The sequence below is a fragment of the Bombyx mandarina genome, chromosome 15 (genome assembly GCF_030267445.1).
Source record: "Bombyx mandarina strain Sakado chromosome 15, ASM3026744v2".
Lineage (NCBI taxonomy): Eukaryota > Metazoa > Arthropoda > Insecta > Lepidoptera > Bombycidae > Bombyx > Bombyx mandarina.
This window is the reverse complement of record NC_143221.1, coordinates 17484913-17557001: the sequence shown is the minus strand read 5'-3', so window position 1 is coordinate 17557001 and position 72089 is coordinate 17484913.

The following is a 72089-nucleotide window of genomic DNA, read 5'->3' as shown; positions in this document are numbered from 1 at the left end:
TACAGAATTTGATTAGGTTAATTTAAAGCTAGAATTTTCAGCTAGCATATGTTATTATATATTAAAATAATTGAAAGCATACATCAGTAATAGATATTATACGAACGAACAACGATTTAATTATTTTAACCGTTTTCATTTTGTCGGTTTGCTCATACTAATTTTACCTGGGTTATTGATATTGCTAAAAAAAATATTGTATTATAATTTTATGAAAGTACATCATCAAAGAGTATGTAATTTCAGGATGAAATAAACATGTGTGCATGAGCGTGAAATTCTTAGATCTTCAAAATAAAATGATTGGTTGTAAGTAAGCGTTTTTTTTTGTATTGGGAGTATTTTTGTTGGCGCTGAAGCCATGCTGATAAACTAGGGTGGGTTCCGGAATACAAGGAATACACCTGGAAGGGGATTGAGTTTACGGGGACACTTAAATGTGCCAGTTTCGATTTAAAACAAACATCGCTTACTACGAATTATTGAGTAGGATATTTCATTTTATGACTTATCCTATTTTCGGTTATAACGATGAAATTTTACCTTGATATTGAATCGCGAAATTCCAGGCACCCAAGCCCTAACAAGTAATATAACCACACACTTCTTACACGATTTTCAATTTACTTTATTTATTCAACTTTATTTATCATTTATTTATTTTTAAATAACATCTATACGAGTAGACGCATACAAAAAAAAATGATTGATGATGATTTGACACATTTTAACGTGCACTCGCCGTGAAGTAGTTTCGGTTTGAAGGGTGCGGCAGCCATTCTTCTGTAAAACTCAAACTTAGAATGTCTCAAAGTGCGTAGCAGCATTTACCTTGTTGACGTATGTGGTGGGGTCCAGTAACCACTGAGCACCAGAGGGGCCCTGAATGAGTCCAAGCATCAAAAATACTAAAAAATAATGAAATTAATCATATGATATATTATGGAGCATTAAAAGATAAAGATTCCAACTATGTATAATGATTACAGAGAAATGCCTGTTTGTTTTTCGCAATCTTTTCATCCAGACAAACCTTATTCTGCTGTTGGCACTTATATTAGGAAGATTTTGTCACATGACTACCACTACGAATAACAGACTACTGTTATTCGTACTACTAAGTAGCAGTAGTAGTAGTAGTAGAAACACGAGTAGTTTCCACAAAATTAGTAGTTTACATAGCAACAGTCATAGTGGAAAGTGGATTTAAAAAAATCCCGTTGCCAAAAAACAATATATTCAAATCAAAAATTTCATTATACGCCCGAAATTAAAAGCGTCAGCTAAACCTAGCCTATTCACGAGTATACATATCCGGGTTTTTACAGCGACACCCGGTTCGGAATTCAATTAACCGGCCTCGATAATCCCGGCGCGTTCGAATTGAACAGTTTATCGTGTAAACAATTTTAACCGGATCAAATCGTTCGTGATTAGACCTGAAAGGTGGGTTAGTGAGTTGAAAAGCGGTTAGAAATACATTGTTGGTTAATAGTTTGTTGGTTTTAGGTTGACACATTCACGTGTGAAGTCTGGAAGTAGATCTAGGAAAATAATTAATATTGCCTCTCTAAGCGATCACTTTACAAGCTAGCAAGTGGCACCTTTTTTACCCGTGTAGTCAGCCGAGTGATCAATCCCTCTGATGTTTTGGTTATCGTCGCTCAAGCACATCAGTAATGCCAGGGGCTCAGCCAGGCCGCTACTACCGCTAATTACTAAATGATGAACGCAATGGTTCTAGGTAGTATGGATTAACTCTCCCCGCGGAACATACGGTGCAAAACACAGAGTAGATCTAAGTTCCTCCTCAGAGACCCAATTGATCAGTGTGAATGGGATTATGGAATATCGGAACGGCCCCATTCTGTGTAGAGTCATGGAGCTAACTGATATTTTGGAGCTTCAGTACTCCACATGTGAGGACAAGGTTATACTTTATAAAGCAAAAGCCTAGGCGTAGAATAACGGTTCACTCTGTTGAGGATTCCCAATATTTTTGATGCCAATTTTGCTTTGCCCACAAAATGACTTCGATAGTGGACATCGCTCGGAAAGTTGAATCCAGAAATCCCAATAGCCGTGTGAGGTTAAATTACGCACGCTTAGCTGTGAGTACTATTAAATATCATTGTTAAAATTATTCGAACATTACCTATTGTTTGTTGATACACGTCAATCCTCCCGATCCACGATCGGTACTTTAAGGCTTTCCGTGCACCGGTTACCGTTCTGATCGAATCCATGAAAATTAACCCTACAGACACAGCACACTGAGTTTTTCGGCGGATCTTCTCAATGGGTCGCGTTTCCGATCCGGTGGTAGATTGAGCGAAGCACTGTTCTTGCTAGGACAGATATTAGCAAAGTACCAGGCTGTTCCTCGTGAATACACTCGCGGTGAACTTAGCAAAGTCCCTTGAGGTTACTAGCAATACGAAGGAGAAAAAAAATTGTTGACGTCACTATATCTTCCTGCAATCTCAACACTAACTCATCAGAACTTAGCAGAAAAAACATCTGAATTATGCAGTTCATCTAGAAATCCTAGACAGGTTAACTAAAAATAAATAATAATTTAAAAAAACTAAAACAATACGCTTTTATATAAAATCCAACTAAAAAATAGAAAATATATTTTAATAAATTTGAATTAAAAATAGTGTAAGAAAAAATGATTCTATTGTAAAAAAAGCGTGGAGTGCATGGTATCAGTAGTTATATATATTTTATGAACAGATATGAGTAGAAGGGTTATTTTGATAATATCCTGAAAAGCATCCCACGCCTTTTTACAATAAAATCATATTTTCTTACACTATTTTTAATTCTAATTTATTAAAATTTATTTTCAATATTTTTTTTAAAATACCGAGTTTTCATCGTCCTTAATAAGTATGCTAAATTTCGAGTTAATATAAGAAATACGTGGCAGGTTCATATCTCTTTAGGGAATTTGTTAAATATGATCGAAATTAGAATCTTTTATATTTGACTGAAAACATCTATTAATATTTACCACGAACGCGCCGATAACAATTTGATTAGAAGGGTCATTCAATAGTGCCCCCATTTGCATGACAAAAGGTATTATTTTACCTTTATCCACCGAGGACAAAGGAAAAATGATGTTTGACGTATTTTTCCCCATTATTGAACATGTCGAGGTCCTAAAATGAGAATTTTTTTTAAAACAAATTTACACGTGCATTGTTTGATCCACTTTGAATGAGTTACCACGTGAAGTTTATAAGTACTTGCCAGAGATTTATTTGAAAACGGTCGACATTTGATAATTAAAACGGTTTATTTTATGTGACCATGTGTGGGTTGATCCTGGGCTTAGAAACAATTTTTCGAAGTTATTATGTTTGTTACATGTGATGAATAATTTTGTGTGGGTAGCGAATAAATACCACATAGCCTATGAAGTCCAGCAAACTTTTTGTAATAAACGTGGGCAGTGATGAGTTTTTTAATGACGTGAATATAATTTAATCACAGGAACGTAAAATCACTTTTATATTACGAGCTCTTCAAAAGATTTGAAATTTTTAGTTAGTCGCCGATATTTGATGGGTGCATTTACATTCTGAATGATAGTCAGTAGCACTATTGTTTTTTTTTATTGCTTAGATGGATGGACGAGCTCACGGCCCGCCTGGTGTTAAGTGGTTACTGGAGCCCATAGACATCTACAACGTAAATGCGCCACCCACCTTGTTACAACGGCTGCGCCACCTTTCAAACCGAAACGCATTACTGCTTCACGGCAGAAATAGGCAGGGTGGTGGTACCTACCCATGCGGACTCACAAGAGGTCCTACCACCAGTAAATACCACCAGTCTTAGTAAATCAGCTGACCATACTAGCAGTTACAGATAACAGCATTACATTATTGACATGAAGGTGAAGATGTGTTTGTTAATTCGTTTTAGCTCTTACAAGAACACCGCCACAGTCGCAAGATCTGATCCAAATATACTGTGCTTTAGTTCACGATGATCAGAACCAGGCGGGTCACAAGTCTATGAAATTTACAACCTTTTAATTGCATATCGCGCGGGTCACAAACCCTGTTAATAGTCTATGAAATTAACAGCCTTTTAATTGCATAGAACTTTGGTCGGTCAATGTGGTCTGAATTCAAAAGAAGCCATCAACATGTCTTTGTTCCAGCCCGAAAACATTGTCAAAGCAGCTTAATGAAAAATAATGCTCTCGAGGCTAATGCCTGCAGCCACTTCCTTATCTATAAAAATGACGTCAAAATTTGAAGGTTCTCAACATAAAGTTAGGTATCAAAATATTATTGTCATTAAATTACGACAAAACGATTTTGCATTAAGCTCCTTTTGTCATTTTGATCGTCGCCTTTGTATATAGATATACTATAACACAGAATTTCATTTGATTTTTCAATAGATATATTTGTCTTTAGACAAATCTGATAAGATCCTTAAGTACCTATATAGAAAACTAAGAAAAAAAGTAGGCAGAGGCTTGGCTCTGCCCCTGGCATTGCTGAAGTCCATGGGGGACGGTAACCACTCACCATAAGGTGGGCCGTATGCTCGTCTGCCTATGCGGCAATAAAAAAATAATACCAATATCAAATAAAAGCTTAATGATCCGCAGCCACGGTAGCTGTAAATTATTTGAAACTTTGCAAAATAAATGAAATAAACATAACACTGAAAGGTCTTTTATCTAGTTGTGGTCTTGTATCTTGTAAAGTGTTGTATCTAAATTTGGTTTCCTGCCTTTCATGAGTAGCACCATTTGGCCCAATTTTATGGAACGAATTGCTCTTGGATAAAAATTATATTGGTGAACAAAATAATAAAAGTTATATTCCAAATAAACTAATTTATTATTTATAAAGTGAATCACATAAGAAATACAACAAGGCTTTTTATCATTATTTTTTTATTTTACTGCTGGTAGGACCTCTTGTGAGTCCGCACGGGTAGGTACCGCCACTGTGCCTATTTCTGCCGTAAAGCAGTAATGCGTTTCGGTTTGAAGGGCGGGGCAGCCGTTATACTGTAAGAGCTGAGACTTAGAACTCATGTCTCAAGGTGGGTGGTAGCATTTACGTTGAAGATGTCTATGAGCTTCGCTAACCACTTAACACTAGGTGGGCCGTGAGCTCGTCCATCCATCGAAACAATTTTTTTTTTTTTTTAAACTCGAACAATCAATTTGATTTTGAATTAATTATTGTTGTAGTCCATATTGATTGCATTTTTTATATATTCCAAATATGTATATTGTATTGACCAGTCTTAAGTACTTAGCAGGGAACATAGACATCGTCAACCTTTAGTCATATAGAGCTCTTCGAGGCTTATGACCCCGCAAAGGTAGGTACTACCTCCCTGCCTAGTTCCTAGTGCCTAGCCACCCGTCGAATCTATCTATACACACGATCTACAAATTAAAAATATCAATTACATAGAAATTACTAACTCAAACATTTCACTTAGAAGCCATAATTCAATAAAAACATCTTGTGTGTGTAAGTCTTTACACGAATGCGTGCGTCGAATTTTATGTAGTCACCATAGATACAACGATCTAGAATATTTTACGAGTACTAAAACAAAATGTTGTTTAGCCTAAACTCGTCGTTTACAAACTGTAAACCTATCTAGGTTGATACTTGAAGCTTTATAAATTCCATAGTATGTAGCTATATAGTGTTTGTCCAGTGATCAAAATTCGACCATAAATCTATGGTCTCAAGATTTACATTCAATTTACGTATTACATTTTCTTAAGACTTTTCAATAGATACGATAAAAAAAGGTGACAAACAAGAAAACGAATTGTACTTACCTGTTATATCTTTATACTATCAAGCGCCTCACAGTAGAGCGTGCAGGCTATGCGGCATGTCTCCTGCAACAGAGTTAACCAGGTCAGAGCTAAGCACCAGATACCCGATCCTGTAGACCGAATGGTAAACAGTCGACGTCGCCCTAAACACGTCATTACGGATCCTCCCGATCCATTAACGGTGCTTTTAGTTACCACAAGCACCGGTCACCGTCCGCACTAAGCCCGTCGCTTACAACGAAGGGCTTGACGAGTAAATTAACCCATAGACACAGCCCATTGTCGTCGAATCTTCTCAGTGGGTCGCGTTTCCGATCCGGTGGTAGATTCTGCAACGCACTGCTCTTGCTAGGGCCAGTGTTAGCAACACTTCCGGTTTGAACCCCATGAACTCACCTACACGTCAAGGCGAAGCTGAAATAGCCTCTCAAGGCTATCAGCATAGGGAAAAAAAGCACCAGGCATAGAGTCAGCTGTAAAACTCACCACTCACTCACACCAGTCTGCCATGAGTGACGAGTGTAGCGACAAAAACAAAGCATATATTAATAAACTAAATACATTATTAAAGAATTAATTAGGTACTAACACTTACACATAATAAGTCAAGGATGGAAAATAATACATTTATTTACTGATTCAGGTAGAAAGAATAATACAAGAATCAACGCAGCGGTTTTTTTGGTGCGGAAACCTCAGCTTTTTAGGTTTGCGTCAATGGCAACTGGTTGTATTTGTCGGTGTCGGACTTTTAAAGTGTACAAAAATAGAGGAGTCAAATGCACATAGTCGTTTTTAATTTATTGCTTAGATAAATAGACGAGCTGACGGCCCACCTTAAATTAAGTGGTTGCCGTAGCCCGTAGACAACAACAACAGCGAGTTATAAACCACCGATAGAGTCGCATCACGTCATACAATCATCATTAAAATTTGTGAGATGATGACTTCGATTCTTAAGAAACGCAGACTGTTTTCTAATAAAGGAATTTAAATAAACTAACAAGAAGCTACGTATAATTTAAAACTATCAATTACGTGTAAATAATGCGAAGTTTCATCTTAAGCACACACTGGATTATAATAATATATCTTACGCCTAACAGTTTGTTTACTTAGTTCCAATTTGAGTTACCGCTTCACTTAGTAACTTGGCGTGGCTTCAAGTTATATTGCGTGAATAAAACACAGGACTCCGATTACGTTAAATTTGTATCCATTATCGATTAAGTAATAATTTAGCGTGACACAATTTGCGTGAGTAAAGAGAAACCATGTTTTCGTAAATGCGGTAATAATGAATAAACTAGACGATGACCGAACTTTGCTCGGAATTTTTTTTTTGTTCATTGAATAATATAAATAAACAATTCATTTTCTTGGTCTAACCTTAAACCAAACACTCATTGGCTTCGGGTGGCGTAATAACGCCATCTGCTGAAATAGCTTTAGTGTTATTGTGTCTTTTAAGCAGTTAGCTTGAGAAAAATAGTATTATTATTCGCCAATAGATGTCGGGAAGAGTGAAACAGTTGATTATCGATAAATTTGATTATTGAAAACACTAATAAAACAACATTTTCTGAAAATAAATCGTAGCTAGATCGATTTATCGCCCCCGAAATCCCCTGTATACTAAATTTTATGAAAATCGTTGGAGCCGTTTCCGAGATTCAGATTATATATATATATATATATATATATATACAAGAATTGCTCGTTTAAAGGTATAAGATAATGCGGTCGTAATAAAATGAATAAGAGTTTCTCTGAAAGATTGAATCCGGAAAGAGGGGATCCGACAGATAACCAATGTTATAGGCATAGCACAGAAGCTGAAGTGGCTATGGGCTGGCCATATTAGCCGAACAACCGATAACCGTTGTGGTAAACGCGTTCTTGAATAGAGACCAGGAAATTGCAAACGCAGTGCAGGACACCCTTAGACTCGGTGGAGTGATGATCAGTGCAGGGTGGCTGGATGAGAGAATCGAGGATCGTTCTCAGTGGCGAGCAATTGGAGAGGCCTATTATATATGTTGGCACACGTCAGGGATGGCTGAGCGGTAGTTTCCGTCATCATGTGAACTCGTTCACCCATATAAGCAATAAAAAAAAAACAATCTCCATTAAAGAACCTACAAGAGGGCCCAGACAATACTGATTCTTCTTCTTCTCTGAGTCGTATGCACTCTTGGCAGATTGGTCGAGGTCATCATTTCGGGTGGTGGTGCGCTTCACCAGAGGTCGCCATTCCTCACCTACCGCGACCCTTCTTGAGCACTCTTTAACGGGATAGTTTAGAGATGCCTTTATTTGGTTAGTCCATAATAACTGCCGCGCGATAGGTGGCGCTGATAGGGAGCTTTTATAGCTTACATAAAGTTCATATTGCTGCCACTCGCTATTTCTCAATGACTTGTCCCAAGCACAATAGGCAGTAAATTTGTTAGGAGAAATCGACAATCGGCTCTTGCCTGTCATCGAACTAGGTCGAAGCAAGTCGACTTCAGTGCGTTATCAATGCTTCATATCATAGACTGTGTATCAAACTTCTGATTAACTGGCTTTCCGGTCAAGTGGACAAATCATTATATTTATTTCGATTGTTATATTATTGATTGGCACGATCATCATATTGAATTTCATCAAAATCGCTTTCGTAGTTTGGGCATGAAGCTGCTTTCAGACTACGCTATAATATAATATAATATAGTTTTGCTATAATATAATATAGTTAATATAATTAGTTGCCCCTCCAGATGACGTCACGAGTCCACGTGAGTGCTCGTCATCAATGGCTCCGCCCATCGACTTTGACTTAAGAGGAAGTCGCCTCTAATAATAGTATATAGCTCATAGCACAACAATATCGTGCACCATAAATTGTTATGGACACGTTCACACTGTACTGTACTATATATTATTGGCTAAGTTTATGTTTATTTTGAAGTCGTCGTGGCCTAACAGATAAGACGTCCGGTGCATTCGTGTTGAGCGATGCACCGATGTTAGAATCTCAGGCGGGTACCAATTTTTCTATTGAAATACGTACTCAACAAAGGTTCACGATTGACTTCCACGGTGAAGGAATAACATCGTGTCATAAAAATCAAACCCGCAAAATTATAATTTGCGTAATTACTGGTGGTAGGACCTCTTGTGAGTCCGCGCAGATAGGTACCACCACCCTGCCTATTTCTGCCGTGAAGCAGTAATGCGTTTCGGTTTGAAGGGTGGGGCAGCCGTTGTAACTATACTTGAGACCTTAGAACTTATATCTCAAGGTGGGTGGCGCATTTACGTTGTGGATGTCTATGGGCTCCAGTAACCACTTAACACCAGGTGGGCTGTGAGCTCGTCCATACATCTAAGCAATAAATAAAAAATCTGCTATACTATATGGTACTATAGTATAGCGTAGTCTGAAAGCAGCTTGAAAATTAAGAAATAGAGAAAGTTGCTTCAACTTTTTTGCAACACACGATATTAACAAAACAAATCCTACATTCTGCAACAAATCAATATAATATGTCTTCCTGTGAAAACTATTACAAAATCGGTTCAGAGATGTGCGCGAACAAACAGACAAAAAATAATTCTAAAAATACTTGGTTTGTGTTGTATAAACCTTTTTTTTCTTACTTCCATTCTAATGATATTTATTTTATTCAATACACAGACAGAACTTACTCCACTGTTTTAATATATGGATGTAAAGAAAAACCTTTATTATTTTTAAGTTTTTTTTAGAACGAAGTTCCTTACGACAGGCTTGGAGGAGATAGGGATTTTGCTGCGCGACCGAACTGAAAAAAATGTGATAGTAAAACCGTAAGAAAAAGTCCGTGGAATAAAACCGTTAAATGAGACACATCTTTTTCTTTTTATGCTCCTTCATTTCGCTTCAGTGTCCATTTTTCTTCACACTATTACCGAAATCAAAATTTCGATTCTCGAACCCGTTCGGGACATTAATTTAAAATTCCACCCAAATAAATACCCGTGCGACACAACGAACTCATCAAAACTCATCTAAATAATATTAATCTCCTAACGTTATTTATGTTCCCAACCCTTCATCTTAAGTATAAATTAAAGGTAACTTACAAAATGTTGTACTTCAAAAGAAATTCAATCATGAAAACGACTGCTTGAGGTAAATTGGAAAACAAACTCTCAGAGAGCAGAGGCTTCGTTGACTCTCAAAAAACTACGTAACTCGTGTAGCATTGAGGAATGGGAGTTTTCTGTTATTTTCCTTCGAAACTTCCGCTCAGACTACCGGATGTTTGGACTCTGTAAATTATTTGATATTTTTGTATAGTTTTCCAACAAATATACATGTTTTCGTTATGAAGGAATAATATTACTTTCATTATTTCAATTTGTGATTTTTAGAGCTTAAATGGGTGGACGTGCTCACAGCCCACCTGGTGTTAAGTGGTTACTGGATCCCATAGTCATCTACAACTTAAATGCCACCACCCACCTTGAGGTATGAGTTCTAAGGTCTCAGTATAGTTACAACGGCTGCTCCACCCTTCAAACCGAAACGCATTACTGCTTTACGGCAGAAATAGGCACAGTGGCGGTACCTACCCGTGCGGACTCACAAGAGGTCCTACCAGCAGTAAAATAAAAAAATAATGATAAAAAGCCTTGTTGTATTTCTTATGTGATTCACTTTATAAATAATAAATTAGTTTATTTGGAATATAACTTTTATTATTTTGTTCACCAATATAATTTTTATCCAAGAGCAATTCGTTCCATAAAATTGGGCCAAATGGTGCTACTCATGAAAGGCAGGAAACCAAATTTAGATACAACACTTTACAAGATACAAGACCACAACTAGATAAAAGACCTTTCAGTGTTATGTTTATTTCATTTATTTTGCAAAGTTTCAAATAATTTACAGCTACCGTGGCTGCGGATCATTAAGCTTTTATTTGATATTGGTATTATTTTTTTATTGCCGCATAGGCAGACGAGCATACGGCCCACCTTATGGTGAGTGGTTACCGTCCCCCATGGACTTCAGCAATGCCAGGGGCAGAGCCAAGCCTCTGCCTACTTTTTTTCTTAGTTTTCTATATAGGTACTTAAGGATCTTATCAGATTTGTCTAAAGACAAATATATCTATTGAAAAATCAAATGAAATTCTGTGTTATAGTATATCTATATACAAAGGCGACGATCAAAATGACAAAAGGAGCTTAATGCAAAATCGTTTTGTCGTAATTTAATGACAATAATATTTTGATACCTAACTTTATGTTGTAGGCTTAAATTTCATTTTTCATTTAACAATATTCTCTTTGGCTCGTAATCTATTTGTAGGAGCTCACAGGCATCATAACAAAACTGCCACGGCTCAGGTTGAGGTTGAACTCGTTATTTCTTTGTTAAAATGACTGTCGTATTTTTTTAAAGTGGAACATTAAACAATGCGGGGTATGAATTGCCAGTCTCTTAATTTATATTTAGGTATCTTCCAATTCCTAACATAAACTAACCCATTAGGCTTTCGTGACGTTGCCATTTCGATAATTTATACATTTTTCGCGTCGGTCTAATCATAGGAGATCCCCACCGCATCGTATTCTTCAAATTTCACAACATGTTTAATTCATAACAATACCCACTGACCAGACTTCAAACTTTAAAAAAAAAGAATTTAATAAGAACGCTTTACATCATGTAACCACACGTCAGCACAAAACAATTACAAAAACGATACAAGCGTTCCAACAAATAAGCAATAGTAAATCCTAGACCATTATGCTAAAGTCTAAAATTGTTGAATGGAGATATTTTCGTGCATTTAGAATGTATGCCTTTGTCTGCAAAACGTATGGTGCTATTGAACCAATCAACACGGGTCGTGCCTTTGACATTTAGATGAAGTTAAACAAAACGGAACCAATTCGACACAATAACCACTTTTAGCAAAACTCAAAGCAAAAATAACGTTTTTAGCCATGAAACATCCCATTTTATCAAATCATTGAATCGATGATTGCATTTAACCGTTAAATCGTGAAAATACACAATTTCCCTAATACATATATGTCGTGGATAACGACTTTTAGTTGTCGTGGATAACGACTTTTAGTAATATTAAGACGGTGGTTTTGATTATTATTTTAAATGATGAAATGTTGTTTTGATAAATATCACAAAATGAAGGGTAGACTCCGTAACGCCACAGTATAAAATGGCGGTACGTGGACAGAGTCATGGCATTCCGTGTCAGACAGTCATTCCGTCCGTCTCAGTCAGTGAGTCTCTGGCAGTCAGTCAGTCGGTCTGTCGGTATGTGCAACGAAACTGTCGGTTTATCCTGTCATTGTGAAAGTTGTGTGTGTTGAGTTTCAATAATTATTATTCAAAAGGCTTTATTGACTTTTTATAAACTGAGTTCAACCAAATACGAGTGATGACGGAAACTATCGCTTAGCCATCCCTGGCGCTGCCGCCGACATATATATATATATATCTATCTCTCTCTCTCTCTCTCTTCGATCGGTCCCTCACTGCTGAGGATCGTGACTCCGTTCGATTCCATCAACCAGCTGTCTAATATAATATTTGTTCCCTAATATATTCATGAATAAAATCACAGCATACATAAATACATTCAGTATTCATTATACTAAACTGCATCTCTATGTTTGAAAGAATTAATAAATCCTAATTTAATTTTAAAATAAATAACATAATATATAATTTCAGTTTTATTGATAACCATAACCAAATCTCAGCAATCGCTACTAAATAGATAATAAAACAAAAACAAAAATCGCTCGACATGCGGAGATGTAAGTGGTACGTAGCTGTTTTGCCTTTGCTTGTTTATGGATAGAAAGGAATAATTAGTATTAATTAGTAGTGTATGGTGTTTGCATATTTCATTCAAACAAGTACAATAAACAATAGTCTTTGAATGTATAAAAATTTCGCGATATTTGGATACGCGAAGATAAAGCTGGGGCGGAAATTTATTAACAATAAAACAAGAATGACATTTTGTAGGGATAATTTTTTTTTTAAATTGGAAAATATTTTCGAAATCAAACATCTACCAATATTCGGTATACGATAAATTTAAAACTATTTCTATGTCTGCTGGTGTCTTTTCGTATTGAACCGTCCTCTTGTCGCCACAGTTTTCAATTAAATCTCTTTGTTGAAGATTTATTTGTCGTCGCCACACCTCTGTATCCGAATTCTATGACCAAAGGAGCTTACACAAATCCACGAATTTAAATTTTACATAAAACTTAAATGATTTTCATTGCTTTGCTTAGATAAACCTGGTACACAATAAGTACCAATTACCAACTTTAAGACACGAGACCAAAATCTCTTTATATAATACATATAAAGGCTGTCCCATCCTTCAAGCCGAAACACATGATTGATTCGCAGTAAAAATAGGAAAAAAAATTAATATAGTATATAATATAAGTATAGTATAGTATAGTATAGTATAGTATAGTATAGTATAGTATAGTATAGTATAGTATAGTATAGTATAGTATAGTATAGTATAGTATAGTATAGTATAGTATAGTATAGTATAGTATAGTATAGTATAGTATAGTATAGTATAGTATAGTATAGTATAGTATAGTATAGTATAGTATAGTATAGTATAGTATAGTATAGTATAGTATAGTATAGTATAGTATAGTATAGTATAGTATAGTATAGTATAGTATAGTATAGTATAGTATAGTATAGTATAGTATAGTATAGTATAGTATAGTATAGTATAGTATAGTATAGTATAGTATAGTATAGTATAGTATAGTATAGTATAGTATAGGGCGTTTAAAATACGCCCTATCACTACATATTAGGAAGAATTCATAGGTTTTTAGAATTTGATTTTAATTACACGATAAAATTCCCGCGGGAGATTTAAACACAGGCATAGTCGCATCGCTTGATACAATTGATTGATTGATTGATACAATTGTTACGGGCATAACGGTATCGCTACATACACAAACATCACCTATTGGTCTGATCTAGTGTGAAGAAAAACAGACTTACTTGTGCATCATAATGTTTTCTTAAAATAATATTTTCGGAATATTCATCAGTCCTGTATTCTCTCATCATTCGTTTATCCATTGATCAAGTTATTCCAAATTAAGCCATATAATAGAAATGGGTCGATAAATACGGATTCACAACGTTTCTTTTGATAACTAACATCTTTCTTCGTCCTGCATCCATCCTATCGTAAATAACATTAACGTCACGAATTAGACTTTTCGAAAGTTTTACTTAATTAGAATTACGTACGTATTTAATAGTTATATGTATATACATAGAAAACGAGCAGGAAATTTAAAATAACACAACCAGAGACAGACTCAGAAGCTATTCGTAACAATTACTTCTAACTTGTGTTCCGAGACAAAGTACTTAATTAGTCTGAGTAGAGTAGGTAATTATCTAAATTACGAACCTTAATGAGTACACAGGTATTGTTAGATATTTTCCTTATAAAGCGTGCGCAGCGCTTCAATCTTCCTTTTATATTTCTTATGGCATTGTTCACTTTATTTTAATCGATAACAAAGATTTATTGTTTGTTTGGATGGTATATGTGTGCGACCATGGCCTCCTAATACTACTACTAGTTTCTACTATATACTACATCCATATTTAAAACATCATCTCTCTCATATCCCAGCAGTTTGACCACACCCACTCGGTATTGATTAAAAATATCGATGACCATATTTGTCGGTATTTTGAACGAGAGGTAAATAAATAATGCTTCATCTTTCGCAACATTTACTGCTTGCACCGGATATCGGGTATTTGTGAAATTGTCACGGTCTATTTACTGAATTAGTGGACCGAGAAGACGGAAGGGTGAACAAGCCTCATAATTCACTGCACTAATCTTGTTTTTACAGCAAACCATTTTGGGCCATGCTCTGAATCAAAATGAAAGAAGAAGGCATCTTCACTTATTTTCAAATGCTATTTAGAATTTTTTAGAGTGATTTAAAATTTTTTTTACTGAACGCATTGTAATTGTCCGCATGGGTTGGTGCATACCACCTACAACTATCTATATCATCGGAGCTGTCATGTTTTGTGTTTGCCTTTTACGAATAAAATTAGGACTTGACTTCATAACTCAAGGCGGGGTAGCGTTCGCGTATTGATGTCAATGATCTCTGGTAACCACATAACATCAGAGGAGCCATTAGCTCGTCTACCAATAAAGAGTATGAAAAAGAAAAAACCACTAAAAAGCGTCAATTATTTAGAACGTTAATTTCTTTGTAACTTTTTATTGGCTCCAAAGAAATAAGACATTACAGATAAAAGCTCGATTCGAAAGTTTGTGCGAATTAATTTCCGGACGTCGTCACAACAGGAACGAATATTTTAATTGTAAAGCAAAATAAACTTTAACGACAAAAAATAAAGTTAATCTTGGCAATTTAAATTATTCACATAAACAGTGTTTTGTCTGAGCTTGTGATTGGTGGGTTTACTTTTTTACGCTTTTTTTTTTAATTAATTTGTCGTAGATTTTCGTAATAATATGCAAAGGGTTTTTGGCAAACGTTTATAAATAATATTGGCGATTAATCTATCTACTGTTGATTTAAGATATATTTTTCTTACAATAACTGGATATACAAGCTCACAGCCCACCTAATGGTAACTGTTTATTAAGCCCGGTAAACATCACAAGATACGCTGTATACGACAAGTGCACTTATTCTATTGTCTCAAAGACGAGGTATCAAGTATATTTTTTTTTAATTTAATAAGAAAACAACCAAACAAACAAACGTACTGCTTAGCGGCAGAAATAAACGGAGCGGTTGTCCCTACCCTTGCTAGCCCACCAACAACAAATTTTACTCAAAACTTATCTACATCCAATTAACCATTAAAACAAATTCTTCCAGTTAGCACACAACTGATTGAACCACATTTAATTTTAAGATATTGCGTACCGTGTCATCAATAATTCCCTAAATCTGAACTGACTAATGAGATAACACGCATTATTCCCATTGGAATCAGCAAATCCAGCGTCTCGCTTTCATCTAAATTGCTCTGAGCCTACTCGACACCGTCAACACGTCTTCAAAGCGAAAAATTCATCTAATCTGGCAATCAGCGTTGACGCCCTGAATATTCAGCATCCTCCAAAAGTACAGATGAATAAAAATGTACTCGAGAAGTCTCTTGAAAATAATTTCAGTGGCTCACGGTAATCCCCTGGAAATCACTGAAGGTTTTAGTTTGGGAGCGAAAGGGAAGGCTCCGGCTGTAATGTCTTTGACATTCCGCCACTGGGGCACGTGTGACGTGGATTATAGTCGAAGCATTTTGACACTTGGTCGTGCCACGGATTGGGGCAACAGTTTAGGTCATTTCAATTTCGCCGTCGAAGTCGTCAAACCTTATTATTAACTTTAAAAATAATTGAATATTTTCATATTCGAAAATGGCACATCTCTCAAAATGTAAAATGTTCAGGAAATGAGAAAAACTGATTATTTTCTAAAGCAGTGTAAAATTTAAAATATAAACTTTTGAGATATATTTTAATATATTAGCAATTGAAAACTACTGGAATTATTATAAAATGGGTGTAGGTATTTGAAGTCGTCGTGGCCTAACGGATAAGACGTCCGATGCATTCGTGTTGAGCGATGCGCCGGTGTTCGAATCTCAGGCGGGTACCAATTTTTCTAATGAAATACGTACTCAACAAATGTTCACGATTGACTTCCACGGTGAAGGAATAACATCGTGTAATAAAAATCAAACCCGCAAAATTATAATTTGCGTAATTACTGGTGGTAGGACCTCTTGTGAGTCCGCGCGGGTGGGTACCACCACCCTGCCTATTTCTGCCGTGAAGCAGTAATGCGTTTCGGTTTGAAGGGTGGGGCAGCCGTTGTAACTATACTTGAGACCTTAGAACTTATATCTCAAGGTGGGTGGCGCATTTACGTCGTAAATGTCTATGGGCTCCAGTAACCACTTAACACCAAGTGGGCTGTGAGCTCGTCCACACATCTAGCAATAAAAAAAAAAGGTAAGCCTCAAAATTAAATGTATATGAAAAAACATATTTGACAAAATATTTATTCTATACAGTAAGCTGTCGTAAGACATTCAACCGTAGTTTTGAGAAAAACAATTTCGGCGGTGCATGCACAATGTCCATTGACATGTCCATATCAATTAATCTACAGTAGATCTTGAGGCACTCTTCTTCTGAGTCTTCTTGTAGTCATTTGGTTGTCCATTAAATGCTTAGCAAGGTTATTCAGATGGGCTTCCAGTCAGTCTTAAAACTGAAAATAAATAAATTCAAAGATTCCATTTCATAGAATGATAGATTGAAGATAGAATGAAGTTTTTTGTTTTTTTGTTGCTTTTATCGGTAGACGAGCTTACAGCCCAACTGGTGTTAAGTGGTTACTGGAGCCCATAGACATCTACAACGTAAATGCGCCACCCACCTTGAGATATAAGTTCTAAGGTCTCAAGTAGAGTTACAACGGCTGCCCCGCCCTTCAAACCGAAACGCATTACTGCTTCACGGCAGAAAAAATAAGCAGAGTGGTGTTACCTACCCGCGCGGACTCACAAGAGGTCCTACCACCAGTCCTTTATCAGTTTCACTTTTACAAAACCAGCTGACACATGGATGACAATATCTGCGATTTTTGGGTCTACCCTTATTAGGTCGTAATGTGAGGCTCACAAGCTCATGTATCAGGAGGAGTGACCGTATTTACGTTGGTAATATCCATGATATTCGTTCGTAATCCACATTCGACGAACCTTTTAGGTCACACGTGTACATTACTTTAATGGAAACTTAATTCATTCAGATCTACATACATATATAATTTATATTATTTGTAACTTTGGAGGAAATTTTCGTAGATCAACTTATATTGCTTTTAGTTGAGCCTTAAGTTTATCTAAAAGTGTTCCAAACACACAAACACATTTAGGTCGCAACAGCAATACGCAAAACTTACTGAAAAAATATATTTTTTTCTATCTGTTTATTCTCGTAGATTGTTTTTGTAAATAAAATCTAATTAAATTTTGATTGTTAGTAACAACAGTAGAATTGGGAAAATCTACATTTGCTAATGTCCAATTATTGTAAATCTACTTTTACCATTGAAAGACTGGATGATGCCAGAGCCCATCTCTTGCAAGAGTAACCCATAACTCAATTTTTTTCACCCTATAACTCAAGCTTTTTACTGGTGGTAGGACCTCTTGTAAGTCCGCGCGGGTAGGTACACCACTTTGCCAATTTCTGCTTTAAAGCAGTAATGCGTTTCGGTTTGAAGGGTGGGGCAGTCGTTGTAACTATACTGAGACCTTAGAACTGATATCTCAAGGTAGGTGGCGTATTTACGTCGTAGATGTCTATAGCCTCCAATAACCACTTAACACCAGGTGGACTGTGAGCTCGTCCACACATCTAAGCAATAAAATAAAGCTGCATAACGAAATCCTCTTCCTCTGACACAACGACAAGCTGTAATCAATTTCGATTTTAAGCCGCAATATACGGTTCAGTTTACCGCATCTTTTATTTGAAGCTAAATATAAAACTTAAGTACACTCACAACTATATTAGTCGTTTTGCCAGCACACGACACAATGAAATTAATAGCAAGAAAACTTCGCCAAACGAATTCGGAGCGCGATGCTCCGCACAACAAGTTTTATATGGCGAAAACTAGCGAGATTAAGTTTCTGCGAGTTGTCGCTCTGGGTGGCCAGACTTCGACTACATTTACTGACCAAGTGGGATTAGATTAGGCGATATTAAATCAGCAATACGCATGAAAAATAAACGTCAGCACCGTTGTCAGTGTCTACGTCTATCTTCAATGACTAAGAAAATTTCATTGCACCTACCACTATCTACTCTACACTACTTTCGGTTGACTGGTAGAGAATGCCTTAGGCATTAAGTCCGCCAATGTAAATTTTACATGAAGTGTAATAAATAAATCTATATACACAAAAATGAATTGCTGTTCGTTAGTCTCGGTAAAACTCGAGAACGGCTGGACCGATTTGGCTAATTTTGGTATTTAATTATTTGTGGAAGTCCAAAAAAGGTTTAAAATATGAAAATGCTCGGAATTACCTAAATAAAAATAACAATTTTGTTTTCCTTTGATGTCCCTCCCGTCGGACGGATTCCTTTTGTTTGTTGGAGTTTACTCCTTTAGAATCGATTTACATATATAGGCCCGGGGTATGAAAATTATGGGGACCAAAATCGTACTAGCATGTCACACGAAATGCGTTATGCGCCTAGCATGTCACACGAAATGCGTTATGCGCCTGATTGGCTCCTGATTGCGTGATGCGTGCGCGCGCCAATCAGGAGCCAACGCGCGGCCGCGTTATCGCAGGTGACGCCGGGCTGCTGCGCCGGCAGTCCGCCACAAAGCCTCGTACTGATCGCGCGTTTCTCTCATTATTGTATTTTCATATATTTGTTAGTCGTTTGTTTTGTGTCTCGTTAATTTGTTAATAATCTGTTGTGTATCGTGTTGTCGTAATATAGAACTATTTCTCGTATTGTTTCGTTTAATTTTTTATATCCAGTAAACTCCAGTCGTGCGTCGGAGCGGACACACACACATTTTTTTTAAGTTTATTTTATACAAATGTTTAGGGCTTTTATTTATCGATTGAGACACTACGAAGTCTGCCGGGTCAGCTAGTAAATAAATATAAATTGAATTGGCAACTGTTGATGATCCTGTAGATAAATATGTCACTATCTAATATGCCATATTTTAGTAGGATACCAGTTATTGTTATGATTTTCGTGGCTTTTAAATCATCTAAAAATGCGAATGAGCTTAATACGATGATGATTAAGTAAAATCCTGAGGATCCGAGGATCACGTGAGCGCTCTAATATCATTATTCTAGTACATTCTTATTCTTCTTATTTAACTATATTTTGTTTACTCAATATTATTATATGTAATTAACTAACTATGGTTAACTGGTAGAGTGGTAATGGTATGTGGCCAATTTATCTCTAGCCATGATTTTTTAATTCTGTTTTAAAATGTCCGCTAATTTCATTTTGTCTCCGAAATAATTAATCATTTTCGAGCCAATTAACTATAGTGTACCGTGCCAATGACCAAACAATGTTATTATCACTGAAAAGTATTTGGATACGTACATAAATTCATACTGTTAAAATCATAAAAATAATAGATTTTTTCCCTGGTTTTGTTTGAATACATACGGCAACACAGCTTACGTACTTCCATACAACCGAGTGAATAGAGATGGCCCCAATTTTGCGAGGCGAACTGTACGACCGGGCGTTGCGCGTGTTATCCTAATGAAATGCACTTTGTTCCGTTAAAATTTTGAGAAGTATACATTATTTAAATAGTATATTCGAAAAGATGGGCTTACGGCTCATAGACAACATGCTCCTGCGGCCGTCCAACCTGAGAGGCTGGGTTAGCTACCACACCTTTTATATTGATTTGTATGATTTCGTTTTGTTTGTATAATTCATGTCATGATTATGGCAGAAGTAGGATATAAGATCCAAATAGTGTGTACTCATAAAATTTTCTACCACTAGTGCCAAATACAGAAATTTAAGGGAAGAGAAAGGAAAATACTGCAGTTGGCAATGCAACTATACTTGAGACCTTAGAACTTATATCTCAAGGTGGGTGGCGCATTTACGTTGCAGATGTCTATGGGCTCCAGCAACCACTTAAAACTAGGTGGGCTGTGAGTTCGTCCACTCATCTAAGCAATAAAAAAAAATATTGGACAACGAAAAAGTAGTATTATGTACGGATATAATCGTTCTCTATAAAACTCTAACTTAGTACTTTGATCTGCCTGAATACATCTAAAACTGTCTCTAAACCAAACCTCTAAACTGTCACTGTTCAAATCAAATACTTTATTTTCAAGAAAACAACAAAATTCTCATCACAATACGGCTCAATCCATTTTCTAACTAGGTACGAAGAGCTGGAACTATCAATACTATCGCACACCAATAGATACGGTATCGCACTTCTCTGCTCATAAAACATTGACCTCCGGTCCTCAGATGTCCGGAGATGGCCGCTCCTATATAGAATAAATGATAGCAGAGTTCACAATTGGCTGGCAAGATAATAATTTTTTTACAGTTTTAACATTGAACGTTTAAATGTTATATCCACAGTAAGGCATTTTGTATCCGTTTCCAATCTAGGTGTTACCATTTTGGATGTTTGCCCCAGAAAGCTATTTAGAGTCTCAGTTTGCCAGGTAAGGTTAACCGTAAATCTAATATAATTAATAGCCTCGTTCGCTTAGTAGCTATTGAATTGAAATCTTTACGATATCCAGTCGAAGTCAATGTTTTGTTAAAATATATTTGATTAAACTTGTTAATAGTTTTATATCCCAAATGTAGAGTGTTTCATTGCTTGTCACGATTTTGGTTTTCTTTTTTATTCTGAGCTAGCGAACCGCCCTCGCTTCGCTTCGGAAACTGTAATTTATTATTGATTTCTCTACTATTTAATGAATGTTATTATACATATAAACCTTCCTCTTCAATCACTCTATCTATTAAAAAAAACCGCATCAAAATCCGTTGTGTAGTTTTAAAGATTTAAGCATACATAGGGACAGACAGATATGGCGACAGAGAAAGCGACTTTGTTTTATACTATGTAGTGATTCTGAGAGTCGGTAGGTAAAAATCACCGTAAAAACTTTACTGACCTTGTTTGTCAGTTCTATTTCCTTTTTTTAATCTACGTCCCTAACGAAAAACCATCTTCCCTTGAGACGACGAGATAACGCACGCCCGTGACCGATTCGCTGACAAATAGATTCTGTTTTCTTACATTTGCATCGGATACGGTGATCGTGACTTGGTTATAAGTCACCCTGGTACGTTAAGGATGCTGTGATCTGCTTTAATGCAATGGTTTTAGCAATCTAAGACGAAGTTTTCTGAGCCATAGTATAGCGGTAAGTAATTGTAGGCAAGTACCTACTTCACTGATGGAGGCAAAAGTTCTCATACCGCATAATAAAAAATGTGGGATACTGGACAACCGTGATAGGTTCTTATCTACTAGTATGAATTAGTGAATGCAGCTTATATAAATGGAGCTTATACCCCCAGGATTCACGGTACAATTCCTCAAAGCCAATGCAAGTCATATGACCATCCATCAGAATAAAACTACGAGCATTCACAATCTGTGGGCTGCTTTGTGTTCATAATATCAATAAAACATCAAACAAAAGGTGCGTACCAAAATACCTGTTTTTTTTTTAAAACAACTCGAAAAATTTGCGTTCGTGTAATCTAATCTCTTCCCCAAGCCAACACTCCAAAAGCTGTGAGCTCCGCACTAGTTATAAATGGTCGTGTGCTTGTAAGGAAAGTGCTCTCTGGGGAAACATGCATTGTCTTGGGGTCGCGCTCGACCAAATTCAAGGTTTTTATTTCAATATAAATGTGTGATATTTTAATATTTTATATTTAATATTATACTAGCGACCCGCCCTCGCTTCGCTTCGGAAACATTAAAACACACATGAAGCCAAGAAAAAAAAAATTAAAAAAAATTAAAAAAAAGTAGCCTATGTTCATCAGGGACAATGTCCGCTTCTAATGGAAAAAGAATTTTTCAAATCGGTCCAGTAATTTCGGAGCCTATTCGAAACAAACAAACAAACAAATCTTTCCTCTTTATAATATTAGTATAGATTTAATCCCTCTTAGTCACAAATATTTTGAACGGTAATGAGTTGCGTTTCATGACATCATTTTATACGTCTAGGCACTTTCCCCCTGCATTTACAGGCGTATACACAACGAAGAATTATTCTCTGAAGAATTTCTACGTCTTTGGGTCTGGAACAACTCACCTCGGCATAATTCTCAGGGTGCTATGACAAGTCCTCGTTAACAACAGATTTCAAAAAGATCTTTAGCGATAGACAGTAGCTTGGGTGTGCCCCATTCCCATAGCCCCTAAGCAACGATTACCATCGCATATACGCGTGTCTGGTACCGCGGACACCAAAAAATGGTCTAACTTTACTGACCTGACTAGTCGATTAGCCATAACATAAGTTCGTTGCAATAATATTACAAGTCATTATCCATTAACCACTCCTTCAAAAGCAACTCCAATAAACATTAAAACATCGTGAATAGCACATAATTTGATTTTTATAATCCCTTAATACAGCATTCAGCCGACAAATTATTATGACGCTTATATAAGCTACAATGTGGGTGTTTTACGATTTAATTCCAAAGGGATGTAATTCCTGAAATTACTGTTTGTATCGCGGACTTGTTTCAGTAGTACTATGTTTGCTGCTGTACGGAACAGAGATACCGTCGCTCGCGGCATTCCTGACGTCCTCAACAACATCAGCGATACCAGGGACATAGCTAAGTCGCTGCGACCGCTAAGGAATTCTTCGCAAACATCGTTTGAATAATGATGGTACGCGCGAAGCGTCGCGGTTGGGAATTCATTCCACAGCCAGGCAGTATACGAGGAAAACAATATCTTGAAACTCAGTGGGACGAAAGCACCAGTTCATAATATTCTTACGCCGGTAAGAGTAGCGCCATCTGTCGCCAAATAGAACGAATATCGAAGGATCTAGTAGCATCTAGAACGCTCGAGAAGTACAACGCCATCTATTGTCAGATAGCGGAAACACACAATACTCGACTTTTGTAGAATATTCTCGACGTTTCTAGGGATTTCGTCTCGAAATTTTAAAGTGTTTGTGAAATGTTTTAAGTGTTTAATAGAGTTTTAAGTTGTACTTTGGTGGAACATTTATTTATCTTGAATCTCAGCGCTTAACAGTATTAAGGATCTAGTCTGGTCGACCGTTGCGTTGGTAAGCAGGGGAGGAAATACTGTCCATAGGATTTCATCAAGCTTACATCTTTGGCAGCCTTTTACCAGTTTATGAGAATCTAATAAGGTATTCCAGTTCAAGTGGTTAGCCATTCCTCCACTGCAACTACGTGAGTGCTACTTGATTCTGTTATCTCAAAGGGTAAACGGCTCTCATTTTTCATGTCTATGAGCTCAGATTACCGTGTAGACGTTCTTGAGTTTACGTACGTATCCTCACAGTACTGTAGATAATAAAAACTCTATTTGCGTTTATTGCGTCTGTACAACATGAATTTCTACGTCAGCTATTAAAAACTGTACCATAGCTACAAACACTACATTGTCTGTTTAAATATTTAAACGTAAAAGCGAAATAAAAGCAGCAGAGTGAGAGAGAGACAGTGTTGTTTCAAAGTTAAGGATATGTACGGGATTTTTCAGCTTCATTCACGTTTTTATTACGGGACGCATGAGATCGTCCGAAAATAAAGCTGGATATGAATTTACTGACTAAGGTTTTTATCTACAAGTAAAGTATTATAATACCGAAACATTTATTTAATATGTTTGTTTGATTATTATGTTTGATAACTAACCATTAATTACAAAAAGTGTTTGCTACCGCTTGGTGGGTAAAAAAAAGTTTTACCAAAATGACCATTTCGAATGACTTGTGCGAAGCAGAAATGCCAGTGGGCAGGTTTAATTTTTATTTTTAATAAATTGGTGGGTTAGCGTATAAAAGGCTCATCTAGAACTTAGATGTCACAACGTTGTGGCGGGTAGCCATCATACAACGCAAGATAATTGACAGATGCCTGAATCTCGCTTACGACATTTTCAAGATAAAGCGCATATATACAAGTTCCAAACAACAACATTCGGACCGTCGGTCTACCGAGCAATATCACCCGCTCGGTGGAAGATCTTCCCTTTGTCGTTAAGACTCCCAAAACGTAAATGCAGCCATCCTTGAGATATGAGGTCAAAGTCTCAGTTGATTCCGAATAATTATTATTTACCCCCTAAATCTTGTTTTGTATAAAGGACTTTTCAAATTCGTCTGGGGAGGACCACCGTCCTGCTTATATGAACAATGAATTATCTCAAGAATTCCGAACTAATAGTCTACCTACTAGATGAATGGCGAATTTTTTTGTTTTATTTCCCTTGTCGGCATATGATTCTCTTCTTCTTCGGTTACTCTGAAGACAGGATGAGATGACAGAACAGCGTCAAGACGAAAGTCAAGGGTGGAGGTAGTCACAACTCTTGGACCCATAGACGTGAGGAGCACGACTAGGGGGGTATGAGTATACGACTCATCTGAAGGTAAGTGGTTACCTTCGCTCATGGACGTCATGGCGAGGTATAGCCATGCCACTGTCTAAATGCTCCTCTGCTTATATTCACCAATGAAAAGTTTGTTGAATAAATAGCTTTATGGAACACGTAATAAAACTATAGACATGTAAATGTGTCTCTCTCGCGATACGAAATGTATGAAATTAAATCGTAAACCGCGACATGTCATGTACCACAAGAACTACAACAGTTTGAAATTTTCGTTGTGAGGCACATAAGGTCGGATCAAGGGATCATGAACTCATATGAATAGAATTGATGAAAGCTCAGCAATGCGGCCCGCGGCTACTGACTTAAGTGCATCTATGTCTATTAAATAATAGTATATCATATTTCATGTTGAAGGAAGTCTAGATTTTGAGACCACGAAAAAAAAATCATGCCCAGATCTTGATTTTTTCGTGATTTTTTAAACCTTTGATAAACGAGTGATAAATGAGTATCTTGCGACCCCCGAAAATTATGAAATCTCAGTTTCATTGAAATAATGGCTATCCTACCCTCCAAGCCTGTAATGGTGTGATCGATCTATGATCACATGGAGAATAAAGACAAGGTAGTCCAATTACAATAAGATCCATTGACCCTGACTTAACAAAACTAATTTCCTTCGCCAGTTAAAAGTCACTTAAAATTTTTGTAACAAATTTAAAACCAGTATTCAATCTTAACACGTCGAAGATTCAAGCTCCTATTCTTTGTTAAAAACCATCTTTCTCATCAAGATAAAGTATCCCTTCAATGGACCATAAAGTACGTTACGGTTGCAGTAGAGACTTTGACAAATGTTACCCAATAATTTTTGGATCCAACAAGCGATGACCAGTTTAACGAGATCCTTCCATGTGCGAAACTGGGAAATTAAGACCGAAAATTGATCTTATCCGCTTCAGTTGATGGTTGGATTGGTTTAATCCAATTTACATAGTTAATAACCCACATAGGTTCAAATTTAGCTATTTTGGTAATCATTTTTGAACAGGGCCAAAAGATGTCCAAGTCCCGTTACCCTATTTGGATAAAAGTATTTCCCTCTTGCAATGAATCTCAGATATTGTTCCTGTTTGACTTTGTATTTCGCATTTAAGTTTAAATTGTACTCACCAAAACTTCGGGAATAAAATTCGCTTTTAGAATAAAACTCACAAAATACTACTTGTTTGTTTCTGAGCGAGTACACTTGAGTATCTAACAGAAGAGATTGTAAAGAAAGCTATTTACGTCAATACCATTTGAAGTAGGATCCTTTAAAACCACGTACATGTGTTATCTATATATTAATACGTGAAACAAAAACATTGTATCCCTTTTTACGAAAATTGCGCGGACGGAGGAATATGAAATTTTCCACACTTATAGAGAGTATAGAGAAGAAGTGCACAATGCTATTTTTTTTTTTTAAATAATTCATAAAAGATACATTAAATCAATAAAGAAAACATTACACATACTACATACCATGTATTTGACGCACACATGCTTACTATTTATTGTCAAACTTTTGTTCTTGACGTCTGTTGTCAAATTGAGAATAGATTAAATATTTTTTGTCTTTGTTAATATTTTTTATAGTGTAGTCTTGGTGAAATTTGTGATTATAGAAGTATAAAATACAATCATAATAGTGTACAAACTTACAATTCCAATTAATTATAGTAGAATTTCGACTACTGCGGGACTTCTAGTTAACATAAATTCAAGACTAACTAAACAAACACAAAAGAACGTCGAACAGAGGTCAACTTATACCGGCCGCTCCGAAACATCGGGGCATTATCATGAATGTGCTAAGTCAGGGGCTACTTATCTCAACTATTACTCTTCGCTAAGTGAAAGGAATTTGCATTCGATGTAAACTAGCCTGATCTACGTGACGAAGGTAAGACGGAAACGGGAAAAAGCCTTACCGCTGATATTTTAATAGTTTCGTTGGGTTCAAAGAGAATGTCTACATACTATTTTATTTCCAACCATCTACAACTCTTAGTTTTGTTTATGACACCGAACCAGATAAATCTTCACGCATTCTGCTCAGATGCAAAATAACAGCACAGATACTGGTTTACTGGTAGTAGGACCTCTTGTGAGTCCGCGCGGGTAGGTACCACCGCCCTGCCTATTTCTGCCGTAAAGCAGTAATGCGTTTCGGTTTGAAGGGTGGGGCAGCCGTTGTAACTATGCTGAGATCTTAGAATTTATATCTCAAGGTGGGTGGCGCATTTACGGTGTAGATGTTCATGGGCTCCAGTAACCACTTAACACCAGGTGGGCTGTGAGCTCGTTATATATACGTCGTCGTATATATAAGCAATAAATAAAAAAAAGATAGCTAATCAATATCTTCATTAATGATGTTATGACTTTACAAATTACAACTATGTTATTAGTTGTAATTTGATGAATGATGAATACGATGAGAACAGATGTCTTTCGTGAGATAACTTCCCCTACACCCACCCGCATGAAAATGACGACCAGAGACCTGTATTGATTTTTTGTAAGTTTGACAACTTCTTCTTCTTCTTTATCCCCACCTTACCCCAGTAGTTGGGGTCAGCACAGCCAAATTTTCTATTCCATTCTCCTCTATCAGCCCTCATCTCAACTCTCAATTTCGACAACTGATAGTATAGGCTGAATAGAATAGAGGCTGAATAGTCTCACGAGTGACATTGAGATTCGGTTCATGTAATATCTTGCTATATGGGTTACGCGTTGCGACATACCATATAACTAGTCAGGTCATAAGTATTGTCACACAGTAAAAACTTTTCTTTTGGAATGCTGGCCACAAAAAAGTTTATTGAATTCGAATTTTGAATTGTTCATGAAAATAAATTGTATACTTTTAGAATTTTACTCATTTTTAAATATGGAGTGGACGCTTAAAGAAGACCGTGTTGCAGTTATTGCGTTGCATCGTTGCGGTTACGCGCCAATTCTAATTTTTAACATACTGAAAATTTTGAATATAACCAAAAGATTCGTTTATCGTACCATCAAACGATACAATGAAGACTCTAGTGTAGATGACAGGTCAAGAAGTGGTCGCCCTCGGTCTGTTAGGACTCCAGCAGTGATAAAAGCTGTGAAGGCGCGAATTCAAAGAAATCCCAAACGTAAGCAGAAACTGTTGGCCCTTCAGATGGGGTTAAGCAGAACCACGGTGAAAAGGGTGTTAAATGAAGACTTAGGGCTTCGGGCATATCGAAGAAAAACAAGACATCGTTTGAATGCTCGTCTAATGGACCTGAGACTGAAGAGATGCCGCGCTTTGTTGAAGCGGTACGCGGGAAAAAAATATCGGGAAATTCTTTTTTCGGATGAAAAATTTTTTACCGTAGAAGAGAGCTACAACAAACAAAATGATAAGGTGTACGCACATAGTAGTGAAGAAGCGAGCAACCGTATTCCGCGTGTCCAACGAGGTCATTTTCCATCCTCGCTCATGGTATGGTTGGGAGTTTCTTATTGGGGCTTAACAGAGGTACATTTTTGTGAGAAAGGTGTAAAAACGAATGCAGTTGTGTATCAAAATACAGTCCTGACGAACCTTGTGGAACCTGTTTATCATACCATGTTCAATAACAGGCACTGGGTATTCCAACAAGATTCGGCGCCAGCTCATAGAGCGAAGAGCACACAAGACTGGCTGGCGGCGCGTGAAATCGACTTCATCCGGCACGAAGACTGGCCCTCCTCCAGTCCAGATTTGAATCCGTTAGATTACAAGATATGGCAACACTTGGAGGAAAAGGCGTGCTCAAAGCCTCATCCCAATCTGGAGTCACTCAAGACATCCTTGATTAAGGCAGCCGCCGATATTGACATGGACCTTGTTCGTGCTGCGATAGACGACTGGCCGCGCAGATTGAAGGCCTGTATTCAAAATCACGGAGGTCATTTTAAATAAACTTTAGTTCTAGTATCTATGGCCCGGGACACCAGTGCTACGAGGCCCCTACTGTGTTGTGCTGTGCGGATAGTGTGTGCCCAAGTGTGAGAGTGTTTCATCTGGAGTTGCTGTTTCGGAGTGGAAACGCCCCGAACAGTGAGACGAAGGACCCGGGAACAGGTAAGTGGATCGACACTTCTTTCCTTAAACGATTAGTTTAATACGGGTAGGTGTCGACCAGCCTGTGTAAGCTGCGTTACCGTTTTATTTGAATATAAAACCGGCGAACGTTAGCGCCACCGAGTCTGGCCCTCCTGTGTCATTCCCAGTCCTCTCCTACCCTTCGGGGCTAGGCGGGGCGGTCGCTAAACCCGATAAGCTGGTCCAATGGACTACCAAGTAGTCCAGGGTTATTGACGTTGGAACCCCCTACCGATAGTTAGTTTAAGTTAGTCGTAGCGTTAGTGTCCTTTTGGTTTATTTTATCTTGATTATGTAGTAAATTTAAATTTAAATTCTAACAATACAATAGTAATTAATTCATTTTATTTCATATTAAATTTCAACCTACCCGTTATTAATTAAAACTAGTGACGCTGCTGTAGTTTTTATTATATATATTAAATTTTTTTCATTTCTACCCACTTTAAGTGTTATATTTTATTTTACCAAATATTACAATCATCGTAATTCTGTTATTCTGGCCTTCCGGCCGACTATCATAAGTGGTCACCCATTTATGTTACATTAATTGAGTTAACTTTTATTCTTTTTCATTCCTTCAGTTGTGTTAGCGATAGTAGGGTCTGGAGGGGTGTTCCCGTCACATTTGTTTATTTGTCTTCCTTATTAATTCATTAGTTAGTTTAAAATTCTTGATAACTGTTATTCTTATTTTATTTCCATTCTATTTTATAGTATTAGTTAATAATAGGTTGGAGTTCATGATTCCCTTACCAGTAATTGTCTTACTGGTTAAGGGACTCAAGTATAACGGGTAAGTACCTTACATAAATTCTTTAATTAATTATAGGGAATTATAGTTTAATTTTTATTAGTTATATACAGTTAATAGTAGAATCCGGAGTAAGAACCTACCGGCTCTGCTGTCGCTGACGGGATTTCAGCTGAAGCCGAATTGGTTATTGATCCCTGTAGTTGTAGTTTATTGTTATTTTGATTTAATTCTTCTATTTTACATTTATTACGTTAGTAAATTTCTTTTATGACTTTGACTAATTAGTTTTCTTTTTATTATTATATAGTTCCGTAATAGTCAAGTAGTAAGTAGTGACTGCAATTGCTGGTCGGCCGGGGAACCAGTGAACCAGTGAACTAGTAGGGTAGTAACATTTAGTTAACCGTTGAGACGGGGTACCAATGACCTCATAGCCATAAAAGATCAGCAAGATCATGTCGAGGGGGAACTCACCCCCAAATACCAGCACACCCGGCCCGTCTCATAGGGGACGTCAGGCGATGCCCGAATTACGTACCAGACCGATACCTGCAATCCGTATGGCCCCGATGGGTCCTCGGTTGAACAATTCGTCCGGGTCTTCGGCTGCGGCCGAGGGGGCCCCGAGGATCGGTCCGGTGGAAAGTATCTTTCCTCCGTCGACCGATCCCTCTGGGGCCTCTCGGCCGCGGAAGAAGGCCAGGTCCGAGTCTGACCGAGGCTCATCGGGTGACCAAGACAAGCGCCCGCGAATAGGCCCTTCCTCCAGGTCGGAGGGAGAAGAGAGCGCGACCACATCCACAGACCACTCCTCTACCGAGTCTGTAACTCCTTCCTCATCAAGATCTGCTTCCCCCTCTGGGAGTCCAATCCCAGATCAACCCGTACCCAAGCCTAGGGCTCCCGCCAGGACAGGGACTGCTCCTAGGCAATTAAGAACCCCTCCTCATTCTCCTTCCCCAATCTTGTCCCCAATCCCGGTGGACTCTACCCGAGGTGCCCCCGCCCTAAGCGGCACGGCGGGTAACCTGGACTCTACCAGGTATATGGACCTAGAGTCCACCAGACCACATCACGCCCCTAAGCCTAACCCCATTCCCTCTACCTCCTATGCTGCCATGGCAGCTAGGCCGAGTATTCCTTCCACCCAGAGGACATCCCAATCCTCTCATGTCCCTCCCCCGAGGCCGAAGGGTCGTGCCCAAGAGGAGCTGCGCCGACATCCGCCAATAATGGTGGAGGCCCTCCCTAATTGGTCCCGCCACATGGCGGCCATTAGGGAGCGCCTCGGTCGCGCCCCCTCGGTGCGACCCTTCGGCGCCGGCTTTAGATTCCTGCCGACGTCGGTAGAGGAATACAGGGCGGTCCAGGCCTACCTGTCGGAGGCCTCTGCCAGGGATGGTACCATAAAATGGTACTGCTATGCCCTGACAGGGGAGATTCCGACTAAGGTGGCTGTCCGGGGCCTCCCTGCCGATACTGACGCGGCAGAAGTAACCGATGCCCTGAAGGAGCTGGGGTTTCCGGCTCGTCACGCCAGGTGCATCAGGTCCCAGAGAGGGCGCCCGGGCTGCGTGTTTCACGTAGCCTTGGACCACCTCTCGAAGGACGACCTCGCCCGCCTGTACGCAGTCAATGAACTGCTGTACTTGCCGGGGGTGACGATTGAGGGATGGCGACCAACCCGCGGGCCTGCGCAGTGTCATCGCTGCCAGGCCTTCGGGCACGCCTCCAATAATTGTCACCGAGCGGTCCGCTGCGTTCGATGTGCCGGGGAGCATGTCGTAGCGGACTGCCCGAGGCCGAGGGACGGCCCATTCTCCTGCGCCAATTGCGGGAAAGATCACGCTGCCGTCGACAGGCGGTGCGCGGTCTACCGCAAGAGGGCCAGGATGATGGGAGTAACCGTCCCTCCTCCTGCGCCGTTGGTGCCTCGATCCGGGAACACAGCTCTTCCTCCTGTAGCTCCCATTCCGAAGGGGAAGGGGAAAGGGAAAGGGAAATCTTCCCAACCCCAACCCCCTCCCCCGTCCTTATCCATCCCCCCTGCCGTGTCAGTGGAGGCCAATCCATCAGCGGCAACGCTGATGGCTGAAGCCAACGCTCCGCGGCGGGGTATGCCCATTCCTACCCCTCGTGGTCTAAACGCTGCAAGCAGACTGCCCCTCTCACAACGCAGCGCTCCAGCCCGTGCTGGAGTACAAACCCTCCAATTACCAGGTCCTAAAACAAAAAAAAACAGGCTTAAAAAACAAAAAAAAAACTAAAGAAGAGAGCGCAACGGGACGCAGTAGCGAACGCTCGTACTGCATCGGCTCCTCCGTCAACAAATTTAATAATGGAGGTTGATATAAACCCCCCCATCGACCCTTCGCAACCCGCTTCAATACCGGAAACGACCCCACTGCCTCAGGCCCAACCAGCCATCTCGGGCACATCTCAGCCCCCCCCTCCCCCCCCGCCCTCAGCGCGAGCGCCGCAGCGGTCGACAGGCCTCCCAGCCTGCCGGCTTTGCTGCATGGCTGCTGGCGCTCTGGGAGAACTTGGCCGAGGTGATCTCCGGAGTGATCCGCGAGATCGCCTCGGGCGCTAGCCCTGTCGGGGCTATCCTGTCGGGGTTCTACCAGCTGATAGCGAGGCTCAATGGCTAGCCAAGAGCTTCGCGTCATCTATTGGAACCCCGACGGGATAAGATCCCGTAAAAACGAGCTATTGGTCCTCGCCCGGGAGTACAACCCTGAGGTTTTACTGCTGGGGGAGACCATGTTAAGTCCTCAGGTTGAGTTCAGGATTCCCAACTATTTCATGTACCGACGTGACGAGCTTACCCCTGCCGGGCGGCCGTTCAGGGGCACTGCGGCCCTCGTCAGGCGGGACGTGGTGCATGATCAGTTGGATTTGCTGTCCTTCTCATCGACACGATCGGTCGGTGTGAGGGTACACACCTCGGGGGGGGGATATGCGGATTTATGCCGCGTATAGACCCCCGGGGCCTGAGTTTCACCCTGAGGATATAAGACGGGCCCTGAATTACGACAGCCGCCCAGCTCTGCTGGTCGGGGGACCTCAACGCGAAGCACGTCGCGTGGGGCTCCCGACTTAACACAGCAGTGGGCAGGCGGCTGTTAGAAGATGCCGATAGGGGCGACTACTCTGTGGTCGGCCCTGATGAACCCACGCACGTCCCTACCACCGCGCGATACCAGCCCGATGTGCTGGACGTGTGTGTTCATAAGGGGCTACGGTGCCCCGTAACGATCGAGGCACTGTACGACCTGGGTACTCCCCATCTCCCTATCCTGGTGACACTGGGAATGGGGCTTACCCGGGTTGCGACTTCGCCCCTACGACCGAAGGTCGACTGGGAGCTCTTTAAGAGACGACTAGTCGACCTTCCCGTGATTCAGGACCCCAATACCCCTGATGGGGTCGACGATGCGGCAGTCCGCCTTGTCGACTCCATCAGGGGAGCGATCGACCAGGCGACGACTCTTGTGCCCAGCGGCGGGCCCAGAGGTAGACTCCCGGCCCATCTGAAGGCGATCATTCGCCGGAAGAGGGGCCTGAGGAGGCTCTGGGCGACAACTCGTTGTCCCAGGATCAAGCGCGAGCTTAATGAGTTGGAAGCGGAGTTGGCGGCGAAGATTAGCTCCTTCCGGGGCTACGCGTGGGAGGAACGGATTGAGGAGGCCCGTGAGGACCCCTCTTCTGTGTCCCTCCACCGACTTTGCCGCCAGCTCTCAAATCGGCCTGCCCCGACTTGTCCACTCGTGGACGAGAGGGGCAACCGATGCTTCTCGGCTCAGGTCCGCGCCGATGTCCTGGCCGCAATGCTGGAGCGGCAGTTCGTTCCGAATGACTCTGCACCCTCAGAGGCCGCATTCCACCAATCGGTGGAAGAGAGCGTAGCGAACTTACTCTCCTCCCCGGTGCCTCCGTTGGGAGATGATGTTTTCATCACTCCCAGTGAATTGCGCCTCTCCATCAAGCGGATGAAGAGGCGCAAGGCGCCGGGTGAGGACGGTATTCCCTCCCTCGCATTCTTCCACTTCCCTGAAACGGTCGTGTCATATATGACACGGCTGTTCAATTCCATTCTGTCCACAGGACACTTCCTGGGAATTTGGAAATTGGGCAAGGTTATCGCCTTGCCCAAACCCGGCAAGGATAGGAGAAATCCCTCCAGTTATCGTCCGATCACCTTGCTGTCGCATGTGGGCAAGTTGTTCGAGAGGCTGCTGCTGAGAAGGGTGTCGCCGCACATCCTTCCCAGACCCGAGCAGTTCGGGTTTCGCAGCGGTCACTCGACAACGCTGCAATTGGTCCGCGTCATGCATCACTTGGCGGATCGGTCCAACGCGCGCCAGTATACGGCCGCAGTCTTTCTCGATATCGAGAAAGCCTTCGACCGTGTCTGGCATGCGGGACTGATCCACAAGCTGGTGCAGAACACGGACCTCCAGCACGCCTACGTGCGACTGCTGGGGTCGTACCTGGAGGGAAGATCCTTCTTTGTCGCGGTCGAGGGCGCCAAGTCGTCGGTGCGCCCAGTCACGGCCGGAGTTCCTCAGGGAAGCGTCCTGGCTCCATTCCTCTACGCTCTCTACACCAACGACATTCCCACGCTCGAGGGTAACCTCCAAGCGTGGGAAGTAGACGTGAAGTTGGCGCTGTTTGCCGACGACAGCGCCTACTTCTCGTCATCCAACGTCCCCTCTGCGGCCATTCTGAGGATGCAGAGGCTTTTGGACTTACTGCCCCAGTGGCTGGACCGATGGAGGGTCGCGGTCAACGTGGGGAAGACTGCGGCTATCCTCTTCGGTCCGGTCCGCACAACAGTCGTCCCGGGACAGCTCAGTCTCCGTGGCGCTAATGTCGAGTTTAGATCCAGCGTCCGGTACTTGGGGGTCGATATCGACCGGAGTTTGAGGATGACCGCCCACGCCAATAAGGCGTTGGCGGCCGCTCGCTGTGCGAGATTCCTCCTCCGGCCGGTGTTGGCCTCCAGGTTGCCGGTCAGGACTAAGCTCGGCATTTATAAGACGTATGTCCGTTCCCGTATCACGTACGCAGCTGAGGCCTGGTATCACCTCATCCCGCAGGGTATGCGGGCGAGGTTACAGGTCCAGCAAAATCTGGCTCTTCGCACGATAGTCGGAGCAGGGCGTTACGTCAGAAATGACGTAATCGCCCGGGATCTGGATGTGGAGTCGCTCGAGGAGTTCATCCGGAGGCTAGCTCGTAATCTTTACGAGCGGGCTGACGGTGGACCCCACGAGCACCTCCACAATATAGCTCCCTTGCACGCCAGACCACCTGATGGTCGGGCGCTACCAAGGGAGCTACTGGAACCCCCGGCTATGGTAAGATAGTCGGCTTAACCGGAGTGATATGGGAGTGCTCATAATGAGTGCCCCCATGGGACTGAGCTGTCCACAGTCTTCACTTCCCCCCACATCGTTGGGGTGCCCCCCTATGGGGACCCATTTTCCACCCCCGTTGGGTGGACCACTCCCCCGTCTGGGGAGTGTTTCATATCGGTCCCTCCCCGCGATGGTCTTCTCCTTTTGGGGAGCCCAGAACGGGTGAGCGCCAAACTAGTGCCGCGGCTCCTCCTCTGGTTTGTAGAGGTGGGGCCGCGGCATGGGGCCGGTGGCGGGCCCCACGGATGCTGACTGTTGTCCCTGTTGTATATAGTAGTTTAGTTAGCTTTAGTTTAGTTGTAGTTAGTTGTAGTTAGATAGTAAGGGAAAAAAAAAAAGAAACAAAAAAAAAAAAATTATCATTAGGAAGCAGAGGACAGCAGCCGGCGCCGGGGTGCGTCGTCCGCGGGCACCACTCCTCCTGCATCATCAAGCCCGTCGTATTAAATATATGTATGTATTTTTGTCGATGTGAGTGTGCCGAAGCACGCTGCGAACAGCCCCCCCCCAATCCAGTCTTGCATCCATTTCACCCCTGCCCTATGTGGCAGGGAGCGTCTGCCCGGGTAGTGGGGTTTACCCCGAGGCCCGCTCCGTGCCCCCGTAAGGGAGTACGACGACCCCGAAGAAGAAGAAGAAGTATCTATGTTTTGTTAAGTTCATTTTGGTATATGAATGGTTACATAATGAATAAACTTGTTTCAATTATTTTACATTAAACATGTGACAGAATTTATGACCTGACTAGGTACATAATATACATATATAAAATTGCAATAGTGTCATTTTGTTTTGTTTTTTTTTTTATTTTTTAAACCCTTATCGCTCTCTTAAAAGTAGTTACAGCCATAGATATTATAGATTAAATTGAGTATTAATTGTGTTGTGGAAGTCATACAAAAGTCTCGCATCTCTACCCTCACAGATTTTGTACTAGTAATCACCTTTTTACTTTAACCATCAAAGATTTAGAGTATTGCTGCTTAATTCGAAATAAATATTTTCAGTCAATAGTATTTACGCATTTAAATACGCTTTTCGATCATAAAGTAAGCACATTGCTTCTGAGTTTCAAAGAACATCATTTGGGATTCCTGTCTTAAAATTAATGGTATTGTTGTCAATTTCCATCCGTAGCCGGCGTAGCAGCTGCTTGACCAACCATTTGGTAAAATTTCAATGTAAATTTCATTCATAGTTGGGCAGTTTGTGAAGTAGCACAACCCTAGTTAGATTTCGACATCTATGGTATCCATTTAACACCAACTTCGATGACGGCTCAAAAACCCAACCCCCAAAAAGGGATGAACTTCAACGTAAATATAGTGAGTACTTCAAATTACGCCAAACATGGGACATTGTCATTTTTCGTCAAACGAAATGGCTTTATAGTTATAACCATTCCGGGTCCTGATATTCGAACGTTAAAACAAAGAGCGCAACGGACGTGACTAATTAACGAGATATTTAAAATCCGAATGCGCGCCTGTTAATTATCATACAAATAGTTTGAATTCAGACACTAAAGGACCCATTTGCTTTCATTTAGTTATATGCAGTGGGTAAAAGAAGACATTACCCGGTGGTTTTGTTTTAATAACGTAAAACCAGTTACACTTCTCAGGTACATCTTTGGCTGTTTCAGGTATTCATTGGTACTTAGCTTAAGAATGAAACAACAATACAGTCACAGTTTAGAATACAATATGACTGGGTATGGTATCTATTGGCAGAGCCTTTGACAAGCCAAGACTCATCGATGGTTTGAGTAAACACAACGAACAAATCGTTCCGGAGAACAGAACTCTTCTATCTAATAAAAACAGGCCTAAATCGGGCAATTTCAGCGAGAAATTAACTGGATTTTTTGTGCCCAAGTGAGCTTAATGAAAATTGTAAATATTAAAATGACATCGAAGGGCTCGCAACTCAATTTACGAAACAAATGGATCGTGAGTCGTTTCGGGACGAAACGTTTCGTTCCAGTGCAGATCGTAACGTTTTCGTGTTGAAAAATTACAGAAGAATACAATTATTCAGGCTGTCGATGAATTTTCTTAATTTTTCTACATTTGCTCACTTTTCGTGACTTTATAATAATGTAAGCGAACGGCTCAACATAAATCATCCGTACCATTATTAGCGATCGTACCGCTAATTTAAAATACGTGAATAGTCTTGGCTAACCATTTCTTTTTAGGGTTCCGTAACCAAATGAGAAAAAATTAACCAATTCTGACCCTACACACACATTCCTATTCTATGATTTAGTATAATGGTGCAGATATATTAATGTTTCAGATAAATTGTTACACTGGCTACATTACTCTTCAAACGGGAAATGAAGATTGCTTTATATCTGAACCTAGCAACTAAGTTTGTCCAAACAAAACTTAACAAGCTTAAGGAGATGAGGATATTATCACCTAATTGAATACCTCAATGCCATCTTCTTAGTAGTAGCGGGGTAGAATAAGATTGTAAAAGATATTTCAACAATATCTATGACATTGAGAATAGGCAAATATGCACGCACCAGCTAAATTAGACACTGATGACACTGGGACAAGCTGGAAATACCTCAATCATCCTCTGTAAAACCCCTTATTCCTATTCCTTAAAATGCCTTTTTTCAAGTCTCCAAACCCACCAATTAATAATAAGACGAATCGCGCCCCCATATCGAAGTAAAACTTGAACAATAATTTCTCGTCCCGAACTCGCCTCGGGCCCGACCTCTCGTAATTAATAAGATCGGGGTTTGATTAAGCAAATAAATGATTCTTACGTTTTTAAGGCACTAAAGTTTGAGGACACTTAGTCTTGGAGTAATTAAGACGTTTTTGTTTGAACTGAGAAGTAATACTTCGGGCTCTGATCGATAACTAAACATACATACTTTTATAGAAATTCTAGATTACTTTATGAAGTAGTTGAAAAAATTTGTGATGAACAACTTTACTTACAGCTTTACGATTAGATCCCATCGCCATTAATTACCGAAAAGTGATCATACTCGTATACAACTCAGAGAGCTGCTGCATATACTCTGGTGAGCCCCTTTGTCGGCCTTTTGTCACATCCAAGCAAAAGATGGAGTGATGCAACTCAAGGACACACTAATTGAACCCTAGAAATGCTACATTTTGTTAACTATGGATATGGATATTGCTATTAAATCTCGATTAGATCATTTAATGTTCTTCTCTTTGAAAGTAGAAATGTTTTCAGTAAAAAAAAAATATTTGTTTTATGGTACTTTGTAAGCTATTAGTGGAAATATGTTTATATAAAAAGCCACTTCTTACGTCTCTACTGAATTTAGCATTAACTCTTAATAGCTTGCGCCATTATCATCAGCATTGTATTGACAACAAGACTATCAAATTGTGACTAAAATTTTCAGAAGCCCAAATTATTGACACCTTCCCTAAAAAATTGATTTCTACTAGAAATATTCTAAAACCCTATCAAAAAAGTATAAACACGATATTCCTTTGAACTTGTCATCGTCAACATCATAATATTTTTTAAATGAAGCACAAAGGGGATCTTGCTTCATTTTCTCAAGAAAAAATTCGCGAAGCAAACACCTAAAGTAAAAACCGACTGTAAAGTTCGTTTACAATTTTCACTTTGTACATACAGTCTTTGTCCGGATATTTCTTCCTTCGTTAGTGAATCTTATTGTGTGTTTTTGCCTTGTTTTTTCTTAATAAAAATATGATACTTCGGAACAAAGACGTCTGTGGATACGCGTAAACTTATTCGGTTTTAAGCTTTTAGATTATCACTTATCAAATCAACATCATCAGCTGCAAGACCGGTGGAGGTACGTAAGATTAACCACGCCAGCCGCCTCCTATATCTTCATCGCTCGGTCGATCTTGTGTGAGGCCACACAATAACTCTTAATACACGGTAGGCAGCGACTTGGCTCTGCCCCTGGCATTGCTGTGGTCCATGGGCGACGGTATCCTAAAATAATAATAAAAACGGTTGTCTGTAAAGTCAGTTTACTGACGATAGTTGAACGTGACAACGTCATAAGAAAATACTGAGGGAATGGTTTCATTTTTCAAAAGAAAATTTTAATTTTATTTGTAACAGCTGTTCAGAGTGCCTCTTGAGTTGTATTGAAGATTTAAAGTCTTTTACAATGTATACGTTTTTACCAATTCTCTTTAATATCACACCTTTACACCACGTATATTTATTATTAACAAGATATTTTTTGTACATAATTACTTGGCCTTGCTCAAAATTTCTGACTTTCCCTCCTTTTGTTTTACTTTGCGTACACTGTTTAGATGCAACATAATCAGTCAACGAAGCAGATGAAGGTGACGGCGGCGAACGCGGGTTCATTAAATCTAAACGTGAACGTAATTTGCGACCAAACACTAACTGTGCCGGAGACACTCCTGTTGTTGAGTGAATTGAGTTTCTATAATCGAAAACGTATTTGTATAGTCGCAGTTTGTTTTCCCTAGCATTTGTACTACTCAACAAACAAGTTTTGATACCCCTTTTTACTATTTTCACATAAGCTTCGGCTTGTCCGTTGCTTGCCGGATGGTATGCCGGCGAAGTCATATGAGATATACCGTTTAGTGTACAAAAATTAACAAACTCCTGAGAACAAAAATTAGTACCGTTATCCGTAACTACCGTATGAGGCAATCCGTATCTGGACATGTACTCATACATTCTTTCAATGACCGCACTAGTAGTTGTGGAAGCCATCTCGTACACCTCAAGCCACTTGGAGTACGCGTCTACTAGGACGAGGTACATCCGACCATTCAGCGGACCTAGAAAGTCTAAGTGTACACGGTAAAAGGGTTGTGGGGGGTATTCCCACGGGCACACCGGAGTGCGCGGCGGAGTCGGTCGTAGCTGCATACACACCTCACATGAGCTAATCATATTTTCTAGGGCGTCGTCTAAGCCTGGAAACCAACATCGAGATCGAGCTTCAGCCTTTGTTTTAACTATGCCCATGTGTGAGGTATGCAACTCTGTTAAAATACGGTGACGCAAACTCCCTGGTATCACCACTTTATGACCCCTCATAACGCAACCATTTTCAACGGACAGTTGCAATCTACATAAGTAGTAAGGCTTAACTTCTGCGTTAATAATTTTTTTAGGCCATCCGTTTTGAATATATTTGATTACTTCACGTAATATGCTATCATTGCTGGTTGCGTTACGTAATTCAGTCACCGATATCGGGAGTGCGCCTTGCACTACGAAGCAAACATAAGAGGCGCTGTCGAATGCATCGACATCGACCGCTCCCGCTCCGCGCCTGGTCCCCCCGCCTCGACCATCGCACGCGCCCGCGCCGGCCGGTAGACTCGCACGAGACAGATAGTCCGCACTATTATCTGCACTCTTCACGTACTCGATTACATAATTATAACCACTTAGAAAAATTGCATATCTTTGAAGTCTGTTTGCCGAGACTTCTGGGATGCCTCGTTGTGGGCCAAATATCGAGAGCAGCGGTTTGTGGTCCGTCCTTAGTATAAATGGATTTGACCTGCCGTACAAATATTGATGAAATCGACGAACACCAAATATAATCGCGGTTGCTTCCTTTTGGATTTGTGAGTACCTTTTCTCGGCGTCGTTGAGCGTGCGCGAAGCGAAAGAGATAGGTTTTTCCTGGCCATCGGAACTCACCTGTGATAGAATAGCACCTAATCCATTGGGCGACGCGTCTACAGTGAGAATTATATTTGCATTAGGATTAAAATGGGCCAATACATTATCGGATGCTAACATTTTTTTTATTTCATTAAACGCCTTATCATGTAACTTAGACCAACGCCACTTTGTTTCTTTTTTTAAAAGTTCGTATAATGGCCCGAGAATACAAGATGCATTCGGTACAAAATTCCTATAATAATTTACTAAGCCTAAGAAAGATCGTAGTTGACTAACATTGGTAGGCGCCGGTGCCTTTAATATCGCTTTTATTTTATCGGGTGATTTCCTTAGCCCCTCTTTATTAATGGTAGACCCTAAATAATTAATCTCATCTTGAAAGAACTGACATTTAGACTTTTGTAGAACAAATCCTGCGTCTTGCAACCGTTGTAGGACCTGATGCAGTCTCTCAAGATGTTCAGAGTCATTGCGACCCGTTATGAGCACATCGTCCAATAAACACAGCGTGCCGTCCAGGCCCGCTAGTACTGTATCCATGGCTCGCTGGAAAATTGATGGCCCACTAGCTAACCCGAACACCAAACGCGTATACGCGAAGATCCCTTTATGCGTATTGATACAAGTTAACTTTTGGGATTCTTCATCCAGACAAAACTGACCGTAGGCCATAGACAAATCTAATTTAGTAAATTTCTGGCCCCCGTATAGTTTAGAAAACAACTCGTTTACGGTAGGCAACGGATACTGTTCTACAACTAACTGCTTGTTTATAGTAACTGAGTAGTCCGCGCAGATACGGACCGAACCGTCACGTTTCAGTACCGGGACTATTGGTGACGCGTAGTCTGAATGCTCGACTGGTCGGAGTACTCCCAGTCCCACTAAACGGTTTATCTCTTTTTCTACTTTTTCACGCAGAGCAAATGCGACCGGCCGTGGTTTAAAAAATATAGGATGAGCACTTTCTTTTAATTTCAAATTAACTTTATATTTGTTGAATTTACCTAGCTTGTCCGAGAACACGACGGGGTATTGTTCCTGTATTAATTTCAACGTGTCACGGGTAGTGGCACATTTATATACGGGCGCTAGCTGCAGTTCAAATTGTGCGATGAAATCGCGGCCCAGTAAAGGCGGTCCGCCATCGCGCACCACGTACACGTCGAGCTGGCGCGTGCGACCCCGCCACTCCACTAACAACTGAGCGCGACCGGCGCAACCTAACACGTCACCCGAGTAACTTAATAATTTCTTATTTGTGCTTAATAAGGGAATGTTTTTAAAATGTTCGTTATATGTATCTACGGACATAACGGTAACAGCTGACCCACTATCAATCTCAAAGTTCATTTTGATACCATTGACACACACGGCTTCGATTAATGGTTCACCTCGCAAAGATCGAATGTTACAAATTTTACCGTCGTCACCGTCACCTTCCTCGTTCTCCTCCGTTACAACATAATTGACTCTTTTGCACATTCTACGCAAATGCCCTTTTTCGTTGCACTTCCTACAAGTGTAACTCGCAAAACGACACTCCGCGGCTTTGTGATTCGAATAACCACACACGGAACACTTTACTTTTGCACTTTGGTGTACACTAGTCGGAGAACGTTTGCCTATTTTGTACAGCTCTGTAACGACAGCCTCGGTAGCAGCGCTTGCAGCAGCAGCCGCGCGGGCGCTGCGCAAGCTCTCGGCCAGCTCCACAGCCCTGGCGAAGGTCAGTCCGGCCAGCTCCTGCACGTACATTTTTTCTTTCTCCACGCCCGGCAGCATACCCATAATGAATCGATCCCGTAATGCTTCTTCTACATTTCTGAAGTTACACTGAGAAGTGAGACCTCGTAACCTCGCAGCCCACTGTGATGGTGTCTCCTGGGGTAGTTGTGTGGCGGCATAAAAATGATGACGCTCGCCAAATCCCACTGATTGTGGAGTGAAATGGTTGTCCAAGGCACTAACTATATCTTCGTATGGTACTTCTTGAACTTCTTTAGGCAACACGAGATCAGCTGCCAGTTTGTAGGTAGATTCGCTGAGTGTGCTAAGCAATATGGCCCGTCTTTTGACTCCTGCTGGATCTTTCACCACGTTAATATCGTTCGCGATGAACCACTGTGTGAGTCTGCATCTCCAAGTCTTCCAAGTTTGCGTGTTATGATCGAAATTACTTAAATTTCCGAAAGACATTTTTTTTTTTTTTTAGTGTGGGTACCTCGTCGCCAATGTTGTGTTAGCGTGTATGGGGACAAGTGATACTCAAGACGGCCAGTGACACACTAACATTTATTACAAACATAACAGATAGATATTTTGTATGGACAATTGACACTACATTCACTTTTCACTGATCTTCATACTTGGCGAAAACTTGTAAATGTATTATTGTAAAGCAGCTGTCCACGCGGATGCATCGCTCACTCAAGTAGGAGAGAGACAGATGTCGAACGCTGCTGAACGCGGAGACCGATTGTGCCTCTCTGTCGCTTGTTGCGCGCTCTCGCTTGCACTTCAAGCCTTAAATGGAACGCCTCAGAGCGAGGTAACGCTGCATGAGTCATGTTTTTTCGTGCGTGCAGCTGGCTCCATCGAATTATAAGATGTTGTCACGTCAAAAACATTTTCACTCAAGTAATTTTAGGGGGTATCGACAAAGCTAAGATATTTTACTGAGCGGTTGAAAATGCTCGGTAGACACTTCGATCTATAATAAATAATAACAATATAAGAACAACAAATAAGAACAATAAAAAACGTTTATTATTGTTCGGAGCTTATCTCGAGAATATCGTTACCGATATTGAGACATCTTCCAAATTTCTTGTGTTCTTTATTGGGGCGGTAACCAATAATTATTTAAATCCTGCCTAAGAATTTGGAAAATTAAGCCTGGATGAACAGTCTCATTCTCTAAATAAAGCTGTCGCTAATACGAAAGGGCGAATAGACCGTGATTTTTAGAATGTCTGAATTGATATAACTTCCAATCTGCACAGCCGACTAAGCCCTCCTAGTAACTGACCACTGCTTCTAATGGACATAAACTATACCAGCATAAACTATAAGAATATAAAAACTAAATAAATATAAATATAAAAAAATATAAAATATATAAAAAATATATAAATAAATATAAAATATAAAAAAATATATAAATAAATATAAAAACTATAAGAAATAAAGGATATGAAAATAGTTAAACATATAATCCACGGTTTCTAGACGGAAACTCTTTTATGCAATGTTTTGTTGTACCACTTATCCTATTAACAATACTTCGATATTTTGAGTATTCAAATCCACAAAAATAAAATACTTCCTGATAAACGTGACTTTCAAAAATGGCCAAGTTAATTTTGCTACGTAAATCGTGAAGCAGCTTAATCTCGGTTAAGTTGGATAACGATAACTTAAAAACAAACATCCGCAACTTGATATATTTCACGCAAAGTTTAGAAGCTCAAGACTGTTTGATCAGAAGACGTTAGATATTAATAAAAGGTAGCACAGCATATTATCTAAAATCGAAAATTTGAAAATCTGGATTTCCATTTAATATTATAATAATAATATTGTGCCTAATACTCGTAACTAAGAGCGAATTATCGGATCATACTAGAAATTAAAAAATAAGAAGGTCTAATTCTATAAACAATTGTTCCCGGTGGAAGCATATATTTTAATTTAGTATATAATTCAGAATGAGTCGCTTTGGTCCACTGATAGCTTATGACCATTGGATTTGCAAGCAAATTACCATGATTAAAGTATATGTTTTAATCCAAATGATGATGACATGTTTTAATCCAGACTAAAAATTTTATCTATGACAAAGTTCATCCAAGTCCTTGGTTGACTCAGTAACAAACATACAAACAAATCAAATCGCCCTTCTGCAAATTTAATGCATATAGCATTTATAGCATATTATTTCTGTATACAGTAACTACGATATTGTGTATATTCGAACACCTATGACAGTTAATCCATCAATTTAAATTTAAATTTTGAAATTCTGTTCTTAATGTAGTGATGTATTGTGCACGCTTAGGTCATGTGCCCCAGTCTGGAGAAATAAAAAATCCTGTATAGAACACAATTGATACTTCGAAGGCATACCTGAAGGTAGGTATCGCAATTCACTTTGTTTTTAGCAATTGGCTCCCGTAAACATGTATAAGCAGGCTGGTTGTGACCTCGTTCCTTGATTTAGATACTGATAGATTACCTAATAGATTAGTTCAATAAGAATTATAATATTCATTCGGAATACTGATTCCTGGTGATATTGCAAATAGAGCAACCAATATTTAATATGAATAAATTGCGTCTCTTAAATTCAGGAATCACTTCCAAATTTTACAAAATAATCTTCATTTATTTCTCGACATAATCTAACGTCATTGTCGGGAAACCTTTGCACATTGAGAGCGTAAACAATAGCTGTCGGAAACATAATCTCCGTTCACTGTTATACAAGATTTTAACAGAGTCACTAATTATATGTATTATATTAAACAAAATTAGAATGAAAGACAACATCTCGATTACGAAACCTATCCCTAAGACAAAGAATTACACTTCATAGTATATGGGAAACACCGAAATTAGTTCGACATAGCTTCAAAAGCAACTACGTACAATTGAACCCTACCAAGAACTCTTATTTCACAGAAAAGAGACCTTTGATTTCTCGACTAGAAAAAAAAACATATGACGGAAACGTTCAAAAAGCTTTTGAAGATAAATTCGAATTATGATTTAGAAGTGCCCAAAAAGCTTTGCTCTACCTTTCCCCTTAACACATTTACGATCACAAAAGCTAAGTCTAATGGTTTATGGGCGCCACTGAAAAAACACGCGTAACTGAAAGCCCGTAACGTATTAACTATATAACATGGATTTCAGAAAAAACATGGATGGGACAATAAGCACATAAATTATTGAAGATTTAAAGCTTTTTCTTTCTCTTACATTTGATAAAGAACGAGACAACATATAACAGTGCACAGATCAAAATCAGCGACAATTACTTAAATAAATAAGATTGCGACTATCTCAATATACGGGAAAAAAAGAGTGACTGCATTTTTATTGCCTTGAATACAGGTAGCCACGGTCTGTCTGTTGATTTACCTAAGCAAGTCGAATCTTCCAGGAAGTTCGCTAGCCTAACAGCGTTAACCAACAATTCGTTGAGCACGACCCGTTTTACAAAAGGACTTACTTAAGTTATACAGTCCGAGCAAAATATAAGGTTGGGGGAAAAGTTTCTTCGCATTTTTTAAGAAAATTTACAACATTTTTTAATATTATATTATAGCTTATTTACATTTAACTAAAGTATGTAGATACTATTTTGTTCGAAAACTTTTTGCCATCTTGTAGGTAAGGACATGATCTCATTGCTATAGAAATTTTGGGGTTTCTGATCAAAATACCGCGACAATTTTGGCAGTCCTCTCGTGATGTTAATCTGACACTGCCTAAAGAATTCTGAAGAGATCGAAACAGGTGGAAATATGAAGGTGCAAGGTCAGGACTATATGGCGGATGCATTAACACCTCCCAGCCAAGCTCTCTTAATTTTTGCTGAGTGGCTAAAGATGTGTGAGGTCTAGCGTTATCATGATGAAAAACCACACCCTTTCTGTTGATTACTTTCGCATTATAGTATGTATGTTCATGCAAAAAGACTTTTTCCCCGACCTATTACAATCGGCTTTTGCTAGACCAAATGAATATTTAGTTAAGATGCCCATCCAGTGTGCCTAGGTCCTACGACTGTAGCTCGTTAATCTCTCAAACGGGTCGCACAAATGACGCGCCCGTCAAACGTTCCTCATTAGTTTTAATGAGAGTACAAGAGTCGTGCGTTCGTTAACACAACTCCATTGAACTGGACTCGAACGGCCATATTATGCGTTAATTATTCACGTTTAGATTAAAGATTAATAAGTTAGTGACACGCCATGTTTTTTTTTACTTTCGCTTTAATAATCAAAGGTCGATGTAATTTGGGAAACTTGTTTAGCATTTATTTCGATAGTAGGGAATACTAATTACATTTCACCACAAAATGATTAATGTAGTTAGGTCAGAGGACCTAATAGTCGATTAGTATATTTGGCAATTAGCTTGAGTCTATTTGACTCCAAGTCTACTGGTTCTGTTGCAAAATCCTAAATAATAGGATCTATGTCCAATTCCTTTGTACCTTTTAGTTTTTATTCTTACTTTAAGCGTGGTGACAGGCCACATTGCGAACCCAGGTTGTATCTACCCCAAAGGAGTCGCGTAATTACATTCCGATTGGACGGATAACGGTCGATCTCCCAATGCAACTTTAATCTATTCTGAAGCCGAAAGATCAGATTATTTTGTCTATAGGCACCGACTATTGAAGGCTAGGCTATATCTCGAATTACCACGACAGCTAATAAATAAATAAAAGTTCAAATTTGTGGGTTTAGAATTGTGGGCTAGAATTACCAGTAGAAATGAAGACCGCCATTTTTGCGAATACCTCACTCTACTGCAAAAGTAAAATGAATTTACTAGTGGATTCAAATCCAACGACCACCCCACAGTTCCAATACGTGGGATAACTTTCCATTCAACCTTGCGACAACAAAAATCCAATTGAAATGTGGGTGATTTTTAGCAATCCTATAATTCCGTCTCAAGATCGGCGACTTTCTGTTGAGATGTCTAGTGAGATGTCTACCTCGGATAGTCATTTAGATCTAGGTGGTATTTAAACTTACGAGTATTTACTCATTTATACCAGTAAAACATTTTAAAAATATTGATCTCCAGTAGCCGCGATTTTTGTTCTGTTTTTCCGTTTTTCTTAAACTCACATTGCAAAACCGTTCGACTAGTTCGATATCTGTCGTCCCTTGGCAGTAATGAATCTTTCGAAATTTGTCAATCATTTTTTGACCCCAATCATCGTTCAATATACAGCAAAATGGTATGAAATGTAAATAAAATTCAGAGCACGGAACTACAAAACCCCGGGCAGTCACGTATCAATAATTTCCTCTCGATTCCGCCGCAGTATTGTTTGGGATATAAATCTAGGCCAATGTCTAATTCAATGCTTCGAACAATAGGTAATATTGCTTTAAAATGAATTTTTCTGTGTCCCATTTTCTGAACACTCATATTTGGAATTCTAAGCAACTGTCTCAATTTTGCTATAAATGTCAAAAAGCTGGTGCTCCGGTCGATCTAACTATTAATATGTTAGGTACATCTCGCATACTACATAGAAAGGGAATGGTCTTCTTAAAAAAAAAAACCTTGGTAGTATCATTTACCTGTACCATAACCCAGGAGGATGAGGGCATCGACCCGTACTCGTTGAAAAGCAAAGGATCCCTTGTATTAATTAGAAAAGTAACTAAACACTCTGGGTCATCAGTTATTTTCTCCACAAAAAAGATTATCTTCGAACACCATGAGCTCATATTATTCGCTTCTGGATACAAACCAGTCCATTCGCGTTGCGGTGTCTGCTCTCGCACTTTAGTTATCAAGAAATCGAAATAGTTTCTGAAAACGAAAAGCTGTACTAATGACACCTACCTCTATAATACATGAAACGAATTAATATTTGAGGATGTGCCATTTGGGTTCCTTTAGAAACCGCTTGCTTACTAAATATTAAACTATTAAAACAAGGAGCATGTATTCTGTATTTAGTAGATGATTTTTGTTCTGTTACAGTGTTATATACAGTGTTTTTTTTATTAGAGTAGACATAAAACCTATCGAATGGACAGTTTTAAAAAAAATAAGAAGATTAAAGAATACTATTGCCGACCTCACAGCACACATTGTATACGCACACGCCGCTTGTTTTTTCATCTCAATAGTTTTATGGACTTTTACTGCTTTTATACTACGAACTCTTACGGACGATCATACACGTCGTTGTGCGAGTGGTATACCTGCTTTGTGAACAAACTATTTAGAGGAGTCAAGCATCAGGTCGACCGCCGCCATTACGCATTGTGTAGTAGTCACGTTCCTTGGATTGCGCAGCCTATAAGAAGCCAGTGGCGGGTTGACAGGAAGGTTTTTTTTTGTTATTGCTTAGATGGGAGGGCGAGCTCAGCCCACCTGGTGTTAAGTGGTTACTGGAGCCCATAGACATCTACAACGTAAACGCGCCACCCACCTTGAGATATAAGTTCTAAGGTCTCTGTATAGTTACAACAAGTGCCCCAACCTTCAAACCGAAACGCATTACTGCTTCCCGGCAGAAATAGGCGGGGTGGTAGTACCTACCCGTGCGGACTCACAAGAGTACCACCAGTAATAATACGGCTACGTAATGAGAAGTACATCTACTTCTCATTACCTAGCCTCGGCCTGCTGCTATTTTTTTATTCACCTTTTGACGATACTTGCTCCCGCAGAAACCACCGAAAATATAGAACCAGCGCACCGCCGCAACGCCGTGGTGAAAAAATGCAAAGATTTAGTTTTTTCGCACTATACAGTATCATAATATGTATCGTTAACTATATATAATGTAATACACAAAAATCGTTTGGATGGTAAATGCAGCACGTGAACCAGTAAAATTTTCTACATTCATATCTAATTCAAAACGAATCACGGACGCGTGCGGGCAACGATTGAATTTGATTTTGCAGAGAACCATTGAAACTTTAACGTTTGCTCGTGTTACTGTGGAATTAAGGCAGGGACATACCTAGTGGCCAAATAGATTTTATTATTTTTTATGCGGTTCTTAATATAGACGATCTTAATAAATCATCAATATACATAGATATATCTCTCAATTTTGAGGCTTCAGTTTTGAATTTGGACATTGTCAGATATAACGGCTAGACTTGAACTTGTGTATATGTTTAACTGTGTGATTATTATAGGAAAGGTATCAAATTTTACATGGGCAGTGTTTACTTTAAGTTAATGTCGTCCGCATTTTACTAGTGGTAGGATCTCTTATGAGTCCACACGGGTAGGTGCCACCACCCTGCCTGTTTCTGCCGTGAAGCAGTAATGCGTTTCGGTTCGAAGGGCTGGGCAGCCGTTGTAACTATACTGGTGGCATTAACTTTGTAGATGTCTATGAGCTCCGGTAACCACTTAACACCAGGTGCATCTATGTAATAAAATAAAATAAATGCAAATGCAATTTTTATTGTAGGCTCACCTTTAGTGCCCGCCTGGCGTACTACGATACGCTTCGATCTCCATTCGAACAAATACGCTAAGCCATCTTTTGTTTTATTCGATTCAACCATTTTTAACATTTCATCTATCGAATGAAAATTAAAATCATAGGATACAGTTCATCTGGTTCGTGGATTTGTATTTTATTTTTGAATAATCCTATTTCGATGGATTTGTTTGGATCAAGTGGAAAAATTAGCAAGCTTAAACCAACTAGTGACGCTCAGTGATCGAAATTCGACCATACTGAATTGAAATTATAAGTTTGAACAATAAAAAGGTTCTATTGTCAAACTACTTCTTTAATAACAGATTTTACCAAGGCTACATCCACTATAGACAGATAAGATTAACGACAAACAATATTAATTTATTCTCAATTTGACCACAAATACATATAAACAAAAGAGTATATATGCGTGTGTGTGTCAAATACATGGTGGTGTGTGTAATGTTTTTATTTATTGATTTAAAATATTTCTTATGCATAATTTAAAAAAAAAAAATTGTATTCTGCACTCCTTCTCTACATTATCTATACGTGTGAGAAATTTCATACTCCTCCGTCCGCGCAATTTTCGTAAAAAGGTGTACAAAGTTTTTGCTTCACGTATTAATACCTACTAGAGGTCCCGCAGTAGTCGAAATTCGACTATAATTAATTGGAATTGTAAGTTTGTACACTGTTATGATTGTATTTTATACTTCTATAATCACAAATTTCGCCAAGACTACACTATAAAAAAATATTAATAATTAAAACAATATTTAATCTATTCTCAATTTGACAACAGACGTCAAGAACAAAAGTTTAACAATAAATAGTATGCATGCGTGTGTGCGTCAAATACATGGTATGTAGTGTGTGTAATGTTTTCTTTATTGATTTAATGTATCTTTTATGCATTATTTAAAAAAAATATTAGCATTGTGCACTTCTTCTCTATATTCTCTATAAGTGTGGAAAATTTCATACTCCTCCGTCCGCGCGTTTTTCGTAAAAAGGGATACAAAGTTTTTGCTTCACGTATTAATATATAGATATAGATATCTGTCAAACCTGAAGTTGTATTTTTTTTGTATCAAACAAGTCGACAAGCTTACGAACCACCTGATATAAATTGGTCGTTTGAGCTATAGAGTTTTTGTTTACCTACCTAATCCTTAATAGTCTAATGGATTATTCCAACTACGTGCGGCAGCCATAGACATAATAACCTAAATGCCACCACTTGCCGATACCCATTTCCACTACTAAGGTCGTACAATTTATAAACCTGAGAATTTATCGGGTGTAGGGCATGCTATGAGCTAAAATTCTACCACATCCTACCACAGATTCAAGAAAGAGAGTGGTTCACTCCCGTTACTTGTTAAAAAATGTTTCTCTCTAGGCAACTCTCAAGGTAGATTGTAGCGCTTATGTTCTGATATCTATGGCCCCAATTCAGCACTTAAAATCAAGGCCTTCCTTCAAACCAAAAAAAATCCCGAAGCACAACGTTCTTTTTCATTGAAAAAATACTTTGGAGTTAATATCCTTGTTCGTACACTGATATTATTCAAATTATAATGGAAACCGATGTGGTCGTTAAAAGTGCTGATGTATTAAGCCACGATGACCACATAGGTGGACCAGGCTTCACCATAAAAAATATTGTATTACGTAAAATTGGTATTTCTAGAATATATCTAGATCGAGCATGTCAGAAACTGATCTATCTGTTATCGCTAAGCTCATAGCAGTGATGACTTCACGAGACCTCGTCGAGACAATCCGCAACGACGCATTGTACATATATCTGTTCTTTTATCACGAGACGTGTTGATTTGCATTTATAGTGGTTCGCACTTCGACTTTTTTTTTATCTCGATGTTATGATTCGTAGTTTCATCGACTTTGATATATCGTGGGAACGTATTGAAGGTTTCGGCTGGAAAAATGAGTGCTGTTTAGTTGTCTCGGCGAGATTGGTATTTTTTTTTTTTTTTTCTTAGATGGGTGGACGAGCTCACAGCCCACCTGGTGTTAAGTGGTTACTGGAGCCCATAGACATCTAAAACTTAAATGCGCCCGAACCGGTGGTCGCGTCGCTGGCGGCTGCCGGTCCGGCGTCTGGAGAATGGCGGGATGGATGTAATATGCTCTACGTCAACCCTGTCCCGCCGTCTCAGTAGCTCCGACTGGGCTCCGGCCCGGTCCGGGGTAGGGCACCGGTTGTGAGCGGCAGGAGTTTTTAGTGAGGTTCAACTCCCACATCGGGACAGAAGTGAGACTGGTAGAACTTTATGTTATTATGAAAGAGTAGCAATAGCAGAGAAGTTCTTGGAGGTTCGAGGAACTTGGTAAGCCGTTGAACATATCGAATTAAAGGAACTATTAAAAACCAAAGGGCAATTATCTACATAATCTTCGAAGTCAAAATAATTGACGAAGACACTTCAATTCAGTGTAGTAAGTGGAGTAATATCAAGGAGTAGCATCTTTCCACCAGGCCACCAATTAGAGAGCCTCTTATTTCCCTATCCATGGCTGCATTGCCGATGTTTTATTAAGCTCACACGCAACACATGCATGTCAACAACGTTGTAGCTAAATAATTATAATCGGGCTTAATTTGTGCTAAAATCTACAATATATGATTGGCCTACGTTTATTAGGCAGGCGTGTAACGTGCTTTGCATTAATGATTAAACACGGGGCACACGTGCCGGCGTAATCACCATTTTAATAAGCTATATGCTTCTAGGGGCGTAATGAACTTAGTACAGACATGAACTACTTCTCGAGTCCAACTGTAAAGTTCTGATTCACTCCAAATAACCTTATACAATTACTAAAAAGGTTTTGTGATTAGGGGTATTTAAAATAAATAATAGTTTAAAAAAACTAACAAAATACGCTTTTATAGAAAATCCAACTAAAATAGGTTTTCTTATAATAAAATCATTTTTTCTTACACTAATTTTAATTCAAATTTATTATAATTTATTTTCTACTTTTTAGTTGAATTTTGTTAGTCTTTTTAAACTAATATTTATTTTTAATTTTTTAGTTGAATTACAATTTTTTAAATCGTTTTTATTTATTTTTTAATATTGAATTGTCATCGGTCCTTAATAAGTAATATATACCAAATTTAGAGTTAATCCGACATTTGAAGGGGGTCAAAATCATGTTCAAATGATACTAACATACATACGTCTGAAGCTAATAAAAGCGTATTAAAAACAAGAATAACTTTAGTTTGTGAACTAAAATAAACCTTTCTAATGTATAATTCATTACTGATTTCCTATTTACTGATTGTGGTGGGGCGTAATGTGAGCATGAGCTTTCATATCAGCAAACGGGTCATCTAGCTGCCTAATTAAAATATAATACAACCAACAATCCGCAGGAATTACGCCGTGCTGTCTGTTGGCTCCAGTAAATACCCACTGAACACCAGGTGGGCGGTAAGCTCACTTACCGAGGTCACTACCTACCACTTACAACTCTGTTGAACTTACTCTGCTTGAGAAACAATTTGTGATAAAACGCCTAAAAACTAATCATAGTGAAACAATAACTACTTTTAGAAAACAAGCTTGGAGATTAGATAATACGCCGTTCATAGCAATAGTGTCTACTAACAAAATCCTGGGAACAGTTTACGAACTTCAACAGCTCCGTACACGAAGTTAAGCTAAAAACCGTATTTCGAAAATAAAACAAAGCGACAGCCGACAAAAGCTCGCAAAATCGTTGACATCCTTTGTTTAAGCTTTGACGGTCACGTTGGCACCACACATATGTGATAGTGTTCGGGAAGGCTCTCTCAAGCTTTGTGGCAATTAACACGGCAGTTGACTCAACGCATTTCATTATATCACTTGTTTCCACGGTGCACTCTCTACCAACATTCAACATATTTCAGATTCAAGATAATGGAAAATAAAAGCTAAAAGCTTTTTTAAGGACCTAAAAAACTTTTTGAGGCCTCGGGAGACCAGAAGGCCGGTACATATTTTGCACAAAGAATTAGCATTGCTATCCAGCGTGGAAATGCTGCCAGCCTTCTGGGAACTCTGCCAACCGGCGGTGAGCTAATGCAGATTTTCTATTTATAAGTAGCTTTACCTAAATAATTATTATTTTTAGATAATGGAAAGACTGTTCTGAGTTATCTTATCTCTTTATAAAGTATGAACTCTTAAATTGACATCAAAACTAATATTACGATAAAAGACAAAAGAAACTTCAAAATTTAGGTCTGTAACAGACATCAGCACTTTTTTTAAAATATTATTATGTTTGTTTGTACTGTTGGTTTTCCAAATAAATAAACACTGCTAACGGTTCAGAAGTCGGAAAAAGTTAGAAACTTATCATATTTTATGTAAATAGTTACTGTACTAAATAGCTAATCACATCACAATACGAATGGGGATTCTTTTGAGATAACGGTTGCTCTAAGATAATTTTTTTACACCTTGGGTATGTAACCCAACCCATGTATTGGAGTTTTAGTAAGGATCCCAATTTTTTTTTTAAATATAATATAGCATATATCACCCGAGGATAGCGTAGCTTCCCAACAGTGAAAGAATATCTCAAATCTGTTCAGTAGTTTCGGAGCCTCTTCAATGCAAACAAACAAACAATCAAATCTTTCCTCTTTATAATAATATACTAGCAGACCTGGCCACACGTTGCTGTGGCTAAGGTTTTTGTTTCTAAATAACAAGTGGCCGGCTATGCTAATACCAAAAATTAATAAAGTTAAAACAAATGGATTTCACTGTATTGCGTTTACTACGAAATAAATTTCACTTATACTTTAGCCTCAGCAGTACGTGGTGTTTATGCCATTAAATTGTAGTTTATGAGACACGTTGGTATTTTTAACACAGCGCCATCTATGAGATATTAATGTCAGACAGTATTACAGTTTTCTGTAAAAACTGATTTAAGGCGCCATCTGTTTTAGACTTATGAAACTTACAATTAATACCAATAATCAACATAAAAAATCATTTTATTGTTAATAAATAAATATTGTGACCATTAATCGAAATAAAAACCATCCTATGGTCTAAGTTGGAACAAAACACATATTAAAAAAATTAAAAGTTAAAATCTGTTCAGTAGTTTAGGCATCCATCGCGGACTGGGTCCTGCGGGGCGCCCTTAGCGCTCCTCTCCCGGGTCTGAGTGTAGTTTGCTACGCGGACGACACTTTGGTCGTGGCCCGGGGGAAGGATTTACGCGAGTCTGCCCGTCTTTCCTGCGCGGGTGTGGCCTTCGTCGTCGGCAGGATCTGAAGGCTGGGTCTGGAGGTGGCGCTCGATAAATCCCAGGCCCTGTTGTTTCACGGGGCCTGGAGAGCGCCGCCTCAGGGGGCCCACCTCGTGATCGGAGGCGTTCGCGTCGAGATTGAGGCGACCGGGTTGCGGTACCTCGGTCTCGTACTGGACGGTCGTTGGAGCTTCCGCGCTCACTTTGAAAGATTAGGTCCCCGACTGATGGCAGCCGCCGGCTCGCTGAGTCGGCTGTTGCCGAACGTCGGGGGGCCTGACGTTGTGGTGCGCCGCCTCTACACGGGGGTGGTGCGGTCGATGGCACTGTACGGGGCTCCCGTGTGGTGCCACGCGCTGACCCGCGACAACGTCGCGGCGTTGCGACGGCCACAGCGCGCGATTGCGGTCAGGGCGGTTCGCGGGTACCGCACCGTCTCGTTCGAGGCGGCGTGCGTGCTCGCCGGGACGCCTCCCTGGGACCTGGAAGCGGAGGCGCTCGCTGCGGATTACGCGTGGCGATGTGATCTCCGCTCCAGGGGGGAGCCGCGTCCCGGCGCGGCGGAAGTTCGAGTGCGGAAGCTTCAATCTCGGCGTGCCGTGCTCGAGGCGTGGTCTCGCCGCCTGGCGGACCCTGCCTACGGGCGACGGACCGTCGAGGCGATCCGCCCGGTCCTCTCGGACTGGGTGAATCGCGACCGAGGACGTCTCACCTTCCGGGCGACGCAGGTGCTTATAGGACACGGCTGTTTCGGTCGCTACCTGCACCTCGTCGCCCGGAGGGAGCCGACGCCGAAATGCCACCACTGCAGTGGCTGCAACGAGGACACGGCGGACCACACGCTCGCGTACTGCCCCGCTTTCGCGGAGCAGCGCCGCGTCCTCGTTGCAAAAATAGGACCGGACTTGTCGCTTCCGACCGTCGTGGCTACGATGCTCGGCAGCGACGAGTCCTGGCAGGCGATGCTCGACTTCTGCGAGTCCACCATCTCGCAGAAGGAGGCGGCGGAACGGGAGAGGGAGAGCTCTTCTTCCCTCTCGGCGCCGTGCCGCCGCCGTCGGGCCGGGGGTCGGAGGAGGGCGTTTGTCCAGCTCCAGCCCCTATGAGGAGGCAGTCTCCTCCCGGTGATGGTCACGGGGCGACCTAAGGGGGTTGAGGCTGCGCCGCACGCTACCGTCACTCTAGCGCGCTGGCACCAGGAGGACGGGACGGCGCGTCGGCGGCTGCGGACTGCGATGCGGTCCGCATTTTCGTCGTCGCTGTCGTCGCCGAACATACTGTTGAAGAGCAACCCGGTCGGCGGTGTATCGCGTTCCGACCCGGCAGGCTGGTTCTGGCCCAGCGGGGTATCCCGGAACACCAGCGGCACCGCCCGGGCGGCCTGGTAGGGCCGCCGTACCGCGGAGACCGACGTCGTTGGTCGTCGACTATCGCCTCGACGACCCGTCGGTCGGGCGTCCTCGGGGTGGCGCCGCGTGTCTGGTTGTAGTGTTGACCGCGGGAACCCCCCTACTCTGAACGGGTTCTGACCCCGGACGGAGATCGGACGTCGGGTGTAAGAGTGCAGGGGAGTCGTTTAGTGGGTGGGCCCTAAAATCCTTGGGCCCGCGATCTGCTCTCAACACCTGCAGATCGTTGAGTCTCACATACCCCGCGCGCCCCCTAGGCGCGGGGACCTCGTAGGAGGTTCGGACCCCGGCCCGAAAAAAAAAAAAAATCCATCGCGGACAAACAACGTGACACGTAATTTATATATATTAATAATATATTAGCATAGATAACGTAACGATTAGCATAGATAACGTAAATTGGTTTTACGGGGCTCGCAAATGACAACTATACGTTTATTGAAGCCGAAGATTATTGCTGGCGGTTCACCGAACATTCGCTTATTTGTAGGACCTCCATCGAACTCGCGAGTTACAAGTCGTGAAGCGACCCCTTTACATTGTTCTACGTGTTTCATTTAAACCTGTCACTGATAACGCTACACGTTTAACTGCGAGAGCGCTTGCCTGTGTTTTAGTTATATTAGAATTTTTTTATCAGACTACAAATCTCCGCGGCAATCACATTTGCGATTTATTGTTCCAATTTTTTGATAAACGTTATGTTAATTTTTCTTTTTTTTTTTCTTAGGCGAGAAAATTAGTAAAACCTTACACGTTTCTTCGACTATTTTTCTAAGTAGAACACAGTAGTTTTAAATGGTGACGGGTATGTTGGCTTGGAGTATATGACTAGCCCGTAAGGCTGTGCGAAAACACCTTCATCCTGCCCAAAGGTATTCTGGCTTGAAAGAGCATCGGTTGCATCAATGTCATAAAAACTATATTACATACTAGCTGACCCGGAAGACTTCGTAGTGCCTCAATCGATAAATAAAAGACCTAAACTTTATTTGATTTCGAGAATTTTCATATTTATCTACCTTTTAAACCTTCTCTGGACTTCCACGAATAATTCAAGACCAAAATTAGCCAAATCGGTTCAGCCGTTCTCGAGTCGACCTCGAACAACAATTCATTTTTATATATAGAGATAATGATAATAGCAAAGTGATGATCTTCCACCGAGCGGGTGTACCTGATATACTAAAAATTGGGATGATATGGTTCGAAGGTTGTATATTTTCAAGTTAGTGCGGTCTAGGTTTTCGCCAGATTTCCTTTGTTCTATGAAAGGCACCGCTACTTTTACTGATGGTAGGAACTCTTGTGACTCCACGCGAGTAGGTACCACCGTCCTGTCTATTTTTGCCGTGTAGCAGTTATGAGTTTCGGTTTGAAGGGCGGGACAGCCGTTGTAACTATACGGAGATCTTAGAACTTATATCTCATGGTGTGTGGCGCATTTACGTTGTAGTTATCTATGGACTCCAGTAACCACTTAACACCAGGTGTGCTGTGAGCTCGTCCACCCATCTAAGCAATAAAAAAAATACAGAGACGATCATATGTTTGGTATCTCACTCGGTGTTTCCTGCGTAGTACGGAATATCCTTGTTCGATGATTAAGATAAAACGTCTAAAGTTTGCAGTGGCTATGGTATAAGTTAGCGTTCACGAATGACCGAAACGGCGGAAACACATCACTGCTTCTTCTTTTTTTATTTTCTTGCCCACCTACGCTGATAGCTTTGAGAGGCTATTTCAGCTTCACCCTAACGTGTAGGTAAGCTCACGAGGCTCAAAAATCGGAGTGCTGCTAACACTGGCCTTAGCAAGAGCAGTGCTTCGCAGAATCTACCACCGGATCGGAAACGCGACCCACTGAGAAGATCCGGCGAGAAACTCAGTGGGCTGTGTCTGTGGCTTATATCGCTCCGTGGCCGCCGCTGACTTATATCCCGACTCCGGCTTCCGTAGAAGCCAGTTACTGTCGACGCCCTAGATACATCCTTATGGATCCATCCGATCTACTAACTCTATTATTAGATGCTTGCAGCTCTAACGTTAGGAACAAGCATAGGGACACTGGTAGCCGTACACGTCGAACTCCCCAAAGAGTTCTACGTAAACTCTAGCCCAAACATTACCCCGTCGAGTTTTTCGGTGGGTTTCTCAGCGGGTCGCGATTCTGATCCAGTATTAGATGCGTTCGCGAAGCACCTGTTTAAAAAATATGTTCTTTTTTTGTACGTTATTAAAAAGTTAAGTCGTACACTGTGTGCATTACTAAATTTTTACATTATTACAAAGTTAAGTCGTACACTGTGTACATTACTAATAAAAATCTCACGTTACGGACGCTTTTTTTCGATTAGGGTACCCCTCCGCTCGTAGGAGGTTCGGCCCTCTACCCGAAAAAAAAAAGGGTACCCCTCCGCATCGTCCCATAAGGAACTTCGTTCTAAAATAAAAATAAAACACCACTGACATTATATTCATTCACATCGGATTGTGGAGGCGGTAGAATTAAAACGATACTTGCACTGGTTCAAAGCGGCCAGAGTCACACCTAATCTTGCGGTTGAGACGCAATATTCCGCTTGCGACCGTAATATTAAAAAATAAAATTCTCTATAACAGTGAATATTTTATTTATTTCGATACTAAATGTCAAGATGAGGACGTTGACAAAACGATTGAACACAATACCTTCCTCTTACACTGTATTATTGAAACGTAAATAGCTATGTTCTAAAAATAACGTGGGTGTCTTAAACGTTACAGACATGTATAAAAGGAAATGTGATCTACATAGTTCTACTGAACTGTATTATTTGAGTAGACGATAACTTGAATAGTCATGGCAGGAAAAACGTTGTAGAAAATATTGTGTTTGTAAAATGAAGTTAGTGGGGCGTATATTGGCAGATTTATTGATTTCTTTACACTCAGTTTCATACCTAAAATTTTTTTTAAAGCTTTATATTGAATTCATTTGTAGATTGCGTCGCTACGAGTTACTTCACCAAGATCATTGATCCTTAACTTTTCTTCTACTATTGTTTAAGGTAAGCGTCACACAACTAGCAGTCTCGATCTAGGTGTCTCATATTTGCAATGTGTGCCAGTATTCATGTAAACACATTCGAAAAATTACAGGGTCTTTGCCAAATTCACGTGTCAACTAAATGGTTTGTATTTTGAGACTCAAATAATTAACATCAACAATGTCGTCTTATTTTTACTGATGGTAGGACCTCGCTTAAGTCCGCACGGGTAGGTACCACCACCCCTCCTATTTCTGCCGTTAATTAGTAATGCGTTTCTGTTTGAAGGGTGGGGCAGTCGTTGTATCTATCCTGAGACCTTAGAACTTAAATAACAAGGTGAGTGGCGCATTTAACTTTTAAATGGTTAGGGACTCCAGTAACCACTTAACATCAGGTGGGATGTGAGCTCGTCCACACAACAAAGCAATAAAGAAATAAAATATCCTATTTTTAATAGTTGCAAAGAAGGCTGTGCCGCTAAAAAAAATGTCTTTCGGTCAATATTCACAACATTTCAGGCTCAGTAAAAATATTTTTAACGTTTTATCTGGTACATGGCTTACCCATTCTATAATTCCCAAGACTTTGGCGGGAACGGAGGAGTGAAGTTGTGTGATTTGTTTTATTTTGTCTATTTAGTGTTTCTTCGGGTTTAAATGTGTAATAATGGTGGTTTACTAACTATTTAATATCTGTGAAAGTGCACAAAAAAAAAGTCGCTGGACGTAACTTGTCGGGGGCCTCCAAAAAGTCCACTGAAAAAATTTCAGTAAATGAGATTCCATTTTACTGAGATTATATTTCATCCCATAACATCTCATTTCATCCCAATTATCATTTTTCATAAAAATAAGAATACAAATTTAAATAAGACATGACTTAAAGGTCTTAGTTACCAGGTCATAAAATCCCCTTAAAAAAAATATAATTCCCAGCATTGCAAATACTTTACAGATTAAACATTATTGACTTTTAATCGTATTTTAGATTGCGATTCTTAATAACCTAAGAAAACATTATCTCAAGGGCTGTTAAACCTTATAACAATAAAAGCTGAGCGTGTAACACGCGATGCCGACACAGCTCGCTCAGCCGGGATCGGAATGAGATAAGCCGATTTATTAGGAACCGTGGAAGCAACAATTTTATAGCGACTCGGAGATTCGCTACGAAATTGAATAAAGTGAATATTTTCTATCGATGGTTACGCCTTACTACTGGTTCACATTGCATCCCAATATTATACAAACTACTTCGAGATACAAATCAGGTAATTTTAGTTTTAATATGTATGGGAACGGGTTATTTGGAGTTAGGGTCATACAAACCGCCCATCTAGCTAGAGTGAATATTTAAATGGCCAATCGCCGAACATTTTCCTAAAAGTCAATCATTGCCACTGGTGGTAGGACGTTTTGTGAGTCCGCACGAGTATCACCGCCCTGTCTATTTCTGCCTTGAAACAGTAATGCGATTCGGTTTGAAGGGGGAGGCAGCCGTTGCACTGTAAAAACTTGAAGCCTTAGTACTCATATCTCAAGTAGGTGGTGGCATTTACGTTGTAGATGTCTATGGGATCCGGTGACCACATAACATCATATGGGACGGAAGGGCGTCCATCCGCCTAAAAAAAAACACTACAAGCATGTTACAGCAAATTTCGATACAACTTGCTTAGGTGGTTGGACGAGCTCACGGCCAACCTGGTGTTAAGTGGTTACCAAAGCCCATAGACATCTACAACGTAAATGCGCCACCCACCCTGAGATATAAGTTCTAAGGTCTCAGTATAGTTACAACGGCTGCTCCGCCCTTCAAACCTAAACGCATTGCTACTTCACGGCAGGCTGGTTAGTACCTACCTGCGCGAACTCACAATAGGTCCTACCACCAGTAAATAAACCAGTAAATTTAGAATTTGGACTGTAGCTCGATGCCTTAGTGCGGAAATACACTTTATGGTTCATCTGTTTAATAGTTAGAATATGTGATTAACTTCAAAGTATTAAGATTTAAAATCAAATTAAAGTATAAAATTGTTGTTAATACAATACTTTATTTGGAAAAACAGTATCAATCATCTTTATTATTATCACTGTCATATAATTTGTCAAGCGAATTTAAGCGAGTTTTTTCCAAAAAATATAGGTAGTATCTTTGTGTTCGAGTTTCAATAGTAATTGTCCAATAAAATACGTTTTTACGACAAATTTCGTAGGTAACGCGATTTTGAAACATCGTATTTATATTTTTTCCACCGTCCTCGTTCTAAATAGTTCTGGGTACACGCTTCTTATTTTCGAGATGTTTCGTTTTGTTATATTTAACTGAAAAATATTATCAGGAGTTTATGTAATTTTGTTTGTCTGATATAAATTTGATGAGGATATATGCGTCATGATTGTAACATTATTTTAACTGATTTTTATTTTTCCTACCTATGCTGATAGCGTTGATAAGCTATTTCAGCTTCACCCTAACGTGTAGGTGAGCTCACGGGGCTCAAACCGGAGTGTTGCTAACACTGGCCCCAGCAAGAACAGTGCTTCGCAGAATCTACCACCGGATCGGAAACGCGACCCACTGAGAAGATCCGGCGAGAAAATCAGTGGGCTGTGTCTATGGGTTAATTCGCTCGTCGAGCCCTTCTTCGCAAGCGACGGGTTCGACGAGGACGATGACCGGAGAATTGATAAATAAATTGATCGAGAGCTGATATACATTTTTTTATTGCCCTTATAGGCAGACGAGCATACCGCCCACCTGATGGTGAGTGGCTACCGTCGCCCATGGACTTCAGCAATGCCAGGGGCAGAGCCAAGCCGCTGCCTACCGCTTAATACTCTCCACAAGCCTCGTTTGAAGAAGGACATGTCCTAGCACTCGGGAAACACCGTGGAGGGGAGCTCATTCCATAGCCGGATGGTACGTGGCAAAAAAGACCTCTGGAAACGCACTGTGGATGACCGCAGTGGCTCCAGGTAGTATGGATGAACTCTACTCCGGTGGCGGGCGGTGCGATGGTAAAACGAGATGCCGGTATCATCTCGAACAATTCCTCAGAGCACTCCCCATGGAACATACGGTACGGAATACAGAGGGAACCGAAGTTCCTCCGCAGACCCAGAGGTTCCAAACGATCCGTGAGAATACAATATGTTCGTAATCGCTCGTGTGTCAAATGTCTACTGCACGCTATCCGCTATCGTACAATTTTAAGGTTGCAGCAGTAAAAGTGCAGTTTACAGCTTCAGGCAATAAAATATACATTAATTATAAACGAATTAAGCTAAATCAATATAATAAAACAGAGATCACCTAAAAATAATACCCTAGTCTTGAATGCGGCGACTTCATAATGTATCTCGAGCGCTTTGCATAATGTCGACCTGTACACGATTAGGTTTTAACGATGATGACTTCGTGTTCGACGCACAGGCGAATACCTTCTCTATCACTCAGGGAATTAAGCCGGAAATCCCTAGCAAAATAGACAAGGATTGTACTATCTAATTCGTATTCCTTCCAAGTGTAGAAGCGTCATGGTCGGTAGACATAATGTATTCCGCGTAGATCGTGTCCGTAGATTAAAAAATACGTTGAAAACTTTGTCGGGAGCTTCCGAGATTTTCTATGGACTCTGTCCTTTTTTTTTTAATTTTAAGATAGTTAGTTGAAAGCTTTGAAATTGTGTTCTTTATCTGAGTGACTGAGCATTTACTATTTAAGAAGTTTACGAATGTTTTAATGAATACAAATTTGTGATAGGCAATTTTCTTTTTTGTTACTTAAATGTCATCTATCAAAGAGGAGAATAGACACTAATCTACTGAAATACGTACTTAACACATGATCATGATTTACGATGAAGAAATAGTATCGCTTAGTAAAATGTTGACTGTCTTGTTGGAGCAGTAGTTAACGCTCCAGCACTAATAGTCGATGCGCCAATGGTCGTTGGTTCGATTCCCACATCGGGCAAACATGCGGGCGATAAGCAGGTTTGTTTGTTCTTCTTCTGGGTGTTTATTATCTATATATGTATGTCGGCGGCGGCGCCAGGGATGGCTGAGCGGTAGCTTCCGTCATCACTCGTATTTGGTTGAACTCAGTTTATAAAAAGTCAATAAAACTTTTCAATAATAATTATTGAAACTCAACACACACAACTTTCACAATGACAGGATAAACCGACAGTTTCGTTGCACATACCGACAGACCGACTGACTGACTGACTGAGACGGACGGACCGTCTGATACGGACTGAACGACTGTCTGACACGGAATGCCACGACTCTGTCCACGGACCGCCATTTTATAACTGTGGCGTTACGGAGTCTACCCTTCATTTTGTGATATTTATCAAAACAACATTTCATCATTTAAAATAATAATCAAAACCACCGTCTTAATATTACTAAAAGTCGTCAACCACGACACGGCCATTCTGTCACTTTGACGTTTGTGTATCGCTGATATTCCGAACTATTGACCCGGATGCGACACGGCCATCCTGTGTTACACACGTCCTCGTGTGTTAATCTGAAACAAAAGCCAATACCGCACAGTATCATTCACGCTCGGCCATATCTGACCACTCTACTAAAATAAAAGTAGTGATTTACTACTGCTGCAAGTTCTCCCCGTACAATTCATGTACACAGTAACTAAGTCATCCCTGTGACTACAAGTGTTCAATGATAGTCATCCCTGTGACTACAAGTGTTCAATGATAGTCATCCCTGTGACTACAAGTGTTCAATGATAGTCATCCCTGTGACTACAAGTGTTCAATGATAGTCATCCCTGTGACTACAAGTGTTCAATGATAGTCATCCCTGTGACTACAAGTGTTCAATGATAGTCATCCCTGTGACTACAAGTGTTCAATGATAGTCATCCCTGTGACTACAAGTGTTCAATGATAGTCATCCCTGTGACTCTAATCGACAGTCATCCCTGTGACTCTAATCGACAGTCATCCCTGTCACTCTAATCGACAGTCATCCCTGTCACTCTAATCGACAGTCATCCCTGTCACTCTAATCGACAGTCATCCCTGTGACTCTAATCGACAGTCATCCCTGTGACTCTAATCTACAGTCATCCCTGTCACTCTAATCGACAGTCATCCCTGTGACTCTAATCGACAGTCATCCCTGTGACTCTAATCGACAGTCATCCCTGTGACTCTAATCGACAGTCATCCCTGTGACTCTAATCGACAGTCATCCCTGTGACTCTAATCGACAGTCATCCCTGTGACTCTAATCGACAGTCATCCCTGTGACTCTAATCGACAGTCATCCCTGTGACTCTAATCGACAGTCATCCCTGTGACTCTAATCGACAGTCATCCCTGTCACTCTAATCGACAGTCATCCCTGTCACTCTAATCGACAGTCATCCCTGTGACTCTAATCGACAGTCATCCCTGTGACTCTAATCGACAGTCATCCCTGTCACTCTAATCTACAGTTATCCCTGTGACTCTAATCTACAGTTATCCCTGTGACTCTAATCGACAGACATCCCTGTGACTCTAATCGACAGTCACCCCTTGACTCTAATCGACAGTCATCCCTGTGACTCTAATCGACAGTCATCCCTGTGACTCTAATCGACAGTCATCCCTGTGACTCTAATCGACAGTCATCCCTGTGACTCTAATCGACAGTCATCCCTGTGACTCTAATCGACAGTCATCCCTGTGACTCTAATCGACAGTCATCCCTGTGACTCTAATCGACAGTCATCCCTGTGACTCTAATCGACAGTCATCCCTGTGACTCTAATCGACAGTCATCCCTGTGACTCTAATCGACAGTCATCCCTGTGACTCTAATCGACAGTCATCCCTGTGACTCTAATCGACAGTCATCCCTGTGACTCTAATCGACAGTCATCCCTGTGACTCTAATCGACAGTCATCCCTGTGACTCTAATCGACAGTCATCCCTGTGACTCTAATATCAACAGACCTTTTATGAGAACCATCGCATATAGATTTCTCGACAAGAGAGCATTCGGCACCAGATTCCAAATAAAAATAAAACGACTCACCAGATTTTTCTCATTTACCAAAAATACCTGACACCACGCAGCCACCGGCACGTCGCTCCGCTGCTGCGTTGCTCGCGGCCGTCGATGACACTGCGCCATCAATTTGCCTCGGCGGCAACTCGAGGCAATGTTTTTGCTTAGATGGGTGGACTATGCACGAGCTCACAGCCCACCTGGTGCCATGTAGTTACTGGACCCCACAGACATCCACAACGCAAACGCGTCATCCACCCCGAGATAAAAGTTCCAAGGTCTTAGCATAGCTACAACCACTGCCCCACCATTCAAACCGAAATACACCACTGCTTCACGGCAGAAATAGGCAGGGTGATGGTACCCGTGCGGTCGATGGCACTATACGGAGCACCCGTCTGGTGCCACGTCCTTACCCACGAGAACGTCGCCATGCTGCGACGGCGGCAGCGTGCGATTGCGGTCAGAGTCATTCAAGGATACCTCATAGCCTCCTACGAGGCGCGGCGCGCCCTAGCGCAAGTGCAGCCGGAGCGCGGGGGCTCCAATCTCGGCAGTCCGTGCTAGAGGCGTGGTCTCGTCGTTTGGCGGATCCGTCGGCCGGCCTCCGTATCGTCGAGGCGATCTGCCCGGTTCTCGCGGACTGGGTGGGCCGCGACCGCGGGAGACTCACCTCCGGCTACCTGTGCAGACTCACAAGACATTTTACCACCATGCAAACTTCTTACCGCAACAAATCTTACCAGCCACCACGCAAACTACAATTTTACGGGTTCCACCTCTCCTACACGATGTTACTCCCACACTGCGGAAGCCAACCGCGAACACTTGTCAAGCACGCACAAGCACGCACTTCACCGGAAAAACCTGCATCCGCCAGCGGGACCCGAACACCGCCGCGTCGCCAGACACGAACGCACCGGACGTCTTATCTTACAGGTCACGACGACTTCAAATGTGTCAATTTTCTTCCCCACGGAAACTTGCTTGCTTTCTTGTTTGCTTGCTTACTGGAGCCCGAAGTCATCGAACGTGTAGTGTTATTGGTATTGAATCTAGTAGATTCTAAAATTTCAGCGACAATTCACCGTCTCATGTCTTGGTTTACTGCACTAGTGCCATGTAACTCTAGCAGTAGTCATTGGCTTAAAAACGATTCGTGTCGGAACTACCCACTCGTCATGACAGATCCATTATTGCGATCGAACTTTCACTTGAGACTTGCACTTGCCTTAATTTCTTGCAATAGCTTGTTACGTGTCGTATTTCCGCTAGTAAATGCCATGTGATTAAGTCGAGAGTCAACTGGGCAACATGAGCCAGAACGTAAGCTGTGACGATTTCTTCGTGGCTCAGATCTTCCATCGAGGTAACAGACGCTATTACACGACTTGCGTATGCTGCATTCACGCTTTTGTGGCTTACCATTGCTTAAATTGATAAGCGTCGCAGCAAGAATTTTGCATAACGAGCGAGAAATAAGTCGCAAATGCCTCCATGTGACACCTACGTGTGAAATCCGCGACAACATGATAAGGCACCGCCTTTCAGAGCCCCACTGAAGACTACAATGAACTATGCACCATCCAGTAGACGTTCATCGAGGTACATATCAACCGTAGCGCACCAAGCACATGGATCGGCATCTGTCTGTTCCCGATGAATTTCTGACCCGTGATCGTAGATACCGTTACTGGTATTCTGATCTGCATCATGTTTTTCCGCTGTACTTCGAACATGTTCAAACACGTCACGCTAGTGAGAGTAGAGTCCTGATCCCACTTCTGATGTCGGAGGCGGCGGCGGCGATGGCGACAGACCGACCGACTGACTGACTGAGACGGACGGACCGTCTGATACGGACTGAACGACTGTCTGACACGGAATGCCACGACTCTGTCCACGTACCGCCATTTTATAACTGTGGCGTTACGTAGTCTACCCTTCATTTTGTGATATTTATCAAAACAATATTTCATCATTTAAAATAAAAATCAAAACCACCGTCTTAATATTACTAAAAGTCGTCAACCACGACACGGCCATTCTGTCACTTTGACGTTTGTGTATCGCTGATATTCCGAACTATTGACCCGGATGCGACATGTATATATTTAAAGATATGTAAGTATGAATGTCAGTCTAATCCTAATTTCACTAGTCACCGTGCTCATCGAACCCGTCGCTTGCGGTAATGTTTGGGCTAGATTTCACGTAGAGCTCTTTGGGGAGTTCGACAAATAAAGTTACCACTGTCCCTATGCTTGTTCCCAACGTTAGAGCTGCAAGCGTCTAATAATAGAGTTAGTGGATCGGATGGATCCATAAGTACGTATCTAAGGCGTCGACAGTAACTGGCTCCTACGGAAGCCGAAGTCGAGATATGTCAGCGGCGGCCACGGAGCGATATAACCCACAGACACCGCCCACTGAGTTTCTCGCCGGATCTTCTCAGTGGGTCGCGTTTCCGATCCGGTGGTAGATTCTGCGAAGCACTGCTCTTGCTAGGGCTAGTGCTAGCAACCCTCCGGTTTGAGCCCCGTGAGCTCACCTACATGTTAGGGTGAAGCTGAAATAGCCTCTCAAGGCTATCAGCATAGGTAGAAAAAAAAAAACTAATTTCGGACCGTATGACCGCCCGTGATTTGTTCACAGTTATCTGTGTATATTATTTTTTTTAAATCTAATCTAAATGTTATAAACAAACTGTAGGCATATTCACCCCATCCAAAAAATACATCAGGTGACTAACGTTGCTCGAAAATTCAGCTAGAGAGGATGGCGCACGCGAAATACTACGGAAGGAGTAGATTACGACTAAAGAGCGGATATTAAGTGGAAAACAATTTCAGGAAATGCACTGTGCATGAACAAAACAATTGCAGCAACCGTTTGTACTCTCGTTAATGTGTTATGGAGTGTAACATACAGTAGAGCCTACAGCCTCCGGTACCAGTTTGCGAGGCAGATGACTATGAGGTCCTGGCGAAGATCATAGACGACAAAATAATACACTCTTGCACAAAAGTCATTGAGAAGCTAACCAACAAACCCGCAACAAATTCAACGCTGTTGCCGACTGTACTATAGTTTTTCAAGTACCTAATTTCGTTTTCATAAACTTACTTTGCGGACTTGCAAAACTTTATTCTGTAAACAAGTCGGAGCTTGCCTAAGAAAAAGAAAGATTTTTTCTGTTTTTTGAACGTGTTCAACTATTGTTAACAACTTTATTTCTCATAACTGCCTAACCAACGATTCGCCGAGTGATTTTTGCATAGGTAGGTGAGCTGGTATATACTCACGGCCCACCTGGTATCCAGTACTTAGCAGACCCTATAGACATCACAAGGTGGATCACCCTTCGAACTGGAACGCACGACTGATCCGCGGCACAAAAAGCAGAATAGTTGGTACACCCTCGTGACATGAAATGATATTATTAATATATGTACTTCCGTAGGCACTGCGTTAATCGTTTTATCAAATGCGCTTGTGTATACCAGATATTTAGCGATAATCGTGAAGTGTGAAATGTTGAGAGATAATTAAACAAAAATGATAAATGAATAAGATGAAACTTCAACCGTTCATTAGATATTATAAAAAAACATTTATTATTTCTAAAAGGAAATGTTTAAGAAAGTTGTTCTTTTTATTCAATTTTAATTAAAAAAATAATTATATGGCAACCAAGCGTATGATCCAGCTATGGCTAAATTATTATCCGGCCCGCAGACATCACAAAATGCTACCGTACAGTTTGAGTAAGCTGAAAATCTTAATAATACGGTGATACGACTAACCCATACAGGTTCGCATAAATGCTTCTAAGATGCTTCGCACAGCAAAATGAAAATGAAATGCACGGGTACGATGATTGAACCCCCGAGTACAGGCTGAGGGTGAAATAGATAATACTAGTGAAGAAAGTTTTGGGGAGGAGAAGCTTATTCAAGAAGGTAAATGAATGAGTCACTTGCCCCTATGCTTTTATGAATGGCCAGCTAGACTATTTCACGTAAATTCTCTCATGTCAACATAAGCCTAGTTTTGATGTCAAATATTTAAAACAATACTGCAAATTTACTGCAATAATTTCCTTTATACAATAAATAGGGAGTACAGTGATATCAACGGCACGGACTCAAGACACGCTAAGCAGTTACCAAGACCGTAGCTAGACCTTAACTACGCAAGGGACAAACATCAAGTCACCAATAAAGAGCTTTAACTTTTACATCCTATAGAGGTCTCGGTTGCAAACAGCTTCTTAGTTCAATGGCTGTAGGGACGAATCAGGGGAACTTAACGACCGCCCATAGAAGTGAAACGCCCTTAGGGACGAAAACGCTGAATGTTCTTAGAAATAAGCACAGGAACATAATCTTTATATAACGGTTTATTGGTGTCACTGTGATCCAAACTGGGTCTTAGCTAAAGGAGCGTTGGCCAGTTTTGTACTGTGCACATTTGAATGCTACCCTCGTAATCAATTAGGAAAATCAGAGATGGATAGATGGATGAAATTGTTTATATTTATTGAGTGATTACTGGTGGCCCAGAGGCCTTTCCAGTTTTACCAGTACAGGTGGATAAGCAAATGCTCAGCCAGGAGGTGTGAGATTGCTGACAGCTGCCCGAGTGCCTCCAAAGGAGACCTAACAACTCAAGGCAACTGCTTCGCGAATGAATCTACTACCGGATCGGAATCGTGACCCGCTGAGAAGATCCGCGGAGAAACTTAGCGGCCTGATGCATGGGTTAGGTTGCACGTCGAACTCTTTGTCGAGTTGGATGAATACGGCTACGGGGTCCCTAAGTCTGATCCTAGTGTTAGAGCTGAAGGCGTCTAATGCAAGGTCTATTGGAATTCGGCTGTGCCTGAAACAGCGTCAATGTTCGTAAACAAATGGTGATCAGTCGATCAATCATTATCTGGTCTATATGCTCGTTTGTTTGGGCGATAAAAAACTGCGTTTGTTTGGATCAAATTAAAAAAAAATTATACTCCACTGAACTGAATGCAAGCGAAATTGGATCGCTAGTTAATTGCAAATTTAACACGCACGTACGTAAGTGCAGTCATATCATTATTTAAATTTGTCTCTCTTAATCGTGTTTGAATTTAATTGCTAATTCAAAAGACAAAATTTACTAATTCCTGCTAAAGATACAACCATACCAATTATAAGATTTATAATAAGTATATTTAAATGCTTTTTAATCGTTTTTATAATGGAAAAATTTACATAGTCGTTCTGTTCTTATTTCCAAAAAAACTAGAGTCGGTGGTATATCAAATGTTAAATAACCACTACCGAACACCACATGATCGCTATAGGGGATCTCAGGGGTATAGTTAAGTCGCTATATAAACATACTCTATTATAATAAAATTTGCTATCTTCTTTGAAAAAATCAGTTGGCGCAAAGCCAATGTGTCTAACAATTCCCTGTCGAAAAAGGATATTCGGAAACCTCAGTAGGTTTGATATCATAAAATCAATGCGGGCGGTCATATAAACCCAAAATGCCCAGACCCCGGTTCATAAGACCCCGATTCATAAAGGTAATAGATACGTTAACTGGAAAATACTACAGTAATACTCTCCCAAAACATAGTTACAAAGCTTTGTGTATTGATAAAAACTATTGAAATTTGCCTTTTTATTTTCTCGAGTTAAAATAATATTATTAAAACAAATTTTACGGCTAATGTTACATTTATTTATGTTATTATAATAAATATGGTCACGGACGATGAACATGTTACTCGTTGATATTGAAATATTTTACTAACTTCCATCTAATTTTCAGTAGAATATTTACATTTACTTTCATAGGCTTCTTCTGCTTCTTGGCATAGGCCTCTTCCAGCTCTCTCCATTGAGCTCGGTCCTCTGCAACTCTGGCCCAGTATGGTACTAGGGTTAGAAGGACATCGTTACTCCATCTT